The sequence below is a fragment of the Cetorhinus maximus genome, chromosome 26, assembly GCF_964194155.1.
Source record: "Cetorhinus maximus chromosome 26, sCetMax3.hap1.1, whole genome shotgun sequence".
NCBI lineage: Eukaryota > Metazoa > Chordata > Chondrichthyes > Lamniformes > Cetorhinidae > Cetorhinus > Cetorhinus maximus.
The window spans coordinates 295,226-367,314 of record NC_135904.1 but is presented as its reverse complement, the minus strand read 5'-3'; the positions used below and the strand labels follow the sequence as shown (position 1 = coordinate 367,314).

At 46.1% G+C, this 72,089-nt stretch overlaps 1 long non-coding RNA gene across 1 annotated transcript; it reads left to right on the top strand.

Moving 5' to 3' along the window:
- The first annotated feature begins 45,648 nt into the window (after nt 1–45,648).
- LOC144668138 (uncharacterized) lies at nt 45,649–54,056 on the top strand. Its single transcript, XR_013573427.1, has 3 exons — nt 45,649–45,848; nt 51,958–52,035; nt 53,839–54,056. It is a non-coding gene; the product is annotated as an uncharacterized LOC144668138 (long non-coding RNA).
- The last annotated feature ends 18,033 nt before the right edge of the window (nt 54,057–72,089 follow it).

Here is a 72,089-nt window from a genome sequence, read left to right as displayed (position 1 = left end):
CTCCTCAGCCATGACTCCACTCAGCACACACGCATGCCTGGCATCCTTTTCATTGACCTGGCATACACCTTGCTCACACTCTCTCCATCTGTCTTTATGCAGGACAAGATCAGGCATGGAGTGGCGGGGGTGGGGTGGACTGCCGGACATCAAGATCTTCACTAAGTTCGAAAGTTGAGCGTTGGTGCTGGCCAGAGTGACGTGGACCATTCCTCAAGGTCAGCAGTGAGCATTCATGTGATGATCCTGCATCAGATCATCCCTCTCTCAACGCTACTCTGGGTCCACGGTTTTGTGTTCAATGTGTCCGCAAAGCACTAATAATCTCCACTTCCTCTCCTAGGCACATCTGCTACATTGCCCTCAGACAACCTTGACATCTACTCTGGAACATTTGGTGGCCAGGATTTTGTATTCCTTGAGTGAGCAGAAATGCTTCAGAGGCCCGACTCCCAGCCTATCAATGGAGCTGCTGCTGAACAGTCTCAGCTGTGGAAGATTGCTCACTTTTGACAGGCTTTTCCAAGTGGCCGCTTCCCTCACCCCTCCCCCACTGCACCCCCACCCATCCCCAGGCATGTGCTTGTCTGTGATGCCATGGCAACCCGCCCCAGCCTCACCCACAATGGCGCCCTTGCCCCAGCGCCACACAGAAAGCCAGGCAGGAAAATATGACTTGCCTGTGCACCTGCTCCCCCTGCCCACACCCCACCCCCGAATGTGCAGCACCCTCTTCCTTAATGTCCTACAGGCAATCCTCGTGAGCACTGCACAGGATTAAGTTCACTCCTCTCCGAGATCCCCTCAAAGTTCAGCTTGCCAGGTGCACGCCTTCATAAATCACACCGTGCTGAAGTCACGCTGATGTGGGGGGTAAACCTGATGTGGGGGGTAAACCTGATGTGGGGGGTAAACCTGATGTGGGGAGTAAACCTGATGTGGGGGGTAAACCTGATGTGGGGGGTAAACCTGATGGGGGGGGATAATTCCAGTATCTGGGCACAATGATGAAATACAAATGCATTAAAATTAAGTTTCTCACATTGGGCCACAGGAAATGCGACCCCCATTGATGGGCAGAGTGGACGAATGCTAACTGGTTTCACAATGGCGTAAAACTGAATTTTGGCCTTCTTGCTATATTGTCCACTCACGATCTGAACACGCCCGTCATCAACAGGAACTGAAAATTCAAGCCTGAGTCTGATATGTCCGGATCTTGTGATGGCAACCTTATCTGGAGGTTTTTAATTTAATGCGCAAAGTGATCTGTGGGATTGTCATTCTTAGATATTGTTCCTGGTTGTATTTGGGATCTTCTTCTAGATGCACTAGGACTGCACTGTGGTTGAGTCTGATTTATCCTTAGTTATGTCTCACCATTGTACTTTGTGTGTAATGACTTCATAGGAACGCGGTTCTGAATAAATCCTTATCACCTCAGTCATGTATCTTCTGTGGGATCCTATCTTGACAAATGTGACGTGCAGAAGTTGGGACTTATCCCGTCAGGGCCTTGCTCACATTGCGTACATTCGAGGAGCAGAAGGTGCCTGAGCCCGACAGCAATGACCACTGGAGGAAGGTCCATGGCTGCTGGGTGGATTCTCGTGGACATGGCTCTATTGCAAAGCAGCTCACGGAAGTTGCAAAGTTAGCGTTGAGGGTCTGCTCACAGCGACTGATGGTCGAGGGGGTGGAGAGGAAGATCCAGCTGCGATTGGGAGAGGAACACCTACCGGTGGGTGGGAAAGGAAGGTGGTAAGGAGGAGGACGGGGAGATAAATCTCGATGGGAGTGGGATTTTTGAGAAGGAAGCTAATGTGCACGTCCACCCGGAAATCCTCGAAAGAAAGTGGTTGGTAGGTCACGGAGGGGAGGCGGAAGGTGATGCCGGGGCGGGGTGGGGGGGGCGGTCAACAGTGATGGGGGAAAGGAAATGGGTGACTGGGGGAGGGGAAAGGATTGGGGAGTGAATGAAATGCTGTATCACCACCATGCTGTCCAAATCGAAAGTGAAACGATGGTTGTGGTGGGTGAGATCAGGTGCTGCGTGGGAGTGAGGTCAGTGGGTGGGCGGAGAGGCAGGACAGCTCAGATGGACAATCGATAGTGAACCCCAGCAGGCAGCATTCAAAATGCTCGGGACATTGAGGTGAGTTAGACACGTGAAGGACCCGCGTGTGTGGGAGACGCTTGCATGAGGCTCCAAAAGGCCCTGCCCCCCACATACATCTCCCTCCAGAATCACTCATTGGCCAGCTGCTCCCTCTGTGGTGACAGAGGATGAGGTTGAGGGGCTCACAGGCAAAGGGGACTCGGAGGGAGAGGACAGCCTCTGAGATTCCTCAGTGGATGACCCAGGGGTGTCCAGCTGCCGCTCCTCCTCCCTTTGGGTGCCCGAGGACCCCGGCCTGAATCCTTGAGGGGAAGGAGCACCTGGAGGGATGTCGAGGTGCCCTGTTTCCCTCTCACTTTGCCACTGGTGGAAGTCACCCATGGCTCCCACGATGGAGTGCAGATCTGCACATATCTCTGTGTTCTGCTGGACCAGTGTCTCCATGGTGTCCACCATCCTCCCCATGGAGACCTCCATATACACATATGTGGGCACCGCTTCATGAAACACACTCCTCTGACTCACAAGCCACTCTGTTGAGCACTTCCAATAGGCTATGTGTGTAGATCCTTCACCCTCTGTTGACTCTCCAGGAAGAGTTGGAAGGCCAAATCTAGACTCAGACCTCACAGATGCCTCTTCCCCAGCAGTCCTCTGAGTGCCATAGAGCTCAGTTGAAATTGCCTCCTCTTGCTGCAGACAAGTGTCCATGTGGTTATCACCAGATTGTGAACCCGAGCCTGCCTTAGGCCTAGGTCCCACCGATGTGTGTGTCTCTGCACGAGTGCAGGGTGTGGGTAAGCGCTGTGACAGGCCTTCCAGGTTTCTTATTACCAGCTCTTCAATGGACGAGGTATCCTCTAGGCTGGAGGTGAGGACTTAGATGGAGCTGAGGGACAGGCTGGCTATGGGTGTCGGTCACTTGGCTGTCCCAGGATTTCTTTGCATCTCCTTTGATTGTCAAGCTGGCCTTTCAGCATCTCAGCTCCTCATCTTCCCTGGAAGGTTCCTTTGAGTTTTGCAGCACAGCACTCCTTCATTTAAAAGGCACTGCCCCTCTGCATCCCAACTAATGGGGATAGTGTGTTCTGCTGGTTAAACCTCCTCTGAGGAGGAAGAGAGGGGCAGGAGGGAGAGGAGGCCAGGTGGGCACAGGCAGTGTCCCAGGGACAGACCTTTAAGAGGAGAGGCACGGGCTCAGTCGGTGCAGGGTCAGCAGGGAGGCCAAGACAGGAGGGCACGCCAAAGACGCCACTACCCAGCGGACAGAGTGTTCAGGCAGTCTTCCAACTACCTCCAGATGTCCGAGGTCCAGTGCTGCAGGAGACTTCACCTCCCCAGGGACAGAGTGACATCAATATGTCACATGATAGGTCTGGAAATCGCCTCCAACGGTGTGGGCGGAGACCCCATGCCTGTGGCTTTGAAGGTCACAGTGACCTTCAACTTCTCTGCCTCTGGTCCTTTTCAGGGCTCAGTGGGGGATCTGTGCAGTGTTTCTCAATCGGCTGCACACGGCTGCATCAAGCTCATGACTGATGCCATCTTTAAACACGTCCACACGTTCACCCACTTCCGGACAGATGAGGGGTGCCAGGTTGAGAGAGAACACGAGGCTTCACTGTGATGACTGGACTCCGCCGTGTCCGGGGTGGAATATCTTGCTGCACACACGTGGCCACCAAGATGCCAGCAGGTGAGCCTGGAGCTCTTGTCAACAGAAAGGGCTCCACTCAATGAATGTTCAGATCGTCTGTGACCACAGGACACAGACTCTGCAAGTTTGTGCCCGTTACCCTGGGAGTTCACACGATGCTTACATCTTGCGGCATTCACAGGTACCAAGGCTGTTCATGACTCCTTATCGAGTGGATGGCTGGCTCCTGGGTGACAAGGGCTATCCTTTGAAGGTGTGGCCGATGACCCTATTCCCTCACCCAGGAACTGAGGCAGAGGAGAGATTCAACAGGAGTCATGGCTCCACAAGGGCGGTGGTGGAGAGGACCACAGGCTGCTGAAGATGCACTTCTGATGCCTGGACCAGTCAGGGGGAGCATTGCAATATCCTCTAGAGTGTGTCTCCCTCATAGACGTCTCATGCTGCGCCCTGCACAACCTGGCTTTGGCAAGGGGAGACCCACTGGAGGCTGAGGAAAGCGAGGCAGCTCCACAGGTCACGGAGGGTGACTCGAGTGATGGCTCAGAGGAAGAGCCTGGGGAGGTGCAGGGTGAGGAACTCGAGGCAGAGGACAGGAACCCTCATGGACACCAGGGATGCTTTGATCCAGCAAACCTTCTGCTCGGCATCCAAGGCATCGATGCCTCATCAAGCCAATGGCACTGTCTCCTTTGCTAACATTCAATAAACGAGAACCCAGCCCAGTACGCCAGCACCTCACACACCAGACTTTTACAAGCCTGTGCTGCATCTGGCACCAATTTGAACCATCCAGCCAACTCAGCCCATTTAAGTCAAACAAATGTTTATGTTACTTCAATTGAACGAACAAAAAACAAAGTGTCCATCCCTAACACGAGTCAAAATAATTAACGCAAAAAATGTCACCTGTGACACGCCTCAGCGGTGCTCAATGTGCTTTCAACTTGCGTCTGTGGGGGCTGTGTCTTGGTGCCCCTCCCTCGCTGACAGTGGCGTTGGGGGCAGCTGCTGTCCTGGTGGCCCTGATGACCTTGGCGGTCATCCTCTGGCTGCTGGAGCCTGAGCAGGCTTCCCCAGGGAGTGTGCATCCAGCACCAAGGCTGGACACTTCTCAGTCGTTGCAAAATCATCAAATGCAGTGGCCATTGGCAGAGGCGCAGAGGAGTTGGTAACCTCATCCAGAACGCCTTGAGAGAAGCCCATAGGGTGACAGGCAGCTCGTCTGCCAGTGTGAGGTGCACCTTCCTGCTCGCCATTGATGGACGGGGATCTAGCAGGGAGGCTAAGTGCCTCATCCATCTCTCACACTGGCAGTGACCTCCTGAGGTCATTGTCTGTATGAGGGCTGCAGGTCCGAGTGCAACCCCAGGAACCCCTGAGTCTGTTCCTGAAGCTGTCTCTCCATAAGAGTCACCACTTTCTCAAGGGAGCTCGGTGTTAAGGGTCAACACAGAACTCATGCTCCATATGGACACCTCCATGACGGAGACCATGGCATGCAGATCCTCATGGATCTCTGCCAGTTCTCCCTGCGCATCCTGCTGGACATCCAGAATCTGCCTTCAGAGGCTCATCATCTGCCTCGGACGCAGCATGGTCCTGGTCTCCAGCTGTGCTCCCACTCTCAGCTCCCTGGGACCTCTCTGCCTCTCCCAGCTCCTCCTGCGAGTGTGATGTGCCCTCACCGCTGCGCATTACCCGTGGAGCCGAATAACTAATGCCCACCAAAGTGTGAGTATCTGCGCTGGTCCCTAGTTCAGAGAGACAGTGTGATGCTGGTGCAGTTGTGCTGTTTTGCTCAGGGCTCAATGGGAGGGTCCTGAGGGTCACCAGCAGATGTTGCAGCTGCGGGAGGAAGGCAAAAGATCAGTAATTCAATCATCAAAGTCACTCTGAATGCTGAGTGGGCTGAGGAGACAGTGGATACCTGCTGCATGGTGCCATTTGCATTGGAGCTTCAGTGTCACAAAAGGTTCAATGATCTGCTGCAGTCAGGAAGGGTAAGTGCAGAATGGGCTCTCTGGCTAAGACAGCTCCGTTTCTGATAAGAGGAGTCTGTTATGTTTCCAGTGCCCACCACATACGCACCTGTCACCTGGACTCTTACCTTCATCCGAGACCCCCACCTCACTGAGACGGGAGGAACGAGCTGGCCAATGGCGTTCCAGATCCAGGGCGTGACCCTCGTGCTTTGTGAGGATGCACAGATTTGGCTCCTTCACCTATTCTGCGGCATTCCGCGGTGTTATGACTCCTCTTCTCCTGACAGGGAAAACTAGCCTCATTATTGCTCTGTCTCCCTGAAGGTCCTTTCCTGGTTTCCACTTGCCCTCCCACCTGGGCATTAGGCAGGCTGTGTCACTGTGCCACACCTCACCCTGCAATGCACTGAGGCCAATCGTGCTGATATCCCAGCCTAGGCAGGGCAGGCTTCAGTGCCAGTTGGCAAACACACTCTTAGACCCCTGAACGTTCCAAGCAATAGGCACCTGACTAAAGTTCTCAGCACAGGCCCATGCCATGTCTGCACTGACCCTTGTTGACCGCAGCAGATCATTGAACCTTTTGCGGCACTGAATCCACATGTGGTGCACCCCGTCGTGCCCACTGACGTGGGCGGGGGCCTCTGTCCAGGCTTTATTGGTCAGGTGGGGAGGGCCTTCTCTTGCCATCTCTGGGCATTAGGATATTCTGCCTGGTACTGACCTCCTCGACCAGCACTCCCAGGCACTCATCTGAGAAACGGGGGCCCGAGCGCCCACCAGACTTGCCTTCCCACCTTCCATGACCACCAGGTGCTGAGGTCATGTCTGTCCACCAGGACGCTCCTTGAACAGCTTCCAGACAGCTGTCCCAGCCTCCCCCACAGCTGCTGGCAGCCTTCAGAGAGCTGCCCCTTCCGTGTTTTGAACACCCCGCTGGATCCCCATTGGATCCGGTGCCTGACGTGTTCCCCCTCCCCCGCACATGAGAAAACACATCCATCGGTCGCATTTCACGCTGGACGGGCCTTAATTGGCCACCCAGCGTAAGATCACATTCACAGCGCGAATTTGGCCAGGGGTGGGTTTTCCATGCCCTTCCAGCTGTGCCAGCTTCGGGCGCTCCCCGAGGGTAAAACTCAGGCCGTGTACACCACATGTGCTTGCTCCTTCTAAATAATGCATCTTTATTCACTGCTAACGAAGTGAGGAGTGTTCAGAGGGTTCCTTTTGCTGTTAAGATCCTTTTCTGCCTGGAGTCTAGATAATTACTAAACTTACTTTTTTTTAAATAATTCTGGCATTATCAATACCAACACTCATGACCTGAATATTAATGCCTAATTCAGACTATTGCAATATCAGATTTTGCTGATGTTAACCTCTTTCATCTATTCTAATCAGGCATTTTTAGATATCCAGCTTGGTGAGACAACTTCTTTACTAACGTCACAATGGTCAACAGCTCATTGCTCTTGCCCTTTACAGCCATTTACTGGAACAATAACCTTCATTAGTCATCAATGTCCTAGATTCAAGCCTGAGTTTCCAAGAATGAAGAGTATTGTTTCGAACACTATTTATACTATAATTGTTCATTTAGATCTCCCCCTTAAATTAACAGCTGTTTTAATTAAAAAGCTGTCTAAATAAAGAAAGAATATTGGTTACCTCATACTGAATTATAATGCAGCAATCCAATTAAAGGAGTTGAGATAACATTTTAAGCCATGAATCTGCCTAAACCCTGTTATTAAATTACCTACTTTAAAACCACTTATAGATTTGTTTTTGTTTACCAGAGAGTGAACTTTCATTCAAAGTGTCCGTGCCTTTTCAGTAGTTTCTTTAATAAAGGAAGCTCTGATGTCATTTGAAGATTAATGTAATGCTGAACGTTTTTGGGGAAAGATAATTGAACCAGTTTGAAGTTCTGTGCCCTGAAAATATATTTGGTTATGCATAGGGTTATCTGGTATTAATAGGATTTCTTTCACAGTCGATAATAGGAAACATACTATTCTCCATTCAGTCCTCGACACACACTCATCCCATTCCAGAGTAAATGGGATGTATCTCAAAGTCGGTTTTACACTTTCTCCGAAACATGAGTAAATCTGTTAGAGTTCCCATCTTTTGTTAATGTTTGTTATGGCAGGTCAGAAATATGATCATAAAACTGCTAAACCATAGTGATTCTGACCACACTGACTGACTGCCCAAAATGTTGATGGTAAAGCAATGTTATATTGGTGGTATATTATATTGTTATGCTATCTCTCTACCATCAATACTTCACATTCCAATGCACCACATGTCACAGCATGCACTGGAGCCACTGTCTGTGCAAACATGCATCATGGATCTCATCAGTTGGCAGAGGATGATCCAGTAGGTAGTTACAAGCTGTGTATGATCAGATTATACTCGTATGTGCAAGGGGCTGAGGTTGCAAATGAGAGATTGGAGCATTATTGTACCTGAGTGTGAATTGTATCATGCATTTTATATGATTTTCGACATAAAGAAGAGGCCACCAAGCGTAGGCATGGGGAATGATCTGATGAGACGTCTAAAGCAATGCACCTCACTCACAATGACACATCAGCCATAACATGGGCGCTATGTTAATACCAATGATTTACGTTACACCCAAACTCAACTCCTACCCTTCGACTTGAGAGCATTAAACTCCAACAAGTCAGGCTTTGTGGCAAAAGTGATGCATAAACATGAAGTTGCCATTTAGTTCACACTGAATCTGTTGTGTATATGAAATTCTTGTAGATTGACGCATCTGTCCTGCTACCTCACCAAAGAAAACCACCTCACATAACAAACATTGTCTTCTATTTTTGCTTGTCAAATTTAATAACGTGTGTTGACAGTGTTCCCTTACAGCTCTGACCCTTTGCCCTGTTTTCTTATGAGTCTTATTCTAAAGGAAATGACATTTGAATTACAGTTTTACAGTTAGGGGCAAAGATAAGCAAAAGATGAATGGATGAAAATATATCCAGAAGCACACAAATTTATTTTGACCCTTTGAATATTGCATTTCCTTTCCGATTTTCAAATATTTTTAGGTTTCCTGTACTCGGGGATGTTTGCAATGGTAATTATTTGAATCTCTTAAATGCCAATTTCTGCAGATGTTTGTTTCAAAACTGAATTGTGCATTTCTTAAAGCTATTTTGTTACAAGAAGGATGCTGTACTTTACAGAAAGTACTAGCAATAAAAATAATCAATATTTTGAGTGACAGTATTCAACAAAAATAAATCTTTCTCCCAGAATGTTGGGAATTTAATTACATTTAGAGAATCATTTAACCAAATGAACACATCCTTGTTCACATTGTAATCAATGAGAAGAAGAAAATTTGTCATATAATTCCTTTGCTTGGCAGCATTTTATAGCGATATTGATCCCTTCATGCACCTGTCAGTCTGTTGCATTCCTCAAACCAACCTGATTTGTGTATTCACTTTATATTAGTTTGAAAAAGTGTCTTGAAGGAAATAATTTTATGTTACAGATTGGCCTGAATTTTTCCAGTGTTGGGCGGGCTTGGCGGGAGTGGGCGGGGGGCAGTTGGGAACCTGACTGCCGCCCACAATCGGGTGCGTGCTGCCATTTTACCCGGGTGGGCCAACCCAGCGTAATGTGCGTCTCCAAGATCAGTGGGAAGGGGCAGGCGGGGGTGGGAGTGGAAGCTCAGCGTCTGCTGGGTTCAATGGTGACCTGGCGACCTATTCAAAATCGGCTGCTGCAGCCGTGCGAAGGCTGCCATTGGCTTTGCAGAGCCATTGCTGAGTGTCGTTGGAGAACAGGGCAGGCGGGAGGGCAGGTCAGGGGGGCAGTCGGCCCCGAGGTTTTCAGGCGAGAGCCTTGCTGCCCCCTGGAGGAGGCGGCAGCATCGCCGGTTTACCCTTGTCCCAAGGGACAGGAGGTGGAGGCTCCCCCACCTCACCAAACATGCCTGGGAGGAGGTGGCATCCAGGGTCAGCTCCCAGGATGTGGTGAGGTGCACGTGGGTGCAGTGGGTGCACGTGGGTGCAGTGGGTGCACGTGGGTGCAGTGGGTGCATGTGGGTGCAGTGCTGCAAGCAGTTTAATGACCTCTTGCGATCAGGGAGGGTGAGTACCGTGTTTGATTGGGTCACTTAGCACAGCAGTTAGGAGCATCACCCCCAACCCCCACCCGCCGGAGCTCAGAGTTCCTAGAGTGTGAGTGGCAAATGTCAATGAGGCAGCATCTGGTCAAGGGGGTGAGCTCTGGCTGCTTGGAATGAGTGTTCTGCAGCTCCAGGGTCACGAGTCGGCTGAGCCCTGTGAGGGGTTCCTCAGGTGGGGTTGGCCAGGCTGCACTGGGGCTGCAGGTACAGGGTGGACTAATCAATGCTCCTCTCTCCTTTCAGGAGAAGACATCCCACAATAATGCAGAGGTTGTGGACTGGTGGAGGACTGCTCCACCTTGTAATCTTGACCAGATACGAGCAGGAGACACTGGAGCTGGAGAGGAGCCATGCGTCCAGGTCAACCGGCCATGGTGAGGCTGGGGTGCCACAGGGAGGTAAGAGTGCAGTGCACTGAGGTCTGTCGTTGCAACCATTCCACTGTTGTCTCTATATTGATTTGAGCCCCCAACATGGAATCCCCATTGATAATGGAAAGACGAGGGGCCCCTGATGTGTCAGGCAAGCGCAGTAACAGTGTGACTACTTCAACTGATCACATGTCCTCGTTCCTCCTTTCAAGCTCACCAGAAGACCCTCAGTCTCAGAAGCCTGAAGGGCTGCCGCTCAGCCCTGAGGAGACGGAGGGTCTAAATGTACCAGTGTCACACCCTCTCACCCTCTCAGCCAGGCAGGCACCAGCGCAGATACCAGCACCTCAATGGGGATAAGATCATTGGCTAGTATCTCGGTGCACAACGGTGAGGCCACTTCACACTTGTATGAGGTGCAGGCGGAGGCAGACAGTGCCCAGGGGACCGGCAGTCAGAGGACTGCTGGGGAGCAGTAACATGCTCAGTCAGTGGCTGGAGTCGTCCCTGAAGCAGCTGGCAGTCCAGCAGGGTGTGTGGGAGGGTCTGGCGGAGATACATGAGGGAATGTGTGCCATGGTCTCCGTGATGGAGGAGTCCTTGCTGAGCATGAGCAATGCAATGACCCTCATGGCCGAGCGCACTCCCTCCTCCATAGAGAGAGTGGCGACTCTCATGGAGAGACTCCTCCAGGAGCTGAATCAGGGCTTCCTGGGGATGCGCTCGGACCTGCAGCCCTCACATTGGCAATGACCTCAGGTGGTCAGTGTCAGTGTGGGAGATGGATTGGGCACCCAGTATCCTAGCTAGGTGCCCGACCATCAGTGGCGAGCAGGGAGGTCCAGAGCGACCTGACGTTGGAGCACGAGCTGCTTGTTATCTCTGTGGGCTCCTCTCAGGGCGTTCCAGATGAAGGCAGCAGCTCCTCTGTCCCTCTGTCAATGACTGTGGCATCCAATGAGGCTGCGGCGACTGGGGAGATGCCAGCTGTGCCATTGGCCACTCCCTCCCAGGCGGGGCCAGCACAGGCTCCACTGGCCAGAGGATGCCCGCCAAGGTCATCAAGACCAACAGGACAGCAGAGTCAGCAGCTGCCTCCAATGCCACTGGCAGTGAGGGAGGTGCACCTAGACATAGCACAAACTTAAATCATCTTAGACACAACACAGGCTTATCACTGGTGTTCTTTTTTTGCCCCACTTTTAAGTTTTTTTAAAATTGGCGTGATGTTGAGCACCTTTACATTTAATTTGATTTATGTATGCCAGGCTCCACAACAGTAAACGTGTTTGTTTTTAACAAGCCTCTGGATGCTTCTTTAGTTCTGCAGGTGCAGGGGAACCCATGATGTTGTGAGTGACTTGTTTGTCATTGAGCTTTATTGAAATGGCATATGGTGCATGTTATTCACCAAGAAAATGTCCCTGTCAGGTATCGAGTATGGAGCCTGCAGCTCTGGCATGTGGTTGTGGTGGTTCCTCTTTGGTAGGCTAGCTGGAGGACCGTTGGATTAAAGCCTCCCTGGTGTCCCTGCCTCCCTGGAGGTTGCCCGGGTCAGCGTCTATCCCCTCAGTGTTCTCCTGTGCGTGCACATCCTCGGACTCACTACTGGACTTGTCATCTGCTGCCAGAGCAGCTGTGTCAACATCTTCTTCCTCCACTGCATCCCCCCTTTCCAGCGCCAGATTGTGGAGAGTGCAGCATGCAACCACTATCGGAAACACATCTTGAGAAGACCGATGACTCTCTCCACCACAGCCCTTGTGGTGCCCTGGCTCCTATTGTAGCGCTGCTCAGCTTCTGTTCTTGGATGGTGGAGAGGCGTCATGAGCCACCTTCTGAGGGGATAGCCCTTGCCATCTAGCAGCCACCCATCCAGCCGGGCTGGAGCACTGAAGAGCTCCGGCACCTGGGAGTGTCTGAGGATGTAGGCGTTGTGGGAGCTGCCTGGGTACCTTGCACAGACTTGTAGAATCAGCATCCTGTGGTCACACACTATCTGCACGTTCATGGAGTGGAAGCCCTTCCTGTTGACGAAGGCACCGGGCTCACCTGCTGGTGCCTTAATGGCCACATGTGTACAGTCTATAGCACCCTGGACACGGGGGAAGCCAGCAATCGCTGTGAAGCCTCTGGCTCGCTGTGCCTGACTTGCCTGGTCCATATGGTAATAAATGAAAGTCAATACCCGCCTGAACAGAGCATCTGTCACCAGCTTGATGCAACTGTGGACAGCTGATTGGGAGACTCCACGCAGATCACCTGCTGACCTCTGGAAGGAGCCAGAGGCATAGAAGTTGAGGGCAGCTGTGACCTTCAGAGCCACTGGCATGGGGTGTCCACCTCCTCAGTCGGAACTGATCTCAGGGCCAATCACCTGACAGATGGAGGTCACTGACTCCCTTGAGAGTCGGAGCCTCCTTCGCCACTGCACCTCAGACATATTGAGGTAGCTGCATCGCCGCCTGTAAACCCTGGCAGCAGGATAGTGGCGTCTTCTGCGGCCCCTTCTGCCTTGGACTATCTCTTGGCCCTGCGCCCTTTGTACCTGCGCCTCTCCTCCCGCAGGTCCCTCCCCTGGAGGCTGAATAGGGACACCTGGCCTCCTCTGCCTTCTGCCCCTCTCTTCCTCCTCAGAGGAGCTGCCTCCAGCAGAGACCACAATCCCCATTCCCAGGGTAAGGGAAGGTTGGCCCCAAGTGTTATGACTCTTCTGGAGTCCTCACCTGAAGCCTGTTATTTCTGTCAAAGCAGCTCTGAAGTAGAATGGAGTTGTCCTGTTCACACAAGCAAGTAGCAGTAAATAATAATCTAAAGGTTTAACAACTCGCATTAGCGAGTCCACTCACCCCTCTTAACCTGCCTGTGGATGAGGTTTTTGAAATTGTGGCCTACCCGCCTGCCTGTTGCACCCATGCAACACCCTGAAAATTGCACGGGCTGCGCAAAATGGAAATCAATTGCTGCCTCAAGAGCATTACCTGGCCCATTAATTAATGGCGGGCGCACCTCCATACCCATAGCGCGCCTGCCTTCTGAAATATCGTGATGGTACGCGGTGACGTTGGGACGCACGCTCGAATCATTGAGCATCGTTTTACGCGCCAGCGTGTTGGGCCCGCCCCCGCACGCCAACTGTGAAATCCTGGCCAATCTAGTTTCCCTCTGGTGTTTGATATGAGAGGTCCCTCTTGGCTTCCGTTTGCTTCAGTTGAAGTACTGAGAGCATCCCTAGAGATCAAAAGGACAGAGAAATGAGGATGGCCATTCATCCAATCCTCGCTCAGCCGTTCAGAAGAAAACCTGTTGCAACATCTAAGTATTTTTTTTTAAACATCTCCAAAGTTTTTTTCCCTCCACCAGCCTATCCAGATGTCCAATCCATGTATTGGTCACTCTTTGTGCAAAAAGAATTTCCTAATAGCAACTCTAAATTGGCTTTCAACGTTTTGAACCTGTGCTTCCTGGTCATACTGTCATGTTTCACCTTGAATTAGCATTCTGTTTCAGCCTTTTTGATACTTTTTACTATTCTATACTATATTAACCTCAGTCTTGTCTCAGCTCATAGGTTGCTGAAACCATCATTCCTCTAGACTTGACTATTCCAATGCATGACTGGCTGGTCTTGCACATTTTATACACCCCCACTCCTATAATCTTGAGGTCATTCAAACCTCTGCTGCATGTTTCTTAACTCACACCATGACCATCATCCTTGTGCTCACTGACCTACATTGATTCCATGTCAATCAAGGATTCTCACCCTTGCTTTCAAATCCCTCCATACCCTCACCCCTCCCTATCTCTGTAATCTCCACCAGCCACCCAACCCTCCAAGATGTCTGCGCTCCTCTAATTGTTATCTCTTGAGCACCCCCAATTTTAACTGCTCCACCATTGGTCAATGTGCCTTCAGTTGCCTAGGTCTCAAGCTCTGGAGTTCCCTTCTTACACCTCTCTGCCTCTTTACCTTGCGTTTCCTCCTTTATTAACCAAGCTTTCGCTCATCTGACCTAATATTTCCTTATGTGGCTGACCCGGTGTCATATTTTGATTTGTGATGCTCCTGTGAAGCACTTTGGGATGTTTTATTATGTTAAAGGTGATATATAAACATAAGTTGTTGTTGTATATATTTTTGGGTGATCCCTCAAAATGACTTTCAAAGCAAAAGAACCCAAGTTTCTCCAGTCCATCCTCTGGTGCTTAGAACTGGTTTTTTGCTTCTTCCTTTCACCACTTCCAATGTCTTGAATCCTTCTCTTGTGTTTCAGTGACCTAAGCTGGTTGGTGTATCCGAGGTACAGTTTGATCAGACCTCTCTATCGTTTCAGTACGATCTACTCTTGTTTTACTCCAGCGATTTGGCTGGACAGTTCATTATTCTTATTTGTCGGTGGCTGCTCCTCGGTGACAAGATGTGCTAAGGGCCAAAGCGTAGCTGCCAACCTGGAAGGCCGGCAAAGGCTGACCATGCAGATTGAAAAGGCTGACATAGGCACTCAAATGCTAACAGTTTAACAGTAGCCCCAGGTATGACTGCAAATAGTCACATGGGCCGAGGATTTCGCTTCCAGGTCAGGTGAGCAGAGACTGGAGCGTATCCGACTCTGCGAACACGACCTTTAAAAATGGTGGCCTGTGGTTCCGATTTGTGTTCTGGGCGGGGGGGGGTTGAGCTGGATTAGACGTTAGGCCCACTCCCCCCGGAATGAGTGTGGAGGCAGGCAATTAAAAAAATAATTAAGACAAAAAACAGCCCTCCAGCCCTCACCCACTCACACTCCCCATGCCCCAACCATGTCAACCTATGCCACCTCATGCTCCCCACCCACCCCCCATGGCCCCCCTCATACCCCCTATGCCAACCCATACCTCTCTACCACCCCATTGCCCTTAATATCCCCTATACCAACCCAACTACTCAATCCCATGACCCTCATATCGCCAATGCCCCCACATCCCCTTGGCCTTTTATAACCCCTATGCCAGCTTAGTGCCAACTCATGCCCCCACCAACCACCCTTTCTCCTTATCCCCTCCATGCCAACCCAGCTAGGATCTACCCTGGACAAACCTCAGGAGCCATGCTGAGGTAACATAAAGTTATGTGACTATTGATTACATCCCCATTTTAAACAAAAAACACTCATTGATAAAAAGAAAATCAATACATTCAAATTCCTTCAACTGATCTCTTACAAAAACAAACAATTCCATTCTATAAGCTCTTTGACTTATCAATCAAACTGCTCTCTTAACAAGCAACCCACTGTGATAATGTTAGTTTGTAAAGTCAGTCATTACAGCACCTGTTCTATAATGAAATATCAAGTACTGATTGTTTTTTGAACTCCAGACTTTATTTAATTTAAAGCTCAACAGAGTTAAATCCATTGACAACTTTGACAGTTGCAATGGGTTTTGGCAGTTTGTTGACAGCTTGACAGTTTTCTGACAGTTCTTTGACAGCTTAACAGTTCTTTGACAGTTTGACAATTCTTTGACAGCTCCAATGAATTTAGCACTTCTTATGCACACTCATGTTTATTTTAAACAATCCCAAAGGGTGCCTTACTTCTTTCAAATGTGTCCACAGACTCTATCCAAAAGGGTACTTTACCTATCCAAAGGGCTACCCTGACTATCCAAATGAATTCACCAAGTTCAGACTAGCTCTCACCTAATCTAATCTGCACACAACGGGTTCCACACTCCTGTCCTACCAAAATCCCACTTCAGTGGATGTAGCTGATGATTTAAGTGGCTAGCTGCCTCTGTAAAATGCGTATGCAAGAATCCCAGGTGACTCCACCCCCACCTCCGAGAAAAGAGGAAATGCTGTGTTCAGGGACAGGTCCTAGGATTTTCAGCCATTTCTACTATTTTCACCACATTAGAGAACCTCTCCGTTGTGGCAAAAATCTGGACTGTCATCTTTGTACTCTAAGGTGTAGGTATATAAAGCACTCTCAAGGGATAAAAAGTTCAAATCCCTAAAGGGCAAATCCAAATACTGAGGAAAGAAAATTAACAATTCATTCCAGGGAATCCATGGGGAGGGCAAGTGCCCTTGGAGGTTTTTCAATGACTATATTAAAATTGATACATTCTTGATTATTTCAAGCAGTTCCACATTTCATAATTGATAGATTATTAATCTATAAAACGTAAACAAAAGTGACATTTCGATTTTCAGTAAACCAGCCAGAATACCACGTACTTGAATTTTACTGTAACAATTGGTGAAATTTAATGTCCTCCACCAAGGCGAGTTTGGTGGCAAGGGTTGGGGAGCATTTAATCAGGCAGGAGGGTGACAGAGATGGGTACTCTGTTGTCTTCCTGCCTCTGTCTTGATTAAGACCAGGACAAGATCGCTCGTGCATGGCCTAAGCTGTTGCAATTGGGGAGCGGGCAGGAAAGTGGAGCTGAAATCCATGATCACTCATGATCAAACTGAATGCTAGAGCAGGCTTGACAGGCCATGTGATCTACTCCTGCTCCTATTTGTTGCGTTCTTGCTCCCACTGTCAATCCTCTCACCCAGGTCTCGGGAGTCAGGACTGAGAGGCAAGTGGGGGAATGCTGCAGATCTTGGGGAACCCGCCCTCTGTTACTCCCAGAGAGAGGTGGGATATGTTGGGAGTGGGAGTGAGAGCAAGGGTTCCAGTCTAGGGATAGAAGGAGGTGAAGCCTCCCCTCTTTCTGCAAGCGCCGCTAATCCAGCACAGAATGAGAACATGCAAATCTAATAATCCAAAAGCTCTTTTCAGAGCCAACCACAGGATCTGTGAAAGGGCTGGATACAGTTGGACGGAGTCAGAGATGGAGTTATTGTAAAGGTGGACTGACCTGTTTCTGTTCTGTTCACTTGTGGTTTCAGTTACCTCCCTCTGCATCCATCCTGGCAATTTTTAGCTCCCACCATTTGGAGTAGATCTTGACCAATTGTCTGATATTGTAAAGCAGTTGAGGCTGAATCATCTAAATAATATAACAACAAAAAATTGGATGACTATTTGAAATAAAAACAAAATACTGGAAACACTCAGCCGGTCAGGCAGCAATGTGGGAAAGAAAAACTTATTGTTTCGCGTCACAAGAATTTGGATCCAAGTGTCACTGAGAACCTATTGAATGGCCTACTCCTGCTCGTAAGTCCTAGTTCTAAGTCCTATGTTGTATGTAGATATATATGTTCTCCATAGGGTATTATTGTTCTCCTTAGGGTGGATGCTGTGAGGTTATTTCCATTGGTCGGGGAATCTAAAACACAGGGGCCCAGTCTCAGGATAAGGAGCCGATCATTTAAGACTGAGATGAGGAGAAATTTTTTCACCCAAAGGGTTGTGAATCTTTGGAATTCTTTACCTCAGAGGATTGTGGATGCTCCTTCGTTGAATCCATTTAAGATGCGATAGACAGATTTTTGATCTCTCAGGGGATTAAGGGATATGGGGAGCAGGCGAGAAAATGGAGCCCAAGATCAGCCATGATTGTATTGAACAATGGAACAGGCTCGATGGGCCATGTGACCTACTCCTGCTCCTATTTGTTATGTTCATGTTATGTTCTCCATTGCTTTCTTCTAGTATACAGTACTTCATATTTATCCAAATTGAATTTCATCTGTCTCTGGGAAAATATAATTTATTTACTAGGTCTTTGGTTTCAAAGCCTGCTTTCTAAATTCACATTGTTCATGAATTTTACCATTTTGATTTGTTGTCTACATCCAGGTGTCTAGTAACAATAGAGGTCCCAACGCTGATCCTTGGGAGACTCCAATCAACATTCTCTCAATCCTAACATCATAACCTTGGAACCCGTGTTCTACTTTTCAATTAAACAGGACCACTCAAGTGTTCAAAGTATTCAGTACTTACAGGACCTAGTCTAGCTTTTTTGTTCACTGCAGAACCATGTCAAGTTGATATAAGTGCAGGTGATATTCTTTGGGGATTAGTTGTTTTTTCAGTCACTATGCTTCATCCTAAAGGGTTTCATGCTAGTTTCAGAATCTTTTGCAGGATATACTGTTCCTCTTGAGAGATTGAAGTGGTTTAGAGAAATTGTTACCCACTGAATATCAAAATTTAACTTATGTCATGTGAAAAAATCCTCCTGTACAAAATAACCCATTAGGCCTTTCATGTCTTTAGAGTTTGAAATTGATGCCTAACTTTGCTTAGATCTGAGCATGATCTACAGGAACTAAGCTACCAACTCCCATTCCTGCTAGTCCTGCACAAACAAGATAGATTTTAGAAGCAGGCCAATTCTGCAGATGTTCACAACCTTAGTATGGAACCTGGGGCTGAATTTTTCACTGAGCAGGTGGGTGTGTGCCGGACTCACTCGGGTGTAAAATGATTCGGGTTGACATCAGGCCAACGTCCTGACGTCATCGCGCACTCCATGTAATATTTGGGTTTGGGGGTACCCGCGGGAATAGGCAGTGGGCCCACCAAAACTGAAAAGGCCTATTAAGGCCATTAACAGCGTAATTGATTTAAATTTTTCGCTGCCCGTCCAACCTTTCACAGAGTCACATATTTTATAACATTTCAAAAATCTTTATTTTTTTATTTTGACAAGTGTTCATCTCCCTGAGGCAGCTCTGTGGGAGATTTTTAAGCCTGCGCCTGTGCGCCTGCGCAAAGCTGGGGCTCACCCCCCTCCACACCCCACCCAGGCAGTGCTGAGCATTGCTGCTCATCTTTCACACTGGGTGGGCCTTAATTTCACTCCCCCCAGGGTGAAACCGTGGCCTGGCCCCAATCGCGGGGGGCTTCCCGGCCAACCCCACGCCCGCCCGCACCCCAACCCCCACCCACACCCCAACCCCACCCCCACCCCCGCCCGGACCCCAACCCCCACCCCAACCGCACCCCAACCCCAATCCCAACCCCCACCCCCACCACCACCCACACCCCAACCCCACCCCCACCCCCGCCCACACCCCAACCCCCACCCCCAACCGCACCCCAACCCCAACCCCAATCCCAACCCTCACCCCAACCCCCACCCGCATCCCCATCCCCACCCGCACCCCAACCCCAACACCCATCCGCACCCCAACCCCAATCCCAAACCCCACCCCCACCCCCAACCCCACCCCCACCCCCAACTGCACCCCAACCCCAATCCCAACCCCCACCCACACCCCAACCCCCACCCCCACCCCACCCCCACCCGCACCCCAACCCCACACCCGCCTGCACCCCGACCCCCACCCGCACCCCATCCCCACCCGCACCCCAACCCCCACCCACATCCCCACCCACACCCCCACCCCCACCCCACCCGCACCCCCACCCCAACCCCCACCCGCACCCCCACCCGCACCCCAACCCCATGCCCACCCACACCCCCACCTGCACCCCAACCCCAACCCCCACCCCCACCCGCACCCCCACCCCCACCCCCACCCGCACCCCAACCCCCGCCCCCACCCGCACCCAAATCCCCACCCCAACCCCCACCCGCACCCCAATCCCCACCCGCACCCCCCCGCCTCCATCCCCTGCCCCCATCCCCTGCCCCCACCTGCACCCCAACCCCCACCCGCACCCCAATCCCCACCCGCACCCACCCTGCCCCCATCCCCCACCCCCACCCGCACCCCAACCCCTGCCCGCCCCGATTCATTGAGGGAAGGATGAACTTCAAACCAGTCTTTCCTTAAGTAAGGTTTATTCACAAAACCACAGGTGCAGGCTCCCTGCTTCTTCCCCCCGCCCCTGGTGTAATCCAGCTCTTACGTATTTAAGAATAATTCCCTAATCTTTCCACAATTAGGAGCAGCTGCTCTCACTTACAAATCAAAGCATTCGCCTCATTGCAACAGGATTCCAACATTAACAAATTAGGCCCAACCCTGTATTGTAACAAAGTCACTGCACGTCAACTACAAAAATGCAATGACCATATGAAACCCGGTGTAATATGAGTGACAAGATCTTGAGTTGTAGAAATGTCTTAATTGAGAAACTAGGGCTTCCATGGTGGTCTATTTATGTAAAGGTTTGTCTTTGTGAGGTTTTTGTGTAGAATGTATATATTTTAATGTGAACAAAAATTGAGGCCTCTCACACGTCCCACACACAAATTTCTGTTACATATTTGAAGAAAAGTTTGAAAGAACGTCAATAATTTCTAATCTATGGAGAAAGATCCTAAGTGGCCAAAAGCAGTTTCTAATTGATTTCGGGAGTTAGATTTAAGGGAGAAAAATTGTACTTTTAAAAAGAAGAGAAGGAAAGGCAGTTATTTCCTACCAGGTTTGTCCTGACCTCTAATTGACCTCAGGGTATATCTGAGAAGAATTAACCTTCAAGTGATCTCAGCAATTAGACCTTGATCTTAATGAACAGACCAAGACTTGCAGTAGAAGAAAACATTGAATGAAAAAACATTGTAAAGTTCAATTTTTTATCGAACAGAATTCCTTAATATTATATGCAATGTCGCTTGAAATCCTCGGGTAACATTATATATATCTTGTGGCTTCTGTGAAGCGCACATCTACTCTGAGGGGGTAAACAAATAGGTCTCTGAGGTCATGTGGCAGACATACAGTGACAGGGATGCAGACAGGCATCAGTGACCATTAAGAGAAACTAAGAGGCGTGCAACATTGCAACTTACTGTGGAGGGAATCAAATAACGAAGCAGGATAGAGAAGATACCAGAAGAAGAAGGAAGTAAAACCAAATAACATGACAGAAAGTTATGAACTCAGAGATTGAAGCAGATTTGGTGAGATGAGTGGCCTTCAAATTACATTGAACATTAATATGTGAATGCTAACTTGCGCACATGAAATTAATTCTTCAGCTTAATAACAGATATTAAACCATTTAAAATAAACAATTTAATGTGTCCATGAAAAAGCAGCAAAACTTTCACAGCAACATTAATGTTCCTGCATTTGCAAGTATAATGTCAAAGATGGTAGTGCGCATGATAAAGAACAGACAGAAGGAAAGGTTTGGAGATTTCTAAGCTCTTCCTTCAGTTTGTGAACAGTTTGTTTCTCTACAGATGACATTTTATATCCTCTGTTATTTTCTGTTATAGTTTGACGAGGGCAGTAACCTACTGTTAGTCTCATGCATTGCATGTAGCATCAAAACAGTCCCACAACAGTAAATCCCATTGGGAAAACCTGGGCATGGCACAAGGGACTGCTTGAAAAGGTGGGAAATGGTTTGGGGAAAATATTGTCTTTACTTCCTCCTAAAGGTAAATTGGAAGGTCCCAGGAGTTTGGGGAGATCTCTACAGTTCTCCTAGACAGCTGCTACCCCACTTATTCTTCCTACCCTCTTACTTATTTCCATTCTAGTTCCTTTTCAGCTCATTACCAGCTTGCTGTGCACACTCTCACTGGAGGGTGTGCAGTCAAGCAGTCATATTCTCTGCTTGATGTTATAGACCGCTGGAGAGCTATGTAGTCTAATCTTGCTTCAGAAATTCAAGGCCAGTGCTTTATTTTCATTTTACTTCACAGTGTCCTGGACCACATACTGACCTGGTCACATAATCTAGTCCTGTTTTCTATCTGACACAGTGATGTTGATTTTCTTTGAGTTAATGTTGGATTTACAAAAATGTAATAGTTCAACTGTCCCCCCCATTACACTGCTTAGCTTTATTCTGTCCTCCACAGATATATTCTTGTAATTCCACCTTGGCTCAGGGTCAAAATATTTTTTTGCATTGCCATTATTAAAGACTGTGGGATGGCTTTTCAACATATTGAGGGTGCCATATAAATGCAAGTGTTTGTTGTAGTTTTGATTAACACTCTTGTTGCTGTTTATTTTGGAATATGAACATTACCATTTTGTTTACATCAGGCTTCTGTGAAAAGTAGGAAATGTAAAAACATTTTTCCAGGAGGAACAATTTCAATTGATGTCACTTCCCAACAGCCTGGAGTTTGTTCCATAGGGGTCACCATCATTCCTCAGGCCTGATGAATGAACCTTAGTTTTTAATGAGGTAGATTTTACAAGGCTCCTCCCTGCTAACAGAGCCTTAAATGCAGCCAACGTGTTTTTGGATATCCCAGGCTACTATTAGGCCACTGAATTTGAAACTCCTAATTCAACAACGTGATTCCTCTTTTGACTCTTCATTAAAATAAACCAATGCAAAAATGCTGTGTATGCCTGAAATAGTTACATCTGTATAGTTGGTGCAAAACAATGTCACCACAGGCACTGGGACTCTTAAAATAAGAGTTTTATTTAACTTGGATTAACAAACAAATTCTCTTACTAAGTTGCAGCTGGTGGCATAATGAAGTGCTCCCTGAATTGGGGCACATTTTATGCTTTCTCTCCTCTCAGATTTTACATTGATATTTCCGCCAATCTTCTCCCCTCACCCTCTCCTAAGTGCACTTAACCGGTTCTGGCAGTCGTCTGGTGCCTCAGCCAGATGGCCACTCTTCATCTGTGAGCTGAGGGTCAGTTATTCAATCACAGAAGCATAGTAGCCAAGTCTGAACCCATCTCACCCAATGCCCATTCATGCATCTTTTCCTGACTGAAAGCAACTGTGTTCCAACAACATAAATAAGAAAGATAATGCTGGAGTCACTCAGGAGGTCAGGCAGCAACTTTGAGAGAGAATCAAGGTTAACATTTCAGCTCAATGACCTTTCATCAGAACTGGAAGATCCCTGACTCTGTACTCATTTAAAAGCTGTTCATCTCAAACATCTTCCAGCTCTGATGAAAGGTCATTGACCTGAAATGTTAACTCTGTTCCTCTCTGCACAGGTGCTGCCAGACTTTCTGAGTCTTTCTAACCTTTTCTGTCTTTACTTCAGATTTCCAGCATCCACAACATTTTGCTTTTGTTATTGTGGGATAATGTCACCCTAGGTAACAACACAAAGAACCAAGCCTTTAAGGCCAAATATTAGAAGGGCCAAAAAGCCATTGGAGGAGCTGACCCATCCATTTAGTGTATTGAAATAGAAATTAAATGTTTCTGTGTAATGTTCACAAGGTGCTTGTTGTTTGCGAATAAAGACAGCAAAAATAGACACATGAGGTTTTCCAGGATGTGTTCATTTGTCATGCTTTTTGTTGTAAGATGTCTTTAAGGGATAGCAGCGTGACATCACTAGAAGGGAAGCATGTGTTGTGATCCAGTCTTAGTTTTTCTTTTGCTTTTGAGCAGACACACACACACAGCTCTGCTGCTGATATCTTCAAGCTTTCTACCTTTGTATGCAAGTTCTCATGTGCCTGATCTCAATAACTGAACCCACAACATGTTTGGTTATGAGCGATTGCTGCCTGTATCATTATAACAGCTCAACACTCTTGTAGTATTTTCATAAATAACTCCAATCGTTTAAGGATAATTCCTTTTATTCCCCATGGTCAGTGCAAACCATCATTGCACTGTCAACAAAGCTCACTGAGGAACTTCCTGAAGCACAAGGAGAGTGCACTGTAATCAATTCTCAGATCTGTGGCCATACTATCTGTCTTTAGGATTTGCTATGTGATCTCACTAAAACCTTAGTCATGTCTGTAAAAGTGGCAAAAAGTGAAATTTAATTTTATGTTGTAAGACGGTTTAGCCTGAATTTCCATAAGGCTACATCGGAAGATGTTACACAAAGAGAACAGTGAAAATATCTAATGAATATTCAGCTTTAAATGTCAGCTTCTGTTTGTCAAGCTGAGTAGATGGAAATTTAATGAGTCTCAGCAGCAGAACAACAGGGATCAATACCTCTCTGAGCTTTCCATGGGCTCTTTTTCCAGTGAGAATACCTTTGAATACAGTGAGAATACAGTCTGTCTTTTTCCCTCCTTTATTTAAACTAACACCATGTCCAAGCCATAATAGTCGGAAAAGAATCTATCACCAAGTTGATACTGCCTGTTTATCCATTTCCTATTGAATAGCTGGGAAATGGTTACAGATTTTAATGCAGGATTCAACAACATCTCAGGAGGCAGATGCAAACTGAATAACTCAGATTCCTCAAGGTTACGTGCACTGTTTAAAAGCACTTCCCTCATACCTACCTCGCCAGTGATGCTGTGATTGCAGCTTCATATACCCGCTCTCTGAATTGGCATTAAAATATGGAACATTGTGTGTTTTTGCTACCAGTAAGGATCACCTTCCAGTGTATCCTTGCTGACCGAATGGAACAAGGAGCTCTGCAAATGGGATCTGGGTGGGTGACATGCAAGAAAATTAGTACATCAGTATTTCCAACTGGACTTTGCGCCTACATATTGCAGAGGGCATTCCTTAATGAGATTCAGGCTACCTTGCTTCAGTACTTTCAGTGTAGAAAAACAGCATGTTATGACAGGATTGGCAGGGGAGAGGATTCCTACTGTTCCTTTCTCCAAAGCCTATTCATTTCAATATCTTAAATATTAGAACTCCACTAGCCTCCCTAAAGTGAATTGTTGCCCTTAAAATCAAAGCGCAGAGCAAAAGCATCATTTTAAAATCTGATCAATAAAATATGACAATGTTAACTTTTTTGAGGAACAATTTGAGATTTTATTTACTACGAGCTGCAGGAATATCATTTTTTTCCAGCAACACATTTAAATTAGAATCAGGACACATAATATTGTTTTCCAACCAATTACTTCATAATTGTGACCAAACAAATCACAGATTATAACTATTTTGATAACCAAATCTTTCAAATCTCACAGATGTTCCAATGGCAAATTTGAAAGGGTGCAATATTTCCTTTAAAATACTGTTAAAAACCCTGCATGTGCTATGTACTTCTTGTTCACAAATGTTAATACTTTTTATTTCAACATTTATAATGGAAACTGACCATGCAAATATTTACATTGGGAAATGCTATCTTAACATTTCACCATCATAATTCGTTGATGAACCAGTTGAATCACACAAAATACTTTAAATGTCTTTAGATCTGCCATTTTCCCCTCAATAACTGACATTTCTAAAGGCCAAATTTAGGTTTTAAGCAGTATTTTAAATAAAAAGATTCAATAAAGCAATTATTTTAAATAAAAAGATTCAATATTTCATAAGAACATGAGTGTATTTATCTATTGATTTTTCTTCTAATACTTACATTAAGGTTTTTATTTGAAGCCCTAAGCCAACCCTAAAAGCCAAGACTTTTTTTGTCCAAAAGTGGCAACTCTGTTAACTGAAGGTAGAGCATATACAGTGCATATAATTTCCTAAGCACGCCAGTCAAATTTGGCCAGTCAAACAATGGAAGGCTTCTGTCTCAATCTCTAATTAAATCTATGCAATTGTTTATAAAAATAATTTAAGGAAAAGTTACAGGAGGAATTTTCAGATATTTTATTCAGGCAAAATTTTTATTGAGTGTTACTTATAAATTGTGTGAGGTAGTGTGTGCACAGGAGAGACAGAGGGTAAGTGAATGGATGAATGGGAAAAACAAAAATACAGAATATACTAGTTACTGCATAATATTCAAGCTGAGAGAGAGAAAGAGAACTAAACAGAGGCCCAGAAGGTCTCTGATATTTTTTTGCAAGTTGCTGTTGAGGTGACCGGGGCAAATTTGGTCATGGGATTTTGTTCTTGCCAAGTCTTATCTCATTTCCATATTGCCTAGTCCTTGCCCTTGGGTAGTGAGGATAGCCATTTTATGTGTTCAAACCGCTTTCCAAATAATTACCAGAATAAAAGGCAAAATGCCACAAACCTGCCAGAATTCCTATTATTCTTGCTACCTCCAACATATTGAACCTCTGTATGAAGAATGTGTACAGTACTACCGGAGCATCAAAACAGTGTTCATCAGCTTTAGAAAGGTAATTTTCCTAATGCTAATGAATCACGTGCTCTCTACGTAAAATCGTATTATTAGAAAGGAACCAAATTTTAACCCCTAGAGGTTCATCAATAGAAGTTGCCAACACTTGAGTTTCCTCTATGACCCTTACAGATATTCCATTGACATCAATACTAGAACAAGCACCATCCATTTTATTTTAATTGGATTACCCTGGACATTCTGAAGGGCTCAAGTGTGTTATTGGCCAACACAATTATTATTAACACTTCAGCAGCAGAGCATAACGATGAATTTTAGAGGTTCTTTCCTCAGCCTAATCTGAGTGATTATTTAAAATTGAATTTTGAATGCAATAAAGGTCTCTAGTTATCATCTGTATTTTGTTGATGTCATTCCAATTGTTAGAACCTGTGAGGCAGGAACAGAAATGGAGAGAAAAAGAAAGAGAAATATTTCCAGGAATTCAATCACAAAACTCTAAGTGTGATGCTTGCAGAGATCTCTTAGAACATAACAAACTAATGCTTCCAGGAAATGGATGTTCAAGCCTCTACCCAGTTCTTTGAGGTCCATCCCCTCCCCTTCCCCTCAATACTAACGGACATCAGGAACTCAGAATGAGCCAAACCCCAAATTGCATCTTCCAGGTCTCCCTCCACAACAATTCCTGCCCAAACAACATTCCCATGCTGCCAAATCTTAGGACCCCACCCCAGGTTTTCCAAATCCCAGCACCAGCACCAACTTGGCATGAAAGCACACATCTCTACCCTGCACACACACCCACTCCCATCCATTTAAATTTCACTCATACCTAATACTATTAAAAACCAGAAATCTGACTCCAATATTGTGTTCTCAGCTTTAAAACCAGTAAGAGATGAGAAGTAAATGTGTAAATATAAATATAACAATAAAATAAAGGTACTCATTTTATTCTCACAGAATACCAGAATGCCATTGAATCAAAATAGATTTGACATATTCATTCGATTCTAAACAGCCTCATTGTTATCAAACATTGTATCTTCCAACACAATATGAGCCATGGGAGATCAGCTAGTATACCAATAAAATGTTTGAAAGCATTACACTTCAGGTACCTCACTGGTCCTTCTGCCCTTCACTGGAAGAAGGGATTTATAAACATCCAATGAGAGAAACAATTAGTATTAATTGTATTATTAATTAGTATTAATTAGCCCAACAGTTGCTCATTTACACCAACAAACCTTGTAGCCTTAAAGGGGTAAGCCACATCATACACAGCTTTACCTTAGCTGCAAAGAAATACATTGTGCATTACATGGTAAAACTCATATAAAACTGTATATCTATCATATTGCCATGAGCATCACAATGGTGACCGATCCACAGATATATATAAAAAATAATGTCAGCCGTATGGAAACATCAAATTGTCAAATGTATAAAGGTAAGGAAAGAAAGCCAATTATTTCTTGTGGTTTTTCTAATCTCAATAATGTAGCTTCTGAATAAGGGCAGGAGACAGGAATTTATAAGCACCTGCCAATCTACAGAAACTTCCTCAGACAATTAGCCTCCCCTTAACCTCAGGATATACATAATTAGACCACTTTCCGACAGAGAGTGTCTGAGAAATGGCCCTAAATGAATAGACTAGCTTGAACATACCTCCATCTTAAAATGAAACAACAGAATCCAGACCATCCCTATGACCGATTGCATGAAATCAGTGAACACTTAATGACATCTTTTCAGATATATTGTTAAACCCCATTTTATATCATGGATTGTTTGTCAATTAATTCTAAAGCACTCAGGGTGTGTTTAACCTATTATACAGGGCCTCTGAAGAAAATACATTCATTTAAAACAAAGGAGAAATGGAATAAGACTTTGACCAATAAATAAAATTGATCTGAACCAGTGTGGCTACAAGAATTGGTCAGAGTCTAGAAAGTCTGAGATGAGCAACTCACCTCCTGACTGCCCAAAGCCAATCCACCATCTACAAGGCACAAGTCAGGAGTGTGTTGGAATACTCTCCACTTTCCTGGGTGAGTGCAGCTCCCACAACACTCAGAAGCTCGCCAACATTCAGGACAAAGCAGCCCGCTTGATCGGCATCCCATCCACCACTTTAAACATTCACTCCCTCCACCACCTATGCACAGAGACAGCAGTGTGTACCATATACAGGATGCATGGCAGCAACTCACCAAGGCTCATTCGACAGCACCTTCCAAACCTGACCTCTACCACCTAGAAGGACAAGGGCAACAGATGCATGAGCGGCAGCTCCATTGCCACCAGCTGCAAGTTCCCCTCCAAGCCACACATCATCCTGACTTGGAAATATATCGCTGTTCCTTCACTGTCGCTGGGTCAAAATCCTGGAACTCCCTCCCTAACAGCACTGTGGGTGTACCTACACCACATGGACTGTAGCGTTCAAGAAGGCAGCTCACCACCACCTTCTTAAGGGCAACTAGGGATGGGCCAGTGCTGCTCACATCCCGTGAAAGAATAAAAAAAAAGTTACAACAAACCTTAATTGATCAACAAACTGTGTCACAAATAGAGTCAGCGAAATTTACACAAAAGGCAGTTGATGATTGGTGAAGAAAGTATTCGGGAAAATAGGAGAGAAATCAGGATGAGTTGCAGAGGGGCCTATTGATACATTCCAGTAATAATCAATGAGGCTAAGTGATCTATACAGTAAAGAAGGTGTTTTACAGAACCTGGAAAGATTAAAGATGTATAAGGGCCTGGGCCAAATGTGATAGCATTCTCAATGAATTAAAGGAAGAAATTACTAATACTCCAGGTGATATTTTGCACAGTATCATAAGTACTGCAGTAATACCTGATGACTGGAGGGTGGCAAATGTAATTCCAGTATTCAAAAAGGAAATAAAACTCCAATCTGGTAGCTGCCAGATGGGCTAACTTAACATTCATAGTGAGAAAAAATGTTTGATGGGAATCTACGTAAAATGCCATAAATGAATAACTGAAAAGGGTAGGGGAATCTCTGCAACTGTCAGCGTGGTTTTTAAAGTAAAAATCATGTCTTACAATCTTACTGCCAGTCTTTAAGAGGCTAATTAAGCTACTGGATAAGGGCAGTCCAGTGGACAAAGTTTATATGGATTTCACAAAAGATATTCAAGGAGTTTGTTTGGGAGGTTAGTAGGGAAAGTTATGGCTCGTAGAATAGTTGACAGGCTGTCTAGATGGACTGCCAACTAACTTAGCGACAAAAGACCATGGGGAACAGCAGCAAGTGCGTATGTTCAGTGAAACATGCTTTGCCAAGGTCGAGTAAATAGCAAAGTTCCCAAGGGATTTGTTCTGAGATTTCTGCTGGTTACAATATTTTTGAATGAAGTGGAACAGGATGCCTGTAGTATGGTATTATTAAATTCATTGATGATACCAGTACATGGACAGGTGATGACAGGATAAGGGATTGAATGTCTTCAGAGCTCCTTAGATTATTTATGTAGATAGGCTGAGGTGTGGGCAGAGTTTAATAAATAGAATAATGCATGTAGGACAGTATAACATGTAAATAACATGAAAGGATTCCCACTTGCAGATCATTACACCTGGGTCAGTGAGAAGCAGTTATTTGTAAGGTAAATTAATACTGGGATGAATGTGGAAGGCACCTGATTACAGATAAGAACGAGTTAGACTGGCATTGTGCAGATCAGTTGTGAAGTCAGTTCTCATGTATGGTTGTGGTCAAAATGGGAAAGAATAAATTTCTGATTCAATGGAGTACAAACAATGTGATACCAGTCCTAAGGGCAGAGGTGGAGTTAAGATCGAAGAATTGGGGGTGTTGAAGTTCTGACTTTGAACACATCATCGTCCAATGTCACAACATTCGCATCAGATTGCAAACAGCAACGTGATTGTGACCAGCAATTTAGCAGTTAAGTGAGTCAATTATCTTCAGTCAGTTTTGGCCAAGTCCTGATGCACAACACTGGCTAAACCTCTTCAGTACACTGGATGGGGAGTGGATATGATATCCTCTGACCTCCTTATCACCTCGACTAGGTCCATCACTGCCTCAGGCAACTAAGTTTTGAAAAAACTCTAGAATAATTATATATTCACTCTGGAGCTAATAGATTCATTGGAATTATCTCAAACCAGACTCTTTTTTTCCACTATTATTTATTTCCAGTTTAATGTTCTTGCAGTATTGCCTTCAGCTCTCCCCCTATTCCTCAATTGCTTTCCTTATTATTTAATTTTAGCCTTATTTTTTAGAAGAATCAGTTTGAACAATAACTTTTCTTCCTGTGTTTTGAAGGGAAGAGAAAACAGCAACATCATACTTCAGTCAACCAGTGTATTCTCAAGACTATCAACACAAAGTATGCCCAAGCTGACGATGGTCCCTCAGAATCGAGGGTGACATCCATCAGGCTTGGTGGGACTTCAAATGACGGAGGAACCCAATCCTGGATCCACATGTTCTTCCACAGTATGCCCGAGCATAGTGTAGTTTGAGCACCTCCTGGCCTTTGCAAAGTTGCATTGTAATTATGACAGGAAATAGGCTGCATTTTAGCGATAGAACATGGAATTGTTATGCAGTTACTGCCTTCAGTACAACAAATGAGCTGGAGCAATGCTGTTGTGCCTGGGGCAAGACACAATGTTTATATCATCATTGGGAAATGAATAATTAGTGATCAAAAATAATGCATTAATATTTTAACAGCAATTTAATTTTAAAAAATTACAGCCAGCATATTTTCATAGTGGTGTAGTGAATTAAAATTTCGAGGATTTTCAAAAGCAAAAATAAAAAAAGTTATTGCATTGCTGCTTCGTCTGGTATGAGAAAGAATTCTGATCTACTCCTTTAAGTGGCCTGCGGAGAGGGGATGTACAGATCATTTCCTCCAGCACTTCTGGGAAATTAGGAAGTGCACTGAAGTGGACCAGCGTGACTAACTTGACAAATTTTTAATTTAATTTTTGCACTCTTTCTCCCTTTGGGAAGAGCTTTCCATTCTACCTTTGATATTTCCCAGCAGTCAGCCCAACTGAGGTTGGGACTTTTGTGTGGGAAATAACACACTACATGGTGCCACTATAAGAGTGCAGATTTCTTTTTAGGAAGAAGTTTTAAATGATCTTGGTAGGTTAGCTTGCTTGCGGATAATTTCTTTGGGAATTTCTACGCTTTTGTACTGAATTTTCACTGGTTTAATTAATGCTTCCCATTGGCTTTCTGCACATTTAAATCCTGCAGAGGAATAAAAATCTCTTTAATGAATTAACATGGGAGCTTTAAAAGACAATCAGGTTAAACCTTGCGTTAATCCATTACTGTGGCTCCAGGAAAGCCATGCTCATTAGCTAGCAGCTCTTTAATTACTGTTATTCAATACAACCTCGCACTGCAATCAGCAACAGTGTCCTTCATAAAAATAGGTTGCCCCTTAAAACATGCTGCGCTCGTCATCAGTTATGCGCCTTCATTATTTTCTAAGTAACTATTAAATCTTGGTCCTATGCCATATACAGAAGATGTTTGAAAAATGACTGGCAGATCCCTTGGACTGGGTGTAGTCACAGCTGCCCTGAGGAAAGCACCTTGTGGATCTGTGTTATAGAAAATTGTATTAGGCTGTTGCAAGCTGTATTGTCCTTTAGGGTTCAAAGGAACATTTTATGGCAACCTGAAGAAAACTGATACACAGTTATTTTATTCACAAAGCAGAGGATTTTCAGTAATGAAATAAAGCTAGGTAAATGCTTTAGTACTCACAATTAGTCATTTTAACATTTTTACAATGGGTCATAAATAGGAACAGAGCAATTTTAACCTCTTTCCCAAAGGAGGACAGAAGCATTGCCAGTAATGTTCCTTTCTGACAGTCAGGCAGTGTTAACTTGAAAAATCTTTGACAAGTTTCATCCAAATGTGTCAGTTCAAAGAAGCAATGTCAAAGAAGAGTTCACTGCCAAGGACCATCAAGTGCTGTTTGAATGAAAGTTTGCATCCTGAGAATGTGCCATTTATTTAACTTGAAATTTTTTGAAGTTTCTAGTGCATCAGTTTGAGGAAAGGAAGTATATTTGTTTGGATTCAATCCAGCCTTATAATACCTCCCATACTTAAAGCTGGCATTATGCTTACTGGTCTTTATGTACTTAATGGCATTTATTTATGCCCTCCACTGCAGGTGACTACATAAATAGAATTCATAAACTGGGATGTGCAGGTCATGCAGCATGCATTTTATGAGCAAAAAGTGATGACCTTAGTCCATGTCGTACTGGGGTCAGCAGAAATACAGAAATCTGAGTTGTATGACCCATTTACTTGGTCATCACTATCTCCTTATCCCCAATATGATGGTAGGTTTATTTTACAAACTCTCCTTATTGAAAATTAGTGCTAAGATGCCAAGTTTGTATTGGAGCTGAGCAAGTCAGAAAAGGTTTTTTCATTCTTATTTGGACAGTTTTTTTTTCACTCATGGGATGTGGGCGTCGCTGGCTGGGCCAGTATTTATTGCCCATCCCTAATTTCCCTTGAGAAGCTGGTGGTGAGCTGCCTTCTTGTGGCCCATGTGGCGTAAGTGCACCCACAGTGCTGTTAGGGAGGGAGTTCCAGGATTTTGACGCAGCGACAATGAAGAAATGGTGATATATTTCCAAGTCAGGATGGTGAGTGACTTGGAGAGTCACTTCCAAGACAGTGGTGTTCCCACGCATCTGCTGCCCTTGTCCTTCTAGATGGTAGCGGTTGTGGGTTTGGAAGGTGCTGTCTAAAGATCCTTGGTGAGTTCCTGCAGTGCATCTTGTAGATGGTACACACTGCTGCCACTGTGCGTCGGTGGTGGAGGGAGTGAATGTTTGTGTTTGGGGTGCCAATCAAGTGGGCTGCTTTGTCCTGGATAGTGTCAAGTTTCTTGAATGCTGTCGGAGCTGCACTCATCCAGGCAAGTGGACAGTATTCCATCACACTCCTGAATTGTACCCTGTATATGGTTGGCAGGTTTTGGGGAGTCAGGAGGTGAGTTACTCATTACAGGATTCCTAGCTCCTGACCTGCTCTTGTAAGTACAGTATTTATATGGTTAGTCCAGTTCAGTTTCTGGTCAATGATAAATCCTAGGATGTTGACGGTGGGGGCTCAGCGATGGTAATGCCATTGAATGTCAAGGGGCGATGGTTAGATTCTCTCTTGTTGGAGATAGCCATTGCCTGGCACTTGTGTGGCACGAATGTTACTTGTCACTTGTCAGCCTAAGCTTAGATATTGTCCAGGGCCAGAATTTTCAGGGTTTAGCCAGCGGGTCGGATGCTGTTTCACACTCTAACGAGCGTTGATTGGCAGAAAGTGGGATTTCCGTCACTGGGAGGAAATCCCGCCTTGGAGAACTGCCTGCCAATCAGTTTGGCTGGCAGCTCTCCAGCCATTTCAGGAACAGCGCTTTAGTGGCCAGAAGAGGCACTGCAGCTAGCTGCCTGGAACGAAGTGCCAGGAACTGGAGAAGAAGTAGGTGGCAGGGGCTGGGATGGTTGGGGGGGGGCGGTGGTGCGTAGGAAAGGCCTGGGGGGGTCATGATGGGAGTGATCGGGGTCTCGGGGATAGGTCGGGGTGAGGAGTTGGGTAGAAGGGTCCGGAGGTCACTGGACCCTAAGAGGAGGGCGCCCCCAGTCAGAAGAGGGCTTCTGCTTGAGGCAACCCCCGCCTTCCCACTCAAGGCCGAATTTTGTTCAATTTCGGGTTTGCCCTCCGATTTATCATCCGCCCACCAGCCTGGGCAGGAAAAGGCCCTTGAGTGGGCAATTAATTGGGGCAAGGGTGAACTTTCTGTCTGAGGCCCTGCTCACCCCAGCATAATATTGTGACCAGGTCAGAGCAGGCGGGAACCTGGAGGGAATCCCGTCTATGCAATTTCATGCACCACCCCGCACCTCAGAACCTGCTGGTGAGGGTTGGCGGATGCATAAAATTCTGGCCCAGGTCTTGCTACATTTGGACATGGACTGCTTCAGTATCTGAGGAGTCATGAATGGTGCTGAATATTGTGCAATCATCAGCGAACATCCCCACTTCTGACCTTATGATGGAAGGAAGGTCATTGATGAAGCAGCTGAAGATGGTTGGGCCGAGGACACTACCCTGAGGAACTCCTGCAGTGATGTCCTGGGAGACTGAGATGATTGACCTCCAACAACCACACCCATCTTCTTTTGTGCTCAGTATGACTCTAACCAGCGGAGAGTTTTTCCCCCTGATTCCCATTGACTCCAGTTTTGCTAGGGCTCCTTGATGCCACACTCGGTCAAATGCTGCTTTGATGTCAAGGGTAGTCATTCTCACCTCCCCTCGGGAGTTCAGCTCTTTTGTCCATGTTTGAACCAAGGCTGTAATGAGGTCAGGAGCTGAGTGGCCCTGTCAGAACCCAAACTGAGCGTCAGTGAGCAGGTCATTGCTAAGCAAGTGCCACTTAATAGCACTGTTGATGACACCTTCCATCATTTTACTGATGATTGGGAGTAGGCTGATGGGGCGGCAATTGGCCGGGTTGGATCTGTCCTGCGTTTTGTGCCCAGGACTTACCTGGGCAATTTTCCACATAGCTGGGTAGATGCCAGTGTTGTAGCTGTACTGGAAAAGCTTGGCTATGGGGGCGGCAAGTTCTGGAATGCAAGACTTCAGCACCATTGCTGGGATATTGTCAGGGCCCAGAGCCTTTGCAGTATCCAGTGCCTTCAGCCATTTCTTGATATCATGTGGAGTGAATTAAATTGGCTGAAGACTGGCATCTGTGATGCTGGGGACCTTTGGAGGAGTCTGAGATGGATCATCCACTCGGCACTTCTGGCTGACGATTGTTGCAAATGCTTCAGCCTTATCTTTTGCACCTATGTGCTGGGCTCCTCCATCATTGAGAATGGGGATATTTGTGGAGCCTCCTCCTCCAGCGAGATGGTTAATTGTCCACCACCATTCATGACTGGATGTGGCAGAGACTGCAGAGCTTAGATCTGATCCGTTGGCTGTGGGATCGCTTAGCTCTGTCTATCGCACGCTGCTTCCGTTGTTTGGCATGCAAGTAGTCCTGTGTTGTAGCTTCACCAGGTTGATACCTCATTTTAAGGTATGTCAGGTGCTGCACCTGGCATGCCCTCCTGCACTCTTCGTTGAACCAATGTTGATCCCCTGGCTTGGTGGTAATGGTAGAGTGGGGGATAAGTCGGGCCATGAGGTCACAGATTGTGGTTGAGTACAATTCTGCTGCTGCTGATGGCCCACAGCACCTCATGGATACCCAGTCTTGAGTTGCTAGACCTGTTTGAAATCTATCCCATTTAGCACAATGGTAATGCCACACAACATGATGGAGGGTATCCTCAATGTGAGAAGGGACTATGTCTCCACAACGACTGTGCGGTGGTCACTCCTACCGATACTGTCATGGACAGATGCATCTGTGGCAGGCAGGTTGATGAGGATGAGGTCAAGTATGTTTTTCCCTCTTGTTGCTTCCCTCCCCACCTGCTACAGACCCAGTCTAGCAGCTACAGTTTAGGACTCGGCCAGCTCGGTCAGTAGTGGTGCTACTGAGACACTCTTGGTGATGGATATTGAAGTCCCCCAGCCAGAGTAAATTCTGCACCCTTGCCACCCTCAGTGCTTCCCCCAAGTGCTGTTCAATATATAGGAGTACTGACTCATCAGCCGATGGTTTTGCAGGGCTGGGGAATCGGGCGTTGTGCGTATGTGGCTTCCTTGCCCATATTTGACCTGATGCCATGAGAATTCATGGGGTCCAGAGTCGAGGACACTCAGGGAAACTCCCTCTCAACTACATACCACTGTGTCACCACCTCTGCTGGGCATGTCCTGCCATCACGACAGGTCATACCCAGGGATGGTGATGGTGGGATATTAACTGTAAGTATGACTATGTTTTTTTATTTATTCGTTCATGGGATGTGGGCATCATTGGCTAAGCCAGCATTTATTGCCCATCCTAATTGTCTTTGTGTTCAGAGGGCATTAAGAGCCAACCACCGCATTGCTGTGGGTCTGGAGTCACATGTAAGCCAGACGTTAGTTTTTTACGACAATCAGACTTTTAATTACAGATTTTTATTGAATTCAAATTTCACCATGTGCCGTGGTGAGATTGGAGCCCGGGCCCCCAGAGCATTACCCTGGGTCTCTGGAATACTAGTCTAGTGACAATACCACTGCCTCCCCAGGCTGTTGCTTGACTAGTCTGTGAGACCGCTCTGCCAATTTTGGCACAAGCCCCCAGATGTAAGGAGGACTTTGCAGGGCCAACATGGCTGAGATTGCCGTTGTCATTTACGGTGCCTAGGTCGATGCTGAGTGGTCTGTCTGGTCCCATTCCTTACAGACTCCATTGTGATTGGATACAACTTGAGTGGCCTGCTAGGTCATTTCAGAGGACATTTAAGAGTCAACCGGGGATCTGGAGTCACATGTAGGCCAGACCGGGTAAGGACGGCAGATTTCCCTCCCTAAAGGGGCATTAGCGAACCCGACGGGTTTTATTAGAATTTTAACTCCAGATTTTTTATTAAATTTCAATCCCACCATCTGAATGGTGGAATTCGAACCCTAGTCCCCCAGAGCATTACCCTATGGTAACAATACCACCACACCACTGCCTCCCCGCATTCAATCGTATAACAGTTTAATACAAAGAGAGATACTTGTTCCAAGGACAGATGTTGCACAGTTACAGTGTGGTTAGGGTTAGGCTGCCCAAAAAGGCATTGAGAAATGGTAACCATTCTGAGCAACAGTAAAATAGTTCAGCGTCTGATAGTTAATTCTACATTTAAACCTCTGTATGCTTGGGGTAACACTCCAGATGTTGACACTGTCCTGGAAAGTATTGCATTAAGTGATGCAGTGGTGTGTGAAACTCCACTGCTAGGGCTGAATTTTGCTGTTGGTGAGTTGAGGGTGGGGCCCGCTTGCCGATGTGCAAAATGACGCAGGATGATGTTGGGGGGAAGCAAAATCAGCTGTGCACCCGCCGACCTGTCAATGGCCAATTGAGGCCATTGACAGAATCATTAAAACAATTAAAGGACCTGCCCGTCCAACCTGGAGCTCTGGTGGGGAATAGCAAAAAAACATGAAACCTCATCTATTGGCGGGATGAGGATTCATGTAGGGATTTAAAAAGTTGAATAAAGTTTTAGTGAAACTTATTAACATGTCCCATCTCGTGTGACATTGTCACATGAGGGGGACATGTTAAAGATTTTTTTTCCTCTATTTTTAATGTTTTCACAACTGTCAGCGATCTCCCTGAGGCTGCACTTAGCCTCAGGGAGATGTGCACATGCGTGAAAGAGGGCACTCTCGCATTTGGGGAATGCCCCCCGCCTGCACAGGGAGTGCATAGCGCTTCCTGCCGGACGTCACGCTGGGCAGGCCTCAATTGGCCCACCCACGTAAAATGGCGACAGGGCCTGCTTCTCCGGTGGGGATCGGCTCCTCTCTTACTGGAGATTGGGTCGGGCCCGCCCACCCAGTAGGCAGAAAATTCTGCCTCTAGTATTTCAACTGGAGGGAGTTACTAGACATATGGGGCAGAATTTTCTGCCTGTTGGGTGGGTGGGCCTGACCCAATCTCCAGTGGGCGGGAAGTCGATCGCTGCCGGAGAAGGGGGCCCCGCTGCCATTTTACGTGGGCGGGCCAATTAAGGCCCACCCAGCGTGACGTCTGCCAGGAAGCGCTATGCGCTTCCCTGTGCGGGCGGGGCGGGGGGGTGGATTCCCCAAAAGCGAGAGTCCGCTTTTTCACGCTTGCACACGATAAAGCGCACATCTCCCTGAGGCTAAGTGCAGCCTTAGGGAGATCGCTGACAGTTGTGAAAACATTAAAAATAGAAAAAAAAATCCTTAACATGTTCCCCTCATGTAACAATGTCACACGAGATGGGACATGTTAATAAATTACACTAAAACTTTATTAAACTTTTTAAAATTGCCGCCGGGGCTCCTGCCCTGCCCACTGACCTTAAGGTTGGATGGGCAGGTCCTTTAATTGTTTTAATGATCCTGTCAATGGCCTCAATTGGTCATTGACAGGTCGGCGGGCCCACAGCTGATTTTGCTGCGCCCCCACCTTCCTGAAAATTTAAATGGGACAGGATGATGTTGGAGGTTCCCCCCAACGTCATCCCGCGTCATTTTGTGCGTCAGCGAGTGGGCCCCGCCCCCAGCTCGCCGACGGTAAAATCCAGCCCATGGATATTTTAGTGCAGATCTAGTGTTCCTGGGGATCTGGACAATCACTACCAGCCAGAAGGCTGTCAACATCTTTGGAAATGGTAGATGGCTTTTTAAGTCCTTTCTTATGCTTAGTGAATTCACAATGATTTTAGAAGGTGTTCCTTGAATTAGAATGTTCTGTGGTTGAGCTCCACGCGAGAACTTGAGCTTTGACTAGGCAGGCCCAGTACACTGTGGCTGCACCTGCACCACAGGGAGTGCAGCGGCTCAAGAAAGCGGCTCACTGCCATCTTCTCAAGGACGAGTAGAGATGACCAGTAAGTGCTGGCCTAGCCAGTGGTGTCCATGGCTTGTTAAAGAATATAAAAAATGACGAGGGAGTTTTGTCCAAGATGAAATGTTAAATTGATTGTTCCAGCTGCTTGTTTGGATCGACATTAAAGACCTGAGGCACTATTTGAAGACAACAGTTCTCAGTATTCTAACCAACGTTCTTTCATCACACAACGGACCAATTGATCATTTTACTGCTGCTAACTGGATTTTATTACATTCAAAATGGCTGACCCATTTACCTACATAAGAACAATAACTGCATTAAAAGTAATTCATTGTGCGTAAAGCCTGAGAAACATTTTCCAGATATGACAGCGTGTGTTATGTAAATGTAAATCCTTCTCTTTTATTTTGCCAAAAATAATACGGGATGATCAGACAGGGTATAGTGATATAATGGCAGTTGTGCCTATGTCTGTCTCAACATCTATCCATTTCAACTTTTAGGTATCTTAGCAGTAACTGCATTGGCAGTTTTATTATTGTTTGGTGATACTTCTACAAGATAAAAGACATTCACAGATCAGGCTGTTTCCTAATTACCAGTAATATAATACAGGCCCTGACACAAGGGCCTGATATTTATGGGGAGGAGTGAGGAGGGAAAAAATAGTCAAAGAACCCAGTAAGACCAGCGACGTGCAGGTCCTGCTGGAATTAATGGCGCTCCACAGCAGGACAGTCGGGTGATGGACATGGCAAATTGGGGTTGCATTTACGACATTAACGTCTTTAGCCGTCTCCTGCTCTTTGTGCGGGGAGGCTAATTTTTTTATTATTCGTTCAACGAATATGTCTTCACTGGCTGGGCCAGCATTTATTGCTCATCCCTAATTGCCCTTGAGAAGGTGGTGGTGAGTCCATGTGGTGTAAGTACACCCACAGTGCTGTTAGGGAGGGAGTTCCAGGATTTTGACCCAGCGACAGTGAAGGAACAGCGATATATTTCCAATATCGAGGCCAATGCCACTGTTTTGCACAAATGCCATCACATTGGCAAACCCAGCAGTCCAGATGCTCAGGACTAAGGAGAACTTGATCTTATGATGTGGAAGTTGTGTCTGAGTTCTTAATGGCAGTAATTACTATCAGCTACAGGCAATTTAGATGGAAGTTGCTGGTTCTGTACATGGAATGGTTCTGTCTTTCTCCTTTCGCTTTTAACTCTGCAATGAATCAGCCTTCATTGTCCTCAGCCGCTGGCTGGTTACTCACCTTTTGTTGTGTGAGTGATGTGAATTTGACAGTGTCCATTGGCAACAGCCTCTGCCGTTCCAGAAATCACACACAACCAACTAAAAGACCAAGGATGAAAACGAAATATCATCATTAGGGGTCTCTTAATAATCACAAGTTACAATTCATTATGGCTTTTGTTTGTTAATATTTGTGAGTTTATTTCTGAACTGTGATGATATCATAGGGGAAATTAACTGAAAGAAATCACTGCATCCATAAACTGAATGAACACATGCACATGATACAATTACACACAGGATACTGGGTTAATGACTCTAATAATTCTACTGATAGAAAATGGAGACCACTTTTTGTTTCAGATATACAGTTTTTCCTTTTCATATAACTGTACAACTGTTAATTTAGCTCACTCTCACCCTGCAACTGCTCCCAAATGCTCCGAAACAATGATATGATCAAAAAATACCCCAGACTGAATAAGAATATGGAAAATGGCGTTGCAGCCGTGCATTCATTCTTTGATTATTTGTAAAGTATTTTGAAAGTGATAATGTAAATGTTGGTAAGAAAGGGAGACTTGCATTAATATAACGCCTTTCACGTTGTATTCCAAAGTGGGCAGAATTTTCCGTGCCCATTGACATCGTGCGTCATGATGGGCGTGAGTGGGCAACCTGGCGGGAGGGCCAAAAATCAGTTCTGCGCCATCATGAAACTAATTTGCAATTGTCCACTCTGCCTGTCAATGGCAGGCTGTGTTCCCTGTTGTCGCGTGTCAGGAACTTCAGTTTAATACATTTGCAAATCATTATAAGGCCTGATCACCAGAATCATCCCTCCATGTTGGATCATCCGGTCACGCTGACGTGTTACACAGCAGCATTTATAAGGTGTGCGCCTGGTGCCCTGCACTCCCTGCTGCTAATTGTGGTGTAAAGGTAAGAAAGCAGAATGTGACTATGGCAGAAGAAGGGTAGCGTTGTGTGAAAGAACAACAAGGAGCAAGTGATAGAAGGCCCTGTAGGGGAGGGGATGATGGGGGATAGAAAAAAAAAGATAGCAAATAGGGGAAAAAAAGGGATTAGCACCTTTTTTAGCACTAACCATTACTGTTAACAATCCCTTTGCCCTTTAGTTCATGACATCTTTTTCAATCCTTTCTTTGCCCCCACCTATTGTTGGCCTTCTATCCAGCTCTACCTGCCCCACCCCCCTTAAACAGCATAAATTTTATCACATTTCCACTTCTCTTCAGCTCTGAAGAAGGATCATATGGAGTTGAAACATTAACTTTGTTTTTCTCTCTCCACAGAGGCTGTCGGACCTGTTGAGTTTTTCCAGCATTTTCTGTTTTTGTTTCAGATTTCCAGCATCTGCAGTATTTTGCTTTTATCTTAGTATTTAATTCACTGCCACTTCTCGTCCAGGAATGCCTACCTTGAAGAAGTATTGCTCTTCTCTCTGACAGGATTTCCGCTTGTCTCTTTTGCCCTGTTCACCTTCATTGCTTTCCAATTCTCTCCTGGTGTTTGACAAGATGTTTACCAAAACTCACTTTCACAGTTACATTTCCTTCCTCAGTGACTGTCTCCGTCTCTGACTTACTCCGCGTGGATTCCAACTGAAGTTCCATCCCTCATGTTTCGAACCCATCCAGGATTACAGGTATCTCCGGGACATACAATGCTCCTCTGACTGCTGTTCTCATCGCATCCTGAGATCCACACTCAGTGCCATGCGCCGCTATATGAACACACTCGACCTCTCTCTCTCCAGCAGCACCGACTCATCCTATCTCAAAGCTGTCCTTGTCCCTAGTTTTATTCTTCGTCTCATCCGACGCCTTAACAAGAAACTTTGTCTCCTTCTGTCAGGTGCAAAGGAACGCAACCTCCAATAACTCATTGATACCAACACCCATCCAGGACCCTCCACCCCTTCCCATCCGTCTGACCCCATCCCATCTTCTAATCCCAGCCTTTGCTGTGTATTCACCATACCCCCTGACCTTCCCCTCTCCGATGCTGAATGTTCAGTGCTCAGCAAAAGACTCAGTTTTATACCCTTATGCCCTCATCTTAATGAATTTCGGGCTTGGCACGACACTGAACTCTTCTTCCGCCGCCTTCGTCTCCGTGCTCACTTCTTTGGGCAGGAGTCCTCCCCCTGTTCAATGGATCCTTTTACCCGCCTCCAATACTCTCCCTCCACCTGGACTCCTCCCCCTGACCTCTTACTTGCTCTCGATCTTTTCATTGAGAACTGTTGACGTGACATCGGTCATCTCAATTTCTCTGTTCCTCTCACTCACACCAACCTGTCCCCTCCTGAACTCACCACACTCCGTTCTCTCAGGTCCAACCCTGACTTTGTTATCAAACCTGCTGACAAGGGTGGTGCTGTTGTTGTCTGGCGCACTGACCTCTACCTCACAGAGGCTGAGCGTCAACTCGCAGACACTTCCTCCTACCTCCCCCTGGACCATGACTCCACCACCGAACATCACGCCATTGTTTCCAGGACTGTTACTGACCTCATCTCCTCTGGAGATCTTCCCTCCACAGCTTCTAACCTCATAGTCTCCCATCCCCGGACAGCCCACTTCTACCTCCTACCCAAAACCCACAAACAGGACTGTCCCAGTAGATTGATGGTGTCAACCTGCTCCTGCCCCATGGAACTCATTTCCTCCTATCTTAACCCCGTTCTCTCTCCCCTTGTCCAGTCTCTTCCCACCTACATGCACGATTCCTCTGATGCCCTACATCATATCAACAATTTCCAGTTCCCTGGCCCTAACCACCTCCTCTTCACCATGGACGTCCAATCCCTCTACACCTCCATCCCCCAACAGGATGGTCTGAGGGCTCTCCGCTTCTTCCTTAAACAGAGGCTCGAACAATCCCCATTCACCACTACTCTCCTCCGTCTGGCTGAACTTGTTCTCACACTGAACAATTCCTCCCTAAACTTGTCTCACTTCCTCCAAATAAAAGGTGTGGCTATGGGTACCCACATGGGCCCCAGCTATGCCTGTCTCTTTATGGGGTGTGTGGAACATTCCTTGTTCCAGTCCTTCTCAAGCCCACTCCCACAACTCTTTCTCCGGTACATCGATGACTGTTTTGGTGCCTCTTCATGCTCTTGTCTGGACTTGAAAATACTTATCAATTTTGCTTCAAATTTCCACTCCTCCTTCACCTTAACATGGTCCATCCCCGACAATTCCCTTCCCTTCCTTGACCTCTCTGTCTCAATTTCTGGTGATGGACTGTCCACTAATATTCATTACAAGCCTACCGACTCCCACAGCTACCTCGACTACAGCTCCTCACACCCCGCTTCCTGTAAGGACTCCATCCCATTCTCTCAGTTCCTTCGCCTCCGTTGCATCGGTTCCAATGATGTAACTTTACAAAACGGTTTTCCTGGAGTGTCTTCCTTCTTCCTTAACCGAGGTTTCCCACTCACAGTGGTTGACAGGGCCCTCAACCGTGTCCAGCCCATCTCCCTCTGCCCTCACACCTTCCCCTCCCTCCCAGAACCATGATAAGGTTCCTTTGCCCTCACTTTTCACCCCACCAGCCTCCGCATTCAAAGGATCATCCTCCGTCATTTCCGCCAACTCCAGCATGATGCCACCACAAAACACATCTTCCCCTCATCCACCCCGGTCGCATTCCGTAGGGATCATTCCCTCTGGTCCACTCCTCTATCACCCCCTACACCTCATCCCCTTCCCATGGCACCCTCCCATGTAAACGCAGAAGGTGCAACACCTGCCCCTTTACTTCCTTCCTCCTCACCGGCCAAGGGCCCAAACACTCCTTTCAAGTGAAGCAGCATTTCACTTGCACTTCCCTCAATTTAGTCTACTGCATTCGCTGCTCCCAATGCGGTTTCCTCTACATTGGAGAGACCAAACGCAGACTGGGTGACCGCTTTGCGGAACAGCTTCGGTCTGTCCGCAAGCATGACCCAGACCTCCCTGTCGCTTGCTATTTTAACACTCCACCCTGCTCTCATGCCCACATGTCCGTCCTTGGCCTGCTGCATTGTTCCAGTGAAGCTCAATGCAAACTGGAGGAACAGCACCTCATCTTCCGACTAGGCACTTTACAGCCCTCCGGACTGAATATTGAGTTCAGCAACTTCAGACCACGAACTCTCTCCTCCATCCTCACCCCTTTTTTTTATCCTCTTTCTTCTACATTCATTTTTTTTTAATCCACTTGTTTTATTTTAATTTTTATTCATTTATCCATAGTTTTATCCTCTTTTTTTTATCCCATTTTCTATCTGTTGACGTGTGGTTGGTTTGTGAGTGTGTGAGTTACCCTGGTGGGATGGAAGAGCTTATTCATCCTCTTTTGTCACTGGGTGGCTGTCCTCTTTTTGCAGGGCCTTGGTGCCTCCCATGCTTGATTTGTCACCTTGCTTGCTGGCCTTTGCCCAGAGCAAGTGTAGAGGGCATCACAGCAGGCTTCCAATGCATCCAGTAGACACTTGAAGGAGGCTTGGTAAATCTGGGGGCCAGCACGTTTCCTCCCTTTGGTAGCCATGACTTTGCAGCAGCTTCCTATCCCTTGAAGAGTGCCAGCTCTTTGCAAGGATGGCCTTTAAATATGGCAGCCCCTTTACTAAAGGCCTTATGTGATGGCACGGCAGGTGAATGAGAGGACGCCCCACCAGCAACCCAGCATGTTTCCCGGGAATGAATGATTAATGAGGCAGGATTGGGACGTGGGTAAAATGTCCTTTCTCCTGTTTGCTACCGTACTTAGTGAAATTCTGGGATGATTCCGTCCAGTGCTTTACAATCAATTAAACACTTCTGAATTGTAGTCACGGTTGTAATGTAGGAAATGCAGCAGCCAATTTACACCCAGCAATCTCCCACAAAAAGCAATTCATTAAATGACCAGAGAATCTGTTTTACATGTTGTTTGAGGGATGAATGTAGGGCCAGGACATCAGGATAATTCCCTTCCTCTTCTTCAAAACAGCCACATGATAAAGTAGGCAGGCCATTGCATCCGAAAGACAGACACGAAGAACAGCAGATCCAAACTACATTCACTGGGGCAACATATTAACAACAATGCTGCATTGGGTTTGTGGGTTTATCTAATCACCTGGGCTAGATTAGACATAACACAGTCGATAGGAGTCACAACAATCATCACAACCAAAGAAATAATGGATAAAGGAAGAGGGATACTTCATAAGTTAATGCTAGAGACTTCTGAGATCTAGAAAACTCCTGGCAAATGTTCACTGGATGAAGATCAAGGTGTCTTTCTTTTCTGCTTGTTGCTATTAACAACCAAGGAGACAGTTTTTGAAGGAATTTAACCAGGTTTAACCATATGGTCTACATAGTTTGTTCAGGAGCCAGGTGACTGGAATACAAATGAGATGTGGCATTACACAAGAAATTAATCAACTGGCACATAATCAGACCCAAGATGTTTGGAGGTAGAAGTCCCACAAATAAATGGCTGCACCTGGGGTTAGTAGTGATATTTGTTATGGACCGATTCTTTTAAGGGAATATCTGATGGTCAGAGTTATTGACAGAGCTTACAGATTGGATAACTAGTGATACAGTTTTCTTCCCCTAAATGTATTTTTCTATTTGTTCTCAGAATGTGGGGTGATACTGGCAAGGCTACATTTATTGTCCATCTTCAGTTAATCCGAGGAGATGGTGGTGGACCTTCCTGAACCATCGTAACCCTCATACTGGTGGCAAAAACCACAATAATAATCCAGCAAAGAGGAAGGAAATGTCTAATTCAGGGTAGGATGTGACTCGAAGGAGGAATTGGAGGTGAGTGATGTTCCATGATCTTACTGCTCTTGTCCTTCTTGGTGGTAAGGGGACATGGGACTGTGAGGTGTTGTCGGTATCGCTTGGTGAGTTTTTACTGTTGATTCTGTTGATAGTACATACCTGTTGTCTTGGAATTTTGATTTGATTCCTCTGTGTGCTTTTTAGGACACTAGTTAATATAGCATTGACGTTAAGTTCCTGTCTATGCTATTTTTAATCCAGTTGTTAACCCACTTATTTTAAATGAGCATATTACTGTAGACAAGAATTTAATGTATTAACCAGTACACTAAAATAGCATGTAGGGGAAATGAAACCCCATAAAAAATCACATGGGTTTATGTTCTGGTAGGTGATTGCTGCTTGTGGCCTAATAACACACATTAGTTAGGGGTCAGATCTAGACAATATAGTCAATACTGCATTTTCTGACAAGTATAAGCTTTATGATATGCAGGCTGAGATATACCATTAACAAATGTAGGCCAATACGCTAGTTGTATAATTTTTCCAGATAATACAGAATTGCTTATGTGAAATCTGTGCGTCTATACCGCTGACACATCATACACAGATAAACAATATGATTGAGTCAAGCAACATTTGTTGATTTGTGCAGTACACAGATTACAACCATTTTAAGTACTTGTGTCTGAGTACATGCTGAAGGAACATTAATATTTCAACATCTTTTTTATATTAAACTCAAAGTGAGCCTTGATTTGACAATGCAGGATATTACAGTATGTTATTGGTTATTTTAACACCTTTATCGTCTCGCAGCTTCTGAATATGTGACTCATGCTGGGTTACATTACTACCATACCCTATCTAGTTTAAACTATAAAATTAAAGGTATTCTATTGGGGAATATTTTACAGCACAAAATGACAAATTATATAAAATCTAGTAATGCTATGATATAATATGATACTAGTCCATTTCCCCTGGGTTTGTACCCAGGGAGCCAAGACCAAGAGCCTCTTAGGTAAATTAGGTTTAGAGGACAAGCAATTAGATTAGGGCTTACAGATGTAATTAAGTCCCACGTTTTAAAGCTACATATTCTGTCCTTATATTTATATAATATTTTGATTTTATGTTACTATTGTTATGATATGGCAGGTGGTATTTGCCAGGTTGACCAAATCTACAAGGATAACTTGGCCAAGCTATCACAATGATTTTGCAATTTGTATTTATTACGAGAAGGTTTGTGTACTGAAGTAAGAAGTCATGAGTCCACTACCACCTTTAGAGGTTTTAAAGGTTAAATTAAAATTAAATTAACATTTATTAACAGAAGAAGAACAAGCTTAAACACACACAAGATTACAGTTAAGCAGTTATAATAGTTCCCAAAATTTCTACTTAACCAGACTCCCAACTATACACCCCCTTTAAGCAACAGTCCAAATAGATTCCAAATTTATAAAGTCATCTAACAATCTTACCACAAACACTCATTGGACAATGGACTTCCAAAGGCTTTGGTTACTAGAACAGCAAACTTCTGCAGGGTGACTCGAGGCATTTCCCACCAGTCTGTTTTACATGGTGCACCCTTCAAGATCTCACACAGGCACCCCTCACACAGCCTTCTATCCTTCTTTAAATATATTACTCCCTTTTTCATCTGTAAATCCATTTGCTTCAACTTTTCTTTAGAAGTTACTTTTCCCAGAATATAAACATCTTTCATGTTATCAATATGGCCAGTGCTTGGGAAAAATCAACGTAATCTCTTTGTCTTATTTATCATGCCAGTTGTAAACACTTTCCCTGTCCCTTTGAAAATCAAACATCTTTCCCACTTATCTAAAAATGCAAATTTCATTCACACTGTTTCTGCTGAGACCTCATCCTAATTTACTCATCTCCATTTCAAATGCCTGTTTTACACCTCACTGCTTTGATAATTTAAACCTTGCAGTCTAATCACCTCTAGTTTAATTAAATTAGCCACACACACAGAACTACACACACACTCAAACATAAGCCTGTTTTAAATTATCCCACAATATTATTAGGAAAATTATGCTAGATCCTTGACACTATTTAATGATGCATAGCAAAACTTATGGCAACTTGAGAAGTAGAGCTGCTTAGAACCTCTGGGTTTGTCTACAGTACAGGGCGAGGAGCTGGGAGATGTAAAAATGGGGTACTTTTATGCCATCACTGTCAAGGAGGTATAATTACAGTGTGACATGTTTACATAGTCAATTTTTATTATAAATATGAACCTATGAATTTTTAAAGAAAAACATTGGAACATAAGAATCAGCAGGTGGGAAATACATATAAATTTGGATTTTTAATATGTTTACCATATAAGTTTCCACTGTCTAGTTTTGCTTTGACTTTCTTCCTGTCATCTGGGGTTATTTCATTCTAAAATTGTTTCTGCCACAAAATGACTTTTCTCCATGTGGGAGCTTAAACAGTGAGGGTTAGCTAGGATATAATGGGAGACATTACAGCTGAGATTGATCTTGTCTTTCACCAATGTCCAGAAAGGCAGATATTCTGACAGGAGTCAAAGGATGACCATAAGAAGCAAGAACTTTGGTCCAATTCTCCCCCATCTTAGTCCAGGGACTTGAATGCAGTCATAGCACCTCTGCTGCTTCCATCACTTTGATCTGATACTCAGTACACACCAGAAGGTCAAACCAGAGACCGTGAGTGTCTGTAACATTTAGTTTAGCTGTTGAAGTCATTGAAGTAATTGGCTGAATAAGATGATCACTGCTAAACTAAGGGGCCTTTGCATCATCACCTTCTTACATCATAAGCATGAATGCAGCCCATAATTTTTCTTCAAAAACTGAAATAATTTTGTTAACTGTTGTTTTTGTGGTGCAAAGAAGATAAAAGCAATGTGCGGCTTTCCTTGACACACAGGGTACTTCATGATAATAGCCTCATTTACTTGAAATGCTACACGGTCTCTTTTAATATTCAGGCTGTATTGTTGTAGATGTTCAATTATTTGCTTTAAATAAGGCAGGTGCATACCAATAAGGACAGATCTTTGAGGGCAACTGTGCTACTTTGACATCAAAATTATAACTTATCACAACTGCTTTGTGAATAAAGTGACTTCTGAATTGCTCTGAGTTCACAATCCTCTGCTAAAAACTCTAAAGGTCACAACAGCAGCTTGGTGGAAGATCAATTGTTGAGATCAGATGAGTTGTTTACAGTTTGTACTGATGTTCTTCTTTCGTTTAATTCCCTCCAACCTCCAGGTATTATGTGAAGTGGTCATCAATAAAATCCTGCCTTAGATTCATCCTGTCTGAAAATGAGATTTTGCATGCATGCCCTCAGCCTGTGGATCAGTGCCCTCCATATAGTGACTGCAGAATCAATTAGCATAAAATCAAATCAAATCAGGATTGCTACTGGGGTAGCAGACGTTGATGTGCATTGCTTCTGGCCCCATGGCCATAGACAGATGAACATTAATGAGCAGTAGTTCTTTCATGAAAGGTGAGGGGGTGGGGGGATTGGGGACTGGAGCCCATGTAGCTACATGTGTACAATTCTTTGCACTTTGGGAAAACCTACCCCACAGTAAAAGTGCAGGATTCTCTTGTGTTACTGCCTGGTTTCCACGGGGAAACTGATGAAAGAATTTGCTCTTGCAAATAAAGATTCTGTCGTTCTGCTTGATGCATCGGTGCACCTGCTGGTTGAAAGGTTTGGAAGTTATCCCCTGCTGTTGCTTGGAGGAAACCGGCAAAGTTAAAGTGAGAATACTTTTTTATATTTGTTCTTGGGATCTGAGACTCATTGGCAAGGCCATTTATTACCCATTGCTAATTGGTGAGCCATTGAACCACTGTAGTCCATGGTAGATATGACCTCACTGCAAATGTGCAAAATTAATACAGTTAGGAAAAAACAATTTGCAAAATATCTGCAAAATAAGAGGCACAGTCAGACACCAAAACTAATCACAGCTTTTGATGCCTGTATGGCCAATAGTGCCCACTACATTCACCTGATTGATGTCAACACTGCCAGTCTACTGTAATGTATAGTAGCAACTCCACACACGGTGTTGGACCATCTACACAAAAAGATAAGTTTATTGATCCCTCCCATCCAGCAGGAGTCTTGGGTAGGCCAACTGGATAATTGGGTAGGCCAACAAGGATGTTCCCTATTTTCCAGATTTTGCAACACAATCAGAAACACCTTAAAATGGGCCCACTCTGACCTCAATGCTCAGTTCTCCAATCAGTGCTCCTATGAGCAGGGCACACTCTGGGTTAATAGCCCTGTAAAATTTCCCTTGTGATCACATCACATTTTTAAAAAGTTCTCTCACAGGATGTGAGCGTCATGGGCTGGTCCATCCCAATTGCCCTGGAGAAGGTGGTTTAATGATATCCAGTTAAGTAGAGGCCTGATGCATTGCTTGATCTTTTGGTAATCAAAAATATTGTTACATCCTAATATATAAATACAAATCCAGTAACTTGGTAACTGAGTAATGATTTCTGAAGATTACAATTGCAACCTAATGCATGGGTATGAGAAAGCAATGATTCGAAAAAGTTAAGGATGTAGTCATGACTGTTATTTTTGCTGAGACAAATTAAGTGACATATAGAATTCACATTGTGTCTGGCTCATGCTATACTTGACCTGGGAGCACTTTATTCTGTAACGGGGGAAGGCAGGGAGAGTGGGAATGTATTCCCGTCCCCACCATTGACATTCCAAACTTGGATGAACCTCAAAACAGCATCTTGCTGTATGATGGATCAATGTGTGAGTCTGGAAGCTCATCCTTATTTTTAACTCTCTAGCTTAAAACCTGTGCTTTCAAATAGTTCCCATAAACTGCTGTATCTGCTACATTTCCTGATAGCAGTTATTGCAGAATGAATGAAATGTATGAAATAAAGTTGTGCTCTGTGTTTGATACTGGAAAAATGCACAGCACAGTAACTAGAGATTTGGAACTTAATGCTTTCATTTAAGATGATGAAATAGCGGTAACTGCAACAACTGTTTTTAGCTTCATGTTTCTTTTCAATTGTATATACTGCTAGCAGATCTTTTTTTGCCATTACTCATGTTAGGACTCAATAAGTTATTGTAAGCACAGGGGCCATTACAATATGCAATATTTCCATTGGATTGTCAGGGTAACATTTAAGTATTTATTTCCCTTGCCTAATCGGCCTAAATGAATTTTTGTTGAAAATTGCCTGTTGCTATGGTCAAACTGTGTTTCACTGGCCTGTCCCCATAAAGCCAAGGCTCAACAACTCTCTTTACAACTATGTTTATTCGTAATGGCCCAGATTTTGCTGTACTAACACCAGCAAGTCTGTCATCCATTGTTGTTAGTACAGGGTAAAACTGACAACAACTTCTGGCATCCACACATGCACAGTAAACATAGGCATCTGGAAGATGCTGCCAGTGATACTGTGCTCCTCCACAGGAGGCACTATTGCAGTCTTCACCAATGGGTCTTAGGCAGATCACAGTAATGACGTGAACGAAAGGTAATTACCCACTAGTCTTGTATGAAAGACAGAAAAAAAGGTGACTGCTGTATAATCAATTTTTAATGGTGTATAAGCGATAATTATTGATGAATAACATCTTTGGCCCTGAAAAATTAATTTCACAACTATGGAGTCACATTTCCTCAGAAGAAAATGAATATTGCAGATTTACATTTTTTTTTGTTTTTTCGCTTTTATGTCGCTCCCCCTTAATTGCGTGTGTGCGCCCCAATCTTTATTTTGTTTACTGTACAATGATTTTGATGCAATTTATATTTCCTGTTTTACTTGCTGCTTTGGAGCCTGTGTGTCTTGGTGAGGATTCTTCAATTTGATTGGTTAAAGAGTCTCCCTGCTGTTTGACCCGCTCAGAGGTGGCACAGATACCTTGTCGGGGCACAGCAATGGATCCGGTGCCCCCAAACTAGTAATCACCACTTACAAGCTCACAAGTATTCTCTCAGCAGCTGTACACCAAGTGAATAATGACAGCCATTCCTTCACCACTCACAGCAAAATCTGGGCTATTGCAAAATATATAATTTTATGCTTTTATTATATTACAACTTTATTTTGGACTGTTACATTTCTGGAACCATTAATCCTTGTTACACTGGGTTACTTTGACTCTTGTTTTTTTCAATCACCCTCATAGGTCAACCCCAATTCTTCGACCTTTTGAAGTGTCTATCTTTGCCTTGAACTCTAGATAAGCCACCAGCAATACACCTAGGTAAGCAAACAGCAAGCCCTGGTTGGCAACTGTTTTTAGTTATTGGACTATATTGGGTCTCCATAGTAGTCCAAATCAGTCTTTAAACTGCAAGAGCATCACATCAAGGGAAGAAGAGAAAAACTGTGATGTCAAAGCATCATGACAGAGTATGATTCAAGGACATTATAGGCAGGAACTCTGTATTAGTATTAATATATTATAGATATGCCCACAGATCTCCTGTAATGTCAGATAGTATGTTGTTTTATATCAAAAGGAGTATAATAACATTTAAAGCACAATGTATTATCCTGCTTGTAAGGTAAAGTGGTGTAACTTTGAGGCAATATGTAATTGTTCTTGAAAAAAACACATAGCTTCAGGCCAATCAGAGACCAAATGTTTGAAGAGTTTACTGTGGAGATTAGACAATGATAGTTTCAGGCTGCAGGTCAGAAGCACTTTGACCTTTAAGTGAATAAACCTTTTTAAGTGGAGGGTTGTTTGTGGTAGCAAATAAAGCAACCAATCAGCAAAATTATGATAACATTTATTCAAAAAACTATTATGTAGTTGATTCTTGGTATATATCCAGCTATTTACCAAGATGTTTTATACGAAGTGGAGATAAATATAATATGTTTTGAAATCTTTGGACCATAGTCTAATTAATCATCCGCTGTGCATTTTGATCAATGGAAAACATTTCTAGATTCTGCACTGAAATGATTAGAGATCTTTGTATTTGTTTGTTTGCAATTCAAATTCCTGGACAAATTATACCTATTTCTAACATCCTGATTTAGCTCTCTGCTGTTGATGAAGGCTGGTAGATGCCCCTGTCAATGTAACCTTTGAGCAGCCATGAGAAGGCATGAACACCCTATCCGATTGCCCAGGCTGGACTAGCCTATCTCAGTCCTCTGCTAGGAGACACTGCAGCTTTTAAAGATCAAGAGCTGAGAGGAATGCAGAAATGTAACTGTGACACAGAAAACATTAGTGCTCTAAGATTCAGCACCATCTCATCACCTTAGAGTGATCAGAATTGTAAAGTACTCTGCTGTCTCTTGGCAGAAATTCACAGTAATGGAACACATTTAGTAAGCTGAGGATTCAGAACTGGATAACTGAAGGTAATAATGGGATGGGGTTTTGTATTCAAATGCTATGTTGGATCAGAAACCTAGTGCATTACGAATGAAGGGGAACCAGTTTGGCACATTGGCTCTCTAATAAATCAAGGCTGCCATTTATCTCGTCAGCCAAAATGATGCCTAATGTTTTAAAATAATAATTTAAAATAATGTTTTAAAATAATGCCCTTCTGAAGTGGTTCAGCTTTGGATTATTTTGTTCCCCACCTGCTTGGAGCTCCTGGTTTCTATTGCACTGCACTTACCCTTGAAGCTTGTGACTGGGAAGCTTATACTATAGAAATCAAAGAACAGGCAACACAGTTCATGTCTAACAGGAACATAGGAAGAAATATAGGGAACAGGAATAGGTTATTCAGATCCTCAAGCCTGTTCTGCCATTTGGGGTTGTTCTGTATCTTAAATCCATTTAACCACCTTGGTTTCAAACCTATTAATACCTTTGCCTAAAAAAAAATTAATCTCAGTTTTTTTTAATCTTCTGACTCAACATAATAGAACATGTATGTCTGCCGAGGATCAACTGACTTAAACTTCCTTTCTGTCTTTTCAAGGCCTCTTTGTTCTAAAGTTATTGCTGCATTTTACAGGAGATTAAAAAAGACTGGAGTCTAATGTTCAGGGTCAATGAATCTTTTTCATTCTATTGTTTTCTTAATTCTAGGAAATAAGAGTGCCCTTTACCAATGATCTTTTCAGGGAATGCAAGGATCAATACTAGCCAGCTGATCTGTACCAGCAACCTCACTCCTAATCCGACAATGACATCAGTATTTCACCTTGTCTGTCGCACAGTTAGTTCCTATTATGTACAGCTGCACATACACCTCTAATCCAACAAAATGATTTAACACAGTATTAGAAGAAATGATCTTTGGCTAGTTTCCTGAGCAAGAAATAAATTGTGAGATAAAGAAAGTTGTTAACCCCTTCATTCTGTTTAGTTTCTGCAAACTCAATGTGTAGATTTGGTTCAAAGCATTGTTTCTTGTGCAGTTACAAATCATTCCACCATGACAGAAATCTTGAGATTAGGATAAAGCAGCTTGACAAAGTGTTGGGTGTGCTGCTATTCAATGCGATTAAACCAGGGTTTTTATATGTAATTGTTGAGTTTCCTCTGGAAAATATTTATCTGTGGCCTTTTTAAATGGAGAAAATGGAATTTTCCTCAGAAAAGGCTTTCGTTTTTCTTATAACAGACATTCATTATTCCCATAAAAAGACTCACGGAACAGAATGTTGCTGCTAGTTTACAGCAATGTGCTATGCTCCATTCATAAATTATTCTTGTTATTTCATCCTTAAGTCCACAGAAAGTTAAATAATGAACATTTCTTATTCAGCAAGTCTTTACTGCAACCACCTGGCACGATCATAAGCCTGAATTCTTCAGGTGTCGGGCGGGCTTGGTGGGACTGGGCGGGTGTGGTCGTGGAGCTGATCACTGCCCGCGATTGGCTCTGTGCCGCCATTTTCCGTGGGTGGGCCAGTTAATGCCCGCCCAGCGTAAGACGCGAGTGGTTTCAGCGCTACCTGTGCAGGCGGAGGGGAGGAGGGAGAGTCAGGGCCTGCGCTCAGAGTGCTTCAGTCTTGCTAAGGCACAGAGCTGCCTCAGAGAGATTGAAGGGCTTTTGAAATTATTAAATAAAAGGTTTAAAAATTTATTTAAACGTCCCACAGTCACATGAGATGGGACTTGTTTTTATATTTATGAAATTTTTTTTATTTGTTAAATAAAAACTTTACAATAAAATAAAAACACGAATGCCGCTTGGCCTTTTCACCTGCCCATCAACCTTCGGGTTGGACGGGCAGTGTAAACAATGGCCTTAATTAGTTCCTTAATGGCCTTAATAGGCCATTTACTTATCGGCAGGCGTGCAGCTGAATCTGGCGCGCGCCCACCGAACGAAACATCACAACTCAGCGCGATGATGTCAGGACGCACACCCGATGTCATCACACTTCATTTTACATGCCAGCTTGTCAGGCCCGCGCCCGCACGCCAACAGAAAAATCCTGCCCATAAAATCGTGATATGGCTACAGCACAGAGGCCATTCGACCCATCATACCCATGCCAGCTCTCTGCAACAGCAACTCACCTAGTCCCACTCCCCCTTCCTTATCCCCGTACCCCAGCAATTTTTTTCTCTGCAGCCAATTATCCAATTCCCTTTTGAAAGCCATGACTGAATCTTCCTCCAGCAGGCAGTGCATTTCAGATCCTAACCACCCTCTGCATAAAAAATCGTTTTCTCATGTCACTTCTTTTGCCAATCACCATAAATCGGGGTCCTCTGGTTCTCGATACTCCCACCAATGGCAACAGTTTCTCCTTATCTACTGTTCATGCCCCTCTTGATTTTGAATACCTCTAATCACATCTCTTAATCATTCTCTTCTCCAAGGAGAACAACCCAACTTCTCCATTCTATCCATGTAGCTGAAGTTCCTCATTCCTGAAACCATTCTCATTAATCTTTTCTGCACCCTCTCTTATGCCTTTAGATCCTTCCTAAAATATGGGGCAGGATTTTTGAGTCATTGGCTGGGCGCAGTGGGCGGACCTGGGAACAGCTGGGAAACGGTCCTGTGATCGGCCCCTGACTGCGATTTCACGCGGGCCAATTAACGGGCAGCCAGCGTGAAACGCGCGCTGAGAGGCTCAGCACTGCCGGGGTGGGGGCGGGAGGAGGGTGAGCACTGAAGTCTGCACAGGAGCTGGGGAGTGCGCAATGAAAGCTCCCTGAAGGCAGAGAGCTGCCTCCGGGAGCTGAAGAATTTTAAAATCAGAAATAAAGATTTGGAAATTCAGAAACAAATGCCCCCCACACAGGACTTCCTCACATAAACATATACACAGTAAAAATTATAAACATAAACATATACACAGTAAAAATTATAAACATAAACATATACACAGTAAAAATTATAAACATAAACATATACACAGTAAAAATTATAAACATAAACATATACACAGTAAAAATTATAAACATAAACATATACACAGTAAAAATTATAAACATAAACATATACACAGTAAAAATTATGTCAAAACATTTTTATTTAAAAAAAAATTAATGTCAGAAACCTCATCCCACCCTTGGATGAGGTTTCCTCAAAAATGCAAAGGCCGCCTGATCGATTCGCCCGCCCAAAAACTGTAATGTTGGGCAGGCAGCGAAAAATAGCATTTAATTAATAAATGAATGGCCTGAATAGATTTCCTAATTGTCCACGGGCTCACTGCTGACCCCCACATGAGCTCGCTGACCAACATATCATGCGAGTGTGCGACGATGTCAGGATTGTCGGCTGACGTTACCACGCGCTATTTTACGTCTGATTGGGTCGGGTGTGCGGCCGACCATGGGATATGAAATTCTGCTCATGGTGTCCAGAATTGGACACAATATTCCAATTGAGAATTATGATGATCTGCAGGATATTAAATTATGCTTTTTTGGGGCTAGAAACCCATTGTACCATAAAAGGATTCCTGCGGTTACCCAGTCCTGAGTAACTAAATAAACTGCTTCCTCCACAATAAGTCTCGAAAGTATGGACAGAAATCACTGGAGTAAAACTGTTCCACTGGTCACTATTTCAACAGAAATGTTCATCTGAAATGGTGAACAGAAAATTCTCACATAAAGGCATAAATCTCACATAAATCTCACATAAAGGCATTAATCTTTCATCCACTAATATTGACAGCTGTAAGCTGCATCCTTTGGTGCTGAGAAACTGTTTTATGCATTGATCATTTCAGCAGAAAATCACTCAGAAAATAACTTCTCAAATAAAATCCAAGTCAACAAAATTGCAAAGAAAATGGCCATAGTCCTAAACCCTGTTTCATATTTGTAGTACTGGCCCTAAAGATAATTTAAAAAACAAAATTAGTGCTAACAACATGAATATTAATTTTGTAAGCCCCTAACAGATAAAATCAAAGAAGTTGCAGATCAAAAGAAAGCCATTTGACCTCTTGGGCTGCTTATTAACTGAGCTGTCAGGAGGTGGATGGGAATCGAGCAGGGGAGGAGGGGCTGCTTGATCCTGGTGGAGATGATTGTCCACAATGGGGGAATGGGTCTGATTACTTGGGGGAGGGGGTCTCCAGGGAATGATGGGGTGGTGCAGATTAGGATTTGGGGCTGTGGTGGTCAGGGGGCTAAGGTCTGAGACCTCAGTGGAGAGGATCGGAGAACTTGTGGAAGGTTGGAGGGCTGGAGATTGGCTGGGGACTTGGTGAGGGGGTGCAGCTCAAATGCCTGGGAGGGTGGGGGGGAGGTTGTCCGGGAAGGTTAGAAGGGTCAGGGGCAGGTCTGGGAGTATTCGATTGCAGGGGTTGTTGCCTAGGTAGGCACATTGGATCCAACAGAGAAGTGGAGCGGCATTTACCTCCTGGATTCAACAGTCCTCGCCCGGATTTTGAGGCTGAAGCCAAAAAATCCCACCTCATTTTAATATTTAAAATATAAAACCTGCCTCCTTGGGACATATTGGTTATACCCCTCTACCCCTGTCCATCTCCCCAGGTCCTACCTCCAATAAAACCGGAAGTAGGGATGTTGGTGTCAACCCCCCACCCCCCCACCCCCATTGTGTCTATGCTGGTTCTTCCCTGGAGCAATCGAATAGTTTCTTTTCCCTCCATTGCTTTGTATTTTCCTCCATTTCAACTATTTATCCATTTCTCTCTTTACGCGATGCACTGGTTTTTGCTTCAACAACGACCCTTTGGCTGGGAACTGGGCGCATTCAGCGTCGAGATCAGCGAATCAGGCGAGAGGGCCCGGGTCGTGTTTCTCGACAACGTAAATCAAGGACGCGATTTCCTCCCACCCCCATCAATGGCTGCCTGCGTGTCCTGCCGCCGAATGTCAAGAGCTTAATTTTAATAAATTTGCATCTAATTATTATGGCCACACGCCAGAGTCACCTCCCCACGTCAAATTTAAATCCCACGTCAGCGTGATTTACAACTGCCTTTTAAAGTTGTGAACCTGGTGACCTCAGTGTCAAGGGGAGCTGGAGGTGGGTGCACACAACTTTGTGCAGCACTCACAATGATCCCAGCGGCTCTGCGAATTCAGGGAGGCCACGGACAAGTCTCTGCAGCGGTTTCCTGGTGGCCGGTGTGTGGTGTTGGGCAAGGGCAACAGTGCCGGGGCAGGTAGGGGACAGTCATGCAGCACCAATTGAAGTTTGAGCACTAAAATTTGTGTCGGGGGCGGTGGGGGGAGGTGGGGGGCGGTGGGGGGAGGTGGGTGGGGGGAGAAGAAAATGGCCGGGGTAATGGCAAAACACGTGAAAGATGATCTCTCCACCTCAGCCCAGGGCGTTTAGCCTGAGCTCAGTTGACATACTTGGAGTCAACCTAGTCAAGCAATTGTGCCCACTCAAGCAGCACCAATTCCTCACAGTGCCAATGATTGGTCCTTTACTATTAACCCTTCATATGCACACTTCAAACTCGAATGAGCGCTATGGTGCTGCATGAGCACCACGTGACTGGGCAAGTCCGAGGATCCTGTTGGGAAAGGTGGCCATCGAACACTGATGGAGGGGTGCATGCCTCGTCCCTTGCATTATATTTCAGTTGACATTGAAAAGTCGCCCTCATGGTACAAGCAAACCGTGAAGACTTGGGGTCCGGGTTAGGAAAATGCCTGCTCCTGAGATGAGAGTTCAGGATGTAGTCGAGTGACTGAAGCTGCCACCACTCGGTCATGTGGTGTGGGGTGGTGCTGGGCGTCGGCATTGTGAGCCATCAAGCACATTAAACACTGGGCATCTACGTGATGGTCTGGACCCTCTGGCATGTGTTAAAGGGCCTTGAGAGGCAGCCGCAGGCAATGACTTGACCAAGAGTGGTCCTTAAAAGACAATTGCTGACCCTTGCACCTCGTTCTCTGATAATGTAGTGAGGAGACATGGGGCAGGAACATGTGGGGAAAATTTTTACCTCGGTGGGCGGGCACACACCCAACCCGCTTGAGTGTAAAATGATGCGCGTTAACATTGGGCGAGTGTCCCAATGTCAATGCACAGTCGTGCGATATTTCAGTTGGTGGGCGAGTGCGGGGATCATCAGCCTGCCCGCCGACAATTAAAAGGCCTGTTAAGGCCATTAAATTCTCAATTGACTGATATATTTTGCCGACTATCCAAGCTTATGGGATGAGGCTTCCTAAAGCAAATAAAAATAAAATAAATAAATTGAAATTTAATTAATAACATGTCCCAGCTCATGTGACAGAGTCAGATGAGGGGACACGTTTTATTATATTTTTCATAACTTTATTATTTTTTTTGAAAATTCTTCATCTCCCTGAGGCTGCACTGTGCCTCAGGGAGATTCTCAAACACGCCCCCGTGCGCATGCGCATAGTCCATGCTCGCCCTCCTCACCCCACTCGCACAGGCACTGCTGAGAGCTGGGCGGGCCTTAATTGGCCATCCAGCCTGAAGTCACGGTCCAGCCCTGATTGCGGGCAGTGGTCAGCTTCCCAACTGCCCCCACCCACCCCCACCAAGTCTGCCCGACAAAGGCTAAATTCTGCCCATGGAGATTGGTGATCTGGTTGTCTGCCTGATTGCCTGTCGGCAGGAGAGGAGGAGAAGAATGCGACAGAGGCCCCTGGCTCGCCAAAGGGAGGAGCAGAACCCTGAAGACCAGGGGGCAGCATTGGCCTCCTCCGCACACAGAGAATGAACCCCACAGAGCTGCCGTTTGTAGGCGCATCATTAGACCCAGCATCTACAGTCGGCACATGTTCTACCTGCAGACGAGCGAGAAACAGTGTCGCTGATGCCTGCGCATGTCAAGGGAACTGGTCATGTGCATATGACATCCCGTGGCACCACGGGACTTGGAGGGCATCCACTGCCAGTGGCAGTTAAAGTTACAGCTGTGCTCAATTTCTATGGCAGTGGCACCTTCCAGGGCTCCACTGGGAATCTTTGCAGGATCTCCACCCACAAATGTATCCAGGAGGCCACGGATGCCCTTTTTGCCAAGGTACTCAACTTTGTCAACTTCCATAGGGATCAGGCAGGCCAGGAAGCAAGAGCAGGTGCAGGGTGCCATCGTCTGCACCCATGTGGCTTTTAAATCTCCCTGGCAACAAGCAGTCCAGTATGTGAACCACAGAGGCTTCCACTCTCCCAATGTTCAGCTAGTCTGTGACCATAACAAACAGATCATGCAGATGTGTGCAAGATACCCCAGAAGCATCCACAACTTGTACACCCTCAGCAGGTCTCAGATCCCTGACATCTTCCAGGGACCATACAGGATGCACGGTTGGCTCCTTGGGTACAAGGACTACCCACAAAGGACGTGGCTGATGATGCCTGAGCGATGGCCTCAGACTCCTGGTGAGGGAAGGTACGAGTTTCATGCACAATCCGGAGTTTTGCTGAGCACACCATTGACATCCTGAAAATGAGGTTCTAGTGCTTGGACAGATTGGCGGAGCGCTGCAGTACACTGCCCAGAGGGTGTCGCGCATCATAGTGGCTTGCTGTGTGCAACACAGCCTGGCCATGGAGAGGGGAGGGTACCTGAATGATGAGGAGATGCAGGTCATCATTGGCCAGACGAGGCAGGTGTAGTCATGAGGCCCTCATTGCCAAAATATTCCAGGAAGATGATGATGAGATGCAGTGAGGACACTCCTGAGATCTTCACATTGCATCTGGGAATGTCGGACTCCTGTCTGGCTGAGGGCAGGGCACAGACGCTCTGTGAAGAGGCTCATATCATCGTGATGCTGATGAGAAACAGCAGCCACATGGGCTTTAAGGCAACTTGATCCTTTGGCCGGCTTCAGCACCCGTCCCCTTCAGCACCATATGTTCACCTGTCAGGAATGGTGTAAAGATGGTGGGGCAGCCCCACCTCAAAGCTGCTGAGAGCACACAGAGAACGTTCCGGAACCCAGGGACGCTTGGGGACCAGATTCTTGCAGCAAACACAGGCCATGTGGAGGTGCACACATCACTGATCTGGAGAGTGACTTTGAATCTGGACATTCACTGTGCTCAAAAGGTTACCCTCTGCATAGGGGAGAGGCCCTGGACTGTGACAGTAGCTGTTTTTTGTGCAGGAAACAGGGTTTCACATCTGGATGACATGAACACTGCTCAACATAACAAGGAGCCATAGACAAGGAGACATTCTTGGGAGTTTATTTACAACAGTCGACATTAAGTACAAGTGATTAACACCCGTGCCCAGGCTGTGCAACTAGGTGAGGTGTCAGCTGTGGCTCAGTTCATAGCACCCTCGCCTTTGAATCAGAGGGTTGTGGGTTCATGTCCCACTCCCGGAAACCAAGAACTGTGAATGTACTCGAAAGAGTTACAGCTTCTTAACCTTCCTAACCCTGCCCCTACGTCTTGGTGCTCCCCCGACATCCACAGCAGAGGTGGAGGCAGCCTGCTGACTGCTACACCCTGTCTGTGATGACCTTGATGGGGGTCTGCTGGAGGGCTGAAGCCTGGAGGGTCCTGGCCTGCTTTCGGGGTCCTGGCATTTGGCAGTGGCACCCTCCCCAGCCTGTGGAGCTGGAGCTGCTGGGGTCAAAAGAAGAGGGGAGTTGGAAGCTTGGACACTCCCAGGGTCACCTGGATGGATGGCCCCAGGGTGTGCACCTGTTGACCCTCCTCCCTATGGGTGTCCAAGAGCCCCTGGCTGACTCCTTGAGGGGGAGGGGTGGAGGGGGGATGGAGGGGTGGAGGGGGGAGGGAGGATGGAGGGGGGGATGGAGGGGTGGAGTGAGCTCGACAAGCCCCACCTGCCTCTCGCATTGGCACTGATGGATGCCTGCAAGTGCCTCAGTGGTGGAGTGCAGCTCCTGCAGCAGGGCAGGACCAATGTGCTGGACCAGCATCTCCAAGAAGGCTGCCATCCTTACCAGAGGTTGACCTCGGTGCATTGGCATGCTGGCGCTATCTCCTCAGACAAAATGCGGACAGGCGCCGTCAAACCTTACAATCTGAGGAATACAGCGGACATCCCTTCCTGATGTTCCCGAGCTGCCTTTGCAGCTTCAGCAACTGTGACATAACCGAGTCCAGATGCTCCTCATTTCACTCAGACTCAGCAATTTTCTGGCCTCCAGCAGTTCTCCAAGTGCCGGACACTTGGGAATTCCCTGCCTCTGCCCGTTGTGGATCAGACAGTGCAATGTGCTCACCAGATTGTGGCCCTGAGGCTACTCTAAAGCTCGGTCCCACTGAGGTGTGTGTCTCTGCGCTGGTGGAGGGTGTGGGTGAGGCTGTGACAGGTCGTCAATGTCAGCGTCTGTGGATTCCTCTTTCGTGTGTCCTCAGGGCCGGAGTCGAGGACTTGGCTCGTGGATCCCTCGGCTGTTTCCCAAATGTGCCTCGAGAGCGAGGAGAGATAATTAGTGCACGGCAGGGGTCTGCGGAACAGGGGATCTCACGCACAGCCTGGTTGTCTGATGGATGTTGCGCTGCTGGATCCTCACTTGGTTGAGCACCACCGACCTCACTGTCAGCACAGGAACGGTCCAGATCATCGCCAGCCAGCTGGATGGCTGTATTTTCAAAAGTCCCTGAGGACCTTGATGTCAGGCATTCCTCCCCCACTCTGTGACCTCTCCCTTTTGTTGTGTGCCAGCTTGTCCTGCATGAATACAGATGGAGAAGCAGGGTGCCTGCTAGGCCAGATGAGAAGCATGCCTGGTTGTGTGGGTGGTGAGTGGTGCCATGGACAGGATGAGGACATGATGTGCAGGGCAGATAAAGGTGTGTGTGAGAGAGAGAGAGAATGGTGATTTCCCTTGAACTGGTAGTGAGTGAGAGCCTGTGGATGTGTGATGGGTTTGTGTGTGAGAGTTGACAGTGATGAGAAGAGTGACTTATCCTGATGGAACGGAGGAGATCATTCATCCTCTTGCGGCACTGGGTTGCTGTCCTTTTTTGCAGGGCATTGACGTTGACCACCACTGCCACCACCTCCCAGGCTGGATTGGTGACCTTTCTTGCTGGTCTTTGCCCAGAGTGGACATTGCGGTGGGGCCTCCACTGTGCCCAGTAGGCGCTGGAGGGAGGCATCACTAAATTTGCGGGGGGGGCAGCATTTTTTCCTCCCTTTGGCAGCCATGACTTTGCAGCAGCTTCTGATCCTTTAGAGAGAGCTCGCTCTGTGCAGGGGCTGCCTTTAAATATGGCGTCCGGATTACTGAAGGCCTGAGATGGTGGTGGGGTGGGTGAATTGGAGGCTGTGCTGCCCACGATCCGGTGGGAAATTCTAACCTCTGCACTTTTTCAACAAAGAGCCACACGATACGGCAGGAAAAGCTGCCATTGCCGTCAGCGGCTCAAACGCCACATTCCCTGCCCGCTATCGGACTTTGCCGATTGCCGGGACGATTGTGCCCTATGCCTAAACGTCCTTAATCCAACAAGTCTCTGCCTAAAGAAATTTCTCTTAACTCTGGTCTCAATCCTTTTCGTGACAATTTAAAATTGATAATTCCTCAGCACTGATCCCTTGACCAGAGAAAACAATCTTTCCCAATTCACTCTTTCAAAACTCGTTCACGATGTTAAGAGTGGTTATTAAATCTCAGATTAGCTGCTCTGTTCCTCTGGAAATAGCTCCACATCTCAATGATCTCTTCACAAATTTGGCTTCTTGTTCCTGCTATCAATCCTGAGATACTGATACAAAACCACATACTGCAGATGCTAGAAATCTGAAATAAAAACAGAAAATGTTGGGAATACTGATCCGATCTGGCAGCGTCTGTGGAGGGAAAAATGGCGCTAACAGGCAGGATTTTCACCAAGTCGCGACGGCTCAACAGGCCTTTAAAAATGCCGGCTAGACCTGGATGCTGAAGCCACATCCCCAATTTCGACAAACCCTTTTTTTTCCCAGCAGGGGGAAGGGGATGGGGTATGAATCACACACCCGCGAAATGTAAATCTGCTGAACCATTTGAAATTAGTGCTGAGTATAAACAGACTCCATTTTCGCTGTTTCAAGGGCCTTAACTGCAGTGTGAGAGCCACAATTTTATGGAGGAGGCGTAAATGCTTGTGTAAGGCCGATTTAAAGCCTGCTTAAGTGTGGTGATCTAAAATTGAAAAAAATAACAGTCTGCAGCTTTCATTTAGAGTAAAAAAAAAGACACCTGTTGTTGGAGTGCATTGATTGACAGGCCACCTATTATAGCTTAGAAAAAAACATTAGCCACATGTTTTTGAACTTTATTAGACTCCATTGTTTACATTTCCCAGGGTTTGTTATTATAGCTGAGCCCATTATGAATGTTTTGAGGGGTTTCGCAGGGGGTTTCAAAGGGTCCAGAACCACTTATCTCAGCAGGGGGCTGTATTCACATTTTGAGTGACAATTTTAAGAGGCTATTAAATTATTAGCTGTCTTTGATGTGGTTAGTGGATCAGATGTGTATTTGTTTTTACAACACTTGAGGGGATCTACATTTTTAAATGGGTTCCTAGAATGTGTTTTTTTCCAATATCAAGTGCTTTTGAGAGAGACTTCTATTAGATTGTTAAAAGTTTATTTTTTCATCTCCACATGGCTCCTGTGGTGTGCCCATAGTGGATATTGGGTGAGTGGCTGTGGAGGATACATGGAGGGCATGGGGTGGGGCATGTGGCATATAAGGGGGCATGGAGAATATGAGAAGGCATGGAGGGTGCATAGAGGTTTGAGGGGACATGGAGGCAGCATGGGGGTAGGTGAGGGTGAGGGGGTGTGAGAGCTAGAGGGCTTAACAGCCTTTAATACAACTGAATGAAAGTACCAGAGAACCATGGTGGACCTCCTAATCAGCATTTGCCCGCTTCCCCGGCTGCTCCCGAACTGCTTCTGGGGTCAGTGGGCTCAACTCATTCACACCCCCACCCCAGCACCCCCCACACCTCCCTGTGGCAAAAATAATGCATACAGAGGTCATTTCCTCACTCATCCTTCCCTCCTTATTAGCGAAAGCCTGGTCCAAATGTTCAGGTTGTTGACTTTGCACCAGCACCGGGAAAAGTTAGAGATGGGAACAGGTTTTAAGCAAGTGAAAGAGGTGAGTGTGGGAAAAGATCAGAAGAGAATGTCTGTGGACAGGGGTGGAAGGCAGGAGAGATTAAATGTCGAAAAGGTTGATGGTACAAGGTCCACGGGACAAGTAAAGAAAGTGAGTTCTGAAAAATACCTGAGAAAACACGAGAAAGGAATTAGAAAGCATTGAAGGTGAACAAGGTAGAAGAGACAAATCCCATCAGCGAGAAGAGCTGGAATTCTTTAAGGTGAGCATTCCTAGGAGATAATTGGCTGCGAATTAAGCACTAATAGAAAAGCAAAATACTGCGGATTCTGCTGATCGGAGACCGAACTCCATATTCCTTGTGAGGGACTAAGGCCCCACACTGTATATTTTCATAACATATATATAGATGTCTTCCTGGCTATTTCTAAAATTTTAAAAACCGAGCAAAGATCCTTAGAATGGCTGAATCTATGGGCAGAATTTTCAGTTTGATGTACAGGGGGCAGGTCCCACATGTCCGCGTGTAAAATGATGCGCTGTGACATCGGGCGAGCGTCCCAACGTCACCGCGCGCCATTGCGATATTTCGTGGGGAAGGCGCACGATGAAGTTCGACCCGCGCCCGCCATTAATTAACGGGTTAGTTAAGGCCCTTAATTCTTCAATCGATGGCGATTTTTAGGCGCCCGTGCGATCTTTGGGTCGGCGCACGGGCACAACGGGCAGGCGGGTATGAGACTTTTCTATGAATCTCATCCACAGGCGGGATAAGAGGGCTCAGTGGGGTCGTCAATCTGCTTTGGGGAGTATTTATTGGAGAAAGTATTTTAAACTTGGCTGTGTGATTGTTACCAGTTCAGATTGATTTCCAACATCTTTCTCTGTACTTTGAAGCTTCAGCTCAGCTCTCTGCAGACAGGAATCTTTAATCGGGCCTGCAGCTTTCCGGAGGCCTCCATTTAGCCTGGGGATGGGTTCTGACATCTCCACTGGAGGCAGCTCCTCTGAGGAGGAAGGGAGGGATAGAATAAGGAGGAGGCCAGGAGTGGACAATCAGCCTCCAGGGGAGCCACCTTTGGGAGGCCAGGTGCAGGCACAAGGGGCGCTGGGCCAAGAGGTTGTCCAAGGTGGAAGGGGCCGCAGAAGATGCCACTATCCTGCTGCCAGGGTTTACAGGCGGTGAAGCAGCTACCTCAATATGACTGAGGTGCAGTGCCAAAGGAGCCTCCGTCTCTCGGGGGGGCCAGTCAACTATATCTGTCAGATGATTGGCCCTGAGATCTCCCCTAACTGTGTGGGTGGACACCCCATGCCAGCGGCTCTGAACGTCACAGTTGCCCTCCATTTCTATGCCACTGGCTCCTTCCAGGGCTCAGAGGGTGATCTTTGCGGTGTCTCCCAATCAGCTGTACACACTTGTGTCAAGCAGGTTACAGATGCTCTGTTCAGACGGGTATCCACCTTCATCCACTTCTGCTGTGACCAGGCAAGTCAGGCACAGCGAGCCAGAGGCTTTGTGGCCATTGCTGGCTTCCCCCGTGTCCAGGGTGCTATAGACTGTACACATGTGGCCATCAAGGCGCCAGCAGGTGAGCCCGGTGCCTTCGTCAACAGGAAGGGCTTCCACTCCATGAACGTGCAGATAGTGTGTGACCACAGGATGCTGATTCTACAAGTCTGTGCAAGGTACCCAGGCAGCTCCCACGACGCCTACATCCTCAGACACTCCCAGGTGTCGGGGCTCTTCAGTGCTCCAGCCCGGCTGGATGGATGGCTGCTGGGTGATAAGGTCTATCCCCTCAGAAGGTGGCTCATGACGCCTCTCCGCCATCCAAGAACAGAAGCTGAGCAGCGCTACAATAGGAGCCAGGGCACCACAAGGGCTGTGGTGGAGAGAGTCATCGGTCTTCTCACGATGCGCTTCTGATGCCTGGACTGCTCGGGAGGCGCACTCCAGTACCCCCCAGATCATAAAAACTGACTGTAAAAGTTTCTATAGGTATATGAGGAGAAAAAGATTGGTGAAGACAAATGTAAGTCCCTTACAGTCAGAAACAGGGGAATTTATAATGGGGAACAAAGAAATGTCTGACCAACTAAATACATACTTTGGTTCTGTCTTCACAAAGGACACAAATAACATACCAGAAATGTTGGGGAGCACAGGGTTTAGTGAGAGGGAGGAACTGAAAGAAATCAGTATTAGTAGAGAAATGGTGTTGGGGAAATTGATGGGATTGAAGGCTGATAAATCCCCAGGGCCTGATAATCTACATCCCAGAGTACTTAAGGAAGTGGCCCTAGAAATAATGGATGCACTGGTGGTCATCTTCTGAGATTCTGTAGACTCTGTAACAGTTCCTACAGATTGGAGGGTAGCTAATGTAACCCCACTATTTAGAAAGGGAGGCAGAGAGAAAACAGAGAATTATGGACCAGTCAGCCTGACGTCGGTAGTGGGGAAAATTCTAGAGTCCATTATAAAAGATTTAATAGCTGAGCACGTGGAAAACAGTGGCAGAATCGGACAGAGTCAGAATGGATTTACGAAAGGGAAATCATGCTTGACAAATCTACTGGAATTTTTCGAGGATGTAACTAGTAGAGTTGATGAGGGGGAGCCAGTGGATGTGGTTTATTTGGACTTTCAGAAGGCTTTCGTCAAAGTCCCACATAAGAGATTGACATGTAAAATTAAAGCGCATGGGATTGGGGGTGGTGTATTGAGATGGATAGAAAACTGGTTGGCAGACAGGAAACAAAGAGTAGAAATAAACGTGTCTTTTTCCGAATGGCAGGCAGTGACTATTGGGGTACTGCAGGGATCGGTGCTGGGACCGCAGTTATTCACAATATATATTAATGATTTAGATGAGGGAATTAAATGTAATATCTCCAAATTTGCAGATGACACAAAGCTGGGTGGGAGGGTGAGCTGTGAGGAGGATGCAAAGATGCTTCAGTGTGATTTGGACAAGCTGAGTGAGTGGGCAAATGCGTGGCAGATGCAGTATAGTGTGGATAAATGTGAGGTTATCCATTTTGGTAGCAAAAGCAGAAAGGCAGATTATTATCTGAATGGCTATAAATTGAGAGAGGGGAATGTGCAACGAGACCTGGGTGTCCTTGTACACCAGTCGCTGAAGCTAAGCATGCAGGTACAGCAGGTGGTAAAGAAGGCAAATGGTATGTTGGCCTTCATAGCCAGAGGATTCGAGTACAGGAACAGGGATGTCTTGCTGCAATTGTACAGGGCCTTGCTGAGACCACACCTGGAATATTGTGTGCAGTTTTGCTCTCCTTATCTGAGGAAGGATGTTCTTGCTATAGAGGGAGTGCAGCGAAGGTTTACCCGACTGATTCCTGGGATGGCGGGACTGACATATGAGGAGAGATTGAGTCAATTAGGATTATATTCACTGGAGTTCAGAAGAATGAGGGGGGATCTCATAGAAACCTATAATATTCTAACAGGACTAGACAGGGTAGATGCAGGAAGGATGTTCCCGATGGTGGGGGAGTCCAGAACCAGGGGTCACAGTCTGAGGATACGGGGTAGACCATTTAGGACTGAGATGAGGAGAAATTTCTTCACCCAGAGAGTGGTGAGCCTGTGGAATTCGCTACCACAGAAAGTAGTTGTAAAATATTGTATGCTTTCAAGAAGGAGTTAGATATAGCTCTTGGGGTGAAAGGGATCAAAGGGTATGGGGAGAAAGCAGGAGCAGGCTATTGAGTTGGATGATCAGCCATGATCATAATGAATGGCAGAGCAGGCTCGAAGGGCCGAATGGCCTACTCCTGCTCCTAGTTTGTATGTTTCTATGTTTCTAAGTGTCGGTGATAGTGGTTACATGCTGCACTCTACACAATCTTGTGCTGGAAAGGGGGGACGCAGTGGACAATGAAGACGTTGATGCTGTGTATGCGGCTGCACACAATGGGTCCAGCACTGATTCTGAGGATGAGGAAGTACGGGAACGCTAATGGGGCTAAACGCTGACCCGGGACTACACCAAGGAGGCAAGGACACCCGGGAAACTTTAATCCAGCGAACCTTCAGCTAGCACAACACAAATGGATCAGCAGGACCAGCCTTGCCTGGTGTTTCCATACTGGCGCTGTGAGGGCTGCAGGTCCAAGCATAACCCCAGGAGGAGCTGATTGTTCTCCTGGAGGAGCCTCTCCACGAGAGTCGCCACTCTCTCCATGGAGGAAGCATGATGCTCGGACATGAGGCTCATTGCATCAGTGATGCTCCGTGTGGACTCCTCCACCACGGACACCAAGCGAAGCACAGCCTCATGTCTCACTCCCAGATGCTCCCGCACACCTGGTTGCCTTTCCTGCAGCTGCTGCATTGTGGATGACTCCAGAGGCACATCATCAGGCACCGACTGAGCATGTGCCTGGTCCCCTGCAGTCCTCCGACTGCTGGCGCCATTGACACTCTCTGTCTCTGCCAGCTCCTCCAGCGAATTTGAAGTACCCTCTCCACTGTGCCCTGGGACAGCCGATGTTCCAATGCCCACCGAGGTGCTGGTATCTGCGCTGGTGCCTGCCTCGCGGAAAGGGCGTGATGCAGATGACACTTGACGGTCCTCAGGTGTGAGAGGGGGCATCTGCAGTTCCTCCTGGCGGCCGTGCTCTGATGATGCTGAAGTGAACAACAAGGACAGTGGATCGGTTACCGTGCACACAGTGACACACTTCATCCCTTTCCCCCTGGCTCATTATGTGCTCAACCTTCCAGAACCAATGGACACGAACATTGGTGGGGTGGCAAATAGTGAGGAGGATAGCCTTACATTACAGGCGGATATAGGCGGACTGGTCAGATGGGCTGATGAATGCCAAATAGAATGTAATGTGGATAAGTGTGAGGTGATGCACTTGGGCAGGACAAAGAAGGTACGGGAATACACGATGAATGGTAGGACCATGGGAAGTAACAAGGATCAGAGGGACCTTGGTGTGCATGTCAACTGGTCCCTTAAGGTAGCGGGACAGGTACATAAGGTATTTAAGAAGGCAAATGCCATACTTGCCTTTATTAGCTGAGGCATGGAATATAGGAACAGGGAGGTAATGTGCCAAGTGCAGAAAACGCTGCCTAGGCAACAGCTATAGTCCTGCGTGCAGTTGTGAAATTCGCTTCACGGGAGGGATGTTATTGGAGTGGAGAGAGTGCAGAAGTCGTTGACCAGGATGCTGACTAGGCTGGAGAGTTTGAATTATGAGGAGAGATAGCATAGACTGGGGCTATTTCCCCTGGAGCAGAGGAGATTGAGGGGTGACATGATTGAGGTGTGTAAACTTATGAGGGGCATAGATAGGGTTGACAGAAAGGAACTTTTCCCCTTGGCGGAGGGATCAGTAACTGGGTGGCATAGATTTAAGGTAAGGGGCAGGAGGTTTACAGGGGAAGTGATGAACAACGTTTACACACAGAAGGTGTTAGGAAAGTGGAACACTGCCTGAAAGGGTGGTGGATGCAGAAACCCTCCTAACATATAATAAATATTTGGATGTGCAGGTGCAATGCCATGGCATACAGGGCCATGGGGATAGTGCTGGGAAATGGGATTAGGAGACTTAGGAACGTGTTTGACCCGCGCATCCTCGAAGGGCCGAAGGACCTTTTTCTATGATCCACACCTCTGGCTCTATCAGTCTGTGACCGAGCAATGTTGCAACAATAACAAATTAAACAATCATCAGCGCTGTGGATGTTGGGAGGATGTTGCGGATCTCACTGTTGGCCTTAAATACCTGGCCGTTCCACTCCAGCCTCACCGACACCAGTTGACCTGGGCTCATGGCGCCTCTCAAGCTCCAGGGCCTCCTGTTCGAAGCGGCTTAAAATGAGGAGGTGAGGCTGGCCGCCTCCAGTCCTCGAACGCTCGGACGCATTATGAGTATTCTTCTCCTGAAAAACAGAGAAGACCATTCATTTCAGCAATTTGCACATGGACTCTGCACGTGTACGTCATACCCCAACCATAGTGGCCCAAATCAGGCCCCCAGTGCCTCCTCTCCCCTCTACTGCTGATCATTCACACAAAGATGGTATGCCTGCTCCCAACCCCCTCCCCAACGGCCACCTTGGACATATTCTGCATACATCACTTTAGGAACCACACAGTCTTTGATCCCATGGCAAGGAGGTGTAACTAGGTGCAGCGTCGAGGGCAGCAGATGACTCTTGGCCATGACACCTTGAGGCTCCCCTTCCACCATCTCATCATCGTGAATAGGACATGTGTTGGAGTTCTGAGTGTGCGCCGAGCTGCATCTCCTGCAGGTTGCCCCCAGACTAGTCATGTGTGACTAAGAGCAACACATGGTGTGGGGGAGAACTCATCTCCTCAGGAACCACTCAGGCTGATCTAAGCATGGGCACTATCTGCCTGCCCACCCAGCATAGGAAAAATGCCCAACATGATTCAATGCAGTCACGACAGTAAGATGTTGGCGGGGGGTCCTCAAAGGCTAAGGCTACCTGCTGGGTTAAATGCCCAATGCCAACATGGTGCTCACCCTTCCAGAGTGCAACAAATCGTTGAAGTGCTTACGGCACTGGATCCAGGTGCACCCGCACCCCGTCCCGGGAGCTCAGCACCTCCGCCAACTCCTCCCAGGCACGTTTCGTCATGGTGGGGGGGGGGGGGGCCTCCTCCTCCCATCCTGGGAGACCAACACCTCCCACCGTGCTGCCACCTCCTGGAGGAAGGCGGCAAGGCATTTATCTGGAAAACGAGGGGTGCATTGGCCTCCCTGCTGACCTACCCTGCAGCCTGGCCCTGCTCCTGGGGCTGACCCTGCAGCCTGGCCCTGCTCCTGGGGCTGAC